This window comes from Crocuta crocuta, unplaced genomic scaffold (assembly GCF_008692635.1).
Source record: "Crocuta crocuta isolate KB4526 unplaced genomic scaffold, BGI_CrCroc_1.0 scaffold20, whole genome shotgun sequence".
In the NCBI taxonomy this organism is placed as follows: Eukaryota; Metazoa; Chordata; class Mammalia; order Carnivora; family Hyaenidae; genus Crocuta; species Crocuta crocuta.
The window spans coordinates 5,055,945-5,128,033 of NW_027527932.1; the positions used below are offsets into that span (position 1 = coordinate 5,055,945).

General features: G+C 41.5%; 1 protein-coding gene across 1 annotated transcript; it reads left to right on the plus strand.

Moving 5' to 3' along the window:
- Positions 1–6,326: 6,326 nt before the first annotated feature.
- Positions 6,327–33,429, plus strand: LOC144221355 (uncharacterized). Its single transcript, XM_077751830.1, has 6 exons — positions 6,327–6,425; positions 7,124–7,297; positions 12,159–12,231; positions 16,554–16,687; positions 29,763–29,861; positions 33,370–33,429. Exons 1-6 carry the CDS (start codon positions 6,327–6,329, stop codon positions 33,427–33,429), a joined length of 639 nt encoding a protein of 212 aa, XP_077607956.1.
- Positions 33,430–72,089: the final 38,660 nt, after the last annotated feature.

Below are 72,089 nucleotides of genomic sequence, written 5' to 3' on the forward strand. Positions count from 1 at the left end.
TAGAGTCAGTCCTGAGATCGCAGCCTGTGACTCAGCCTGTCTGAGTCTTAGTACTTCCAACCTCCGCAGAGCTCCACCACTGCTTACCGTACTCTTGATCTGGTAGAAATAGAGGAACGTACTGATTAGCTGGGAAGCTACCACACAAAACCTTGCCCACAGAGGAAAGGCCAGTTCTCTGTGGCAGGGCTCCCAGGAAGCTGTTTCTCACCCAAACCCTCACTGCAATTAAGCCTCGTAGAAAATACGGAGGTGGCATGTTACACCACAGGACCAAGTCATATTCACTGAAGTAGCAGGGCTTAGACCCAGCTCTCTATTGTGCCAGGGATAGCTTGGTGCTGCTCCAGTCGTAGAGCTTCAGTGCCTGAGCCACGTCAGGCCTTGGTAGCTTCCCATGGGCTGTCCGGACACCATGGATGAAAGGGGCCCTGTAAACCTGGTCCTTCAATAAGACCCATCATCTGCTATGTTGGGTCACTTGCCTTTAGAGTTTAATACCCACCTGTGGGAATTTTCCTGTTCAGTGCTTCAAACATCCATAATGTAGCCTCCCATCTATTAAGAAAGAACTATTCCTGCCATAAAAGCCTTATAGCTACTAGATTGCTTTTTGTTTTAATGGAATAATCATAGTGACATCAAAAAGCAATTTGTTTTGACATTGTGCTGAATACCCTGCACTTGCCCTCCCAGGCTCCTTATCTATGCTTATCCACCTGTCCATATCCACCCCAAATTTCAAGGACACAAAAGAGCTCAATTCTTCTCAGGCTTCAAGTTGGATTTGGTCAGTGGGAAGCCAGCAGTTAACAAAGAGGAGAAAGAGTAAGGACAGAGTAAGAAAGAGTGAGCTCCCATGAGCTCCTGTCAGGCTAAGCCCATCAAAAGATCTTTCCCCAAAGATCACTACAGCTGTCAGTTTGACCTTTATGAAAGGACTCTTTCCCTTCCACATGTCAATAATCTTCTACTCTTTCAGACATAGCAAAGGCCACGTTTTCACTGCGCTTCCGTATTCCGCACTCACCTGTGTGGTTCTTTACCCTCTTGCCCATCTTGTAATTATTTCCTTTGTCAGTGAAACTTCTTCAACATACCATAATTTCAGTGTGCCATCCATTTCCTCTCATGACCTTGACTGATACAAATGTCAGAGTTTTACACCATTACCTTTATTAGGGAATCCTGGTAAGTATCAGTCTTCTGGTAGGACTTAAAAATGATTTGTGTTTCATTGTTTGGAAAATGGGCCCTTCAACAGCCAAATCCTCCTAAATGACAGTCCCAGAGAGGCATCTGTCTATCTCTCTGACACTATCCCAGTTACTAGCTGTTCAGGTTTATGGCTCTTAGAACCTTTGAAAGATTAAGTGAATCAGACATTCACCTAATTGTCAGGGCATTGGGAAGAACAGCTATGAAGTAGCCATGTCAGTCATTACTAAAAGCAAAATAATGACTATGTATCGATTTTAAGTATTGATCCTGCCTTTTTTCTGAATGATCTTATAATGTTTATTTATAATAGTTTCTTGGAAATCAATATAAATTTTAAAGGTCTTTGTCTACACTGTCCAGAATAGCCAGCACAGTGTTAGACATGGTCGGGTGACTTGCTTCCATAATTACACACGCACTTGTCTTCGAGCAGCCGGGTCATAGTTCCTGCAGCCTGACGTTCATAGCTTTACTGTCTTTCAGAATCTGATTTTTAAAGAATCTCTCACTAAATAGATTAAAATAACATCCAGAGAGAGGTTCATTGGCAAATACCACTCATACAAAGGATCCACGTTACTTTGACAACGATACACCCTCCAAGTCAAATCATAGCAGAATTTTGATGGTTCTCACTGCTAATTGGGCAAGGGGAGGCTTATCCGTATAACAGTAGAGTTTGGGTAACTATTGCAAATATCATCTCACCACCCAATCATCTTGATCACAGAGTTAGGAATCACAGATCAAGGATAACTCAAGTAAAGCAGCAGTTTTTTGAGGATTTTTTTTTTTTTTGCTTCATCCTTAGCAGGAACTTGACCTAAATTCCTGCCTTACCCAAAATTGTGACTTCATTTCTTGCACATGTTTAGGGAGAGGGAAATTGAACTAAACCTACTAAATAATGTGTAAATGATGCTGTTTATTCACCTCTATATTTATTATGTTTAATAAATATAACAAAGTCATGCTAATTTTTGAGTAGAAGGTGGTAGTAGTAAAATGGAAACTTGTTTTTCTGGAATGGGATCTCATTTACATATGAAAGCGCATGGCTATTCCTAACCTAATGAAGAGACGATAGTATTGTCTGCACACATACATGAATGCACACACGTGTGCACACACACACAGATACTTTTAGATCCCAGTTTTTCAGATACCTTCCCAAATTGAAGATAAAAGAATATACCGATTTTGAATACTTACTAAATATAGAAGTTATATTTAAGAGCTTGATTCTCTGTAAATTCAATCTGCTTCTCCTATGCAAATCTGCTCTGGGGCTTAATGTGAAGCCCATTACTGCTGTTACGTCTGCTTTAGTTTGGACAACCAGGGGTCTGCTGGGATGCCCTCTCTATACTTCCATTCTGGAGCCCTTTAGACTAATCTGTGAAGCAAATCATATTTAACTGAGATTTTACACGTGAAGGTTTTGAACCAAAACACTTCAAAAATCACATTTCCCGTATAATCCAAAATCCATTTATATGTACACCAAAAAATAACATTATTTCCCCAAGAATATACTTTCCCAAGATGTTATTGTTCTCTAAAACTTTTCCTTGTTTTATGATTATCTCTTGAAAATTATTACTTTGAAATGAATTGCAAGATCTCTTGGGGTGTATCATCTTATCTGTTCAACGTATTTCAAATAATCAAAACTACTCACAATATAAAAAAAATGATTGATCCATGGCTTAATGGTAGGTTATGTTTTAAAATATATGTTGCTCTCACATCCTAACAATTGCAGGCTCTGGTTTCCTAGTAAATAGTCTCTAGGAGAGCCTTTTTAGTTGTCGCCTACCACTCAGCATATATTTAATGATTATCTATAAAGCAGCTGGCACTATGCTTGACCCAGGAACGCAAAGAGAAAAATAATACCATCCTCTACCATGGAAGTACTCCAAATCCAAATGGGAGAGAGAGCTTCCCAGGCATTTCCAAGAGCCACGGGAACAGCTCTGTGGAGCTTGATCCACCTGAGGAGATGAGATGGAACAGGTTTATGGAAGGTGCAGTAATTGAGCCGACCTAGAAGACAGAGTTAATTTTGACATTGAAGAAGCTACAAATCTGAATGATTCTTCATAGAGAGCTCCATAAGCAGAGCTATTTATAGGTGGCAATGACCTAAAATCCAAAAAGTTATTTTTTCATCCTGTAGGGAAAGTAAATGAGAAATCGTTGGCTGACAGGACTTTTTTGGTCACATGTCTCCTAAACAATTTAATTTCTGCAGCCCGGCTTAATTTAGAGGTACAAATAAAATAGAGCTTAGAAAATGATTTTCAGAGACCTAAACCAATTCTCTTTATAATACATGAGACACCTATTTACATTTAAAACTTCAGAACTGTGCACAGGATAAGGTGTCAGGTCTGTCTTATGGTTCTTTGGCCTCCGTTTTTTCCATTCGCTTCCAAAATTGCCACCTAAGGCATTTAAATACTAAAGAGAAAGCAATTCTAGAAGATCATATGCTTAGATATTAAGAGGTACTTGCTGAGTATGTAAAGCTTGCCCTAGACCTAGAATTGACAAGTGGAAGTGCCTGAAGCCCCTGTCTGGGCAGATGGCTCCCTCTCCTATCCCCAGCCTCCCTTGTACACTGTTCTGAAGGTGAGTGTATATGCTTCTAAAGTCTGTAGTTTACACATGTCGTATAAGGTGTATACAGCCCTAAACTTCTAGTATAATGTGTATATAGCATTAAACTCATAGTATAATGTGTATACAGATGTATAATGTGTATACAACTTATAATGTGTATACAGCATTAAACTTACAGTATAATGTGTATACAGCATTGTATCATTTACAACGTATGTACATTTTATTAATTTTGATATCTTTGGAAATATCACTTTTTCTAAATTCTCAATTTTTATGAACCTGCAGTTCATTTAATAACCCTACAAATCACGATCATTAATTTCTATTCATGGGATGGTACATTATAAACACAACAACATATAAAATGGAAACAATGCGGGGCGCCTGGGTGGCTTAGTCGGTTAAGCGTCCGACTTTCGCTTAGGTCATGATCTCGCGGTTCGTGGGTTCGAGCCCCGCGTCGGGCTCTGTGCTGACTGCCAGCTCAGAGCCTGTAGCCTGTTTCAGTCTGTGACTCCCTCCCTCTCTGACCCTCCCCTGCTCACGCTGTCTCTCTCTCTCTCTCCTAGAAATAAATAAAAAAAAAAAAAATTAAAAAAATATTTTAAAAAATGGAAACAATGCCTCTGCCCACATAAAGCAGCAAAGAAGTACAAAAACAAGATCAACAAAAATATTGACACTCAGAAACTTAAAAAAATTTTTTTAAATGTTTAATTTAGTTTTTGAGAGAGAGAGAGCACGAGCAGGAGAGGGGCAGAGAGAGGGAGACACAGATTCAGAAGCAGGCTCCAGGCTCCAAGCTGTCAGCACAGACCCCGATTCAGGGCTCAAACTCATGAACCATGAGATCATGACCTGAGCTGAAGTTGGACACTCAACCTTCTGAACCTCCCAGGTGCCCCAAAAACTTTTTTAAAAGGACAGTAACAGATAAAACCTACTCAATTTCACTCATGACATTAAAAACCCAAAAGGGGACCATGATCAAACGAGAGCAATGATTCTTAACACTGAGAGACATAAGTGTGTTAAGAATGCACTATGCTTCCTGCCAACATGCGTGGCTGACAGCCCATGTCCTGGCAGGCAGCCCACCACAAGTGCTTCGTCACTCACTTGCTGTGAAACCCATTCTTAAAAATTCTCTCTCTTTTTTTTTAAGATGGGGAGCATTAAACTCTGTATTTTGTCAAATCCAGCATTCAAAACAGAATCCTGAGGGGCGCCTCGGTGTCTCAGTTGGTTAAGTGTTCAACCTCAGCTCTGGTCATGATCTTGCAGCTTGTGGGTTTGAGCCCCCCAGTTGGGCTCTGTGCTGTCTGTGCAGAGCCTGCTTTAGGTCCTCTGTCTCCCTCTCTCTCTCTGGCCCTCCCCCACTAGTGCACGCTTGCGCTCTTTCTGTTTCTCTCAAAAATAAAAAAACATTAAAAAAAAAAACAGAAATCAGAGAAACTTTGAAATATCTAATGGGATTTGCATCCACATCTCAGTGGTATCATTTCTTAGAATAGGTGATAATGCATTCTGCCTTAGAGCTCAGTGTCTTCAAAATCATTAAAATGCCATCTCCTATAATTCTGTAAGGAGAGCTTCTAAAATGATCTAAAAAGACAAGACTATCCATATTAGTCCTCTGAAATTCTGGGAACCTGCTATCAGAAAAATGACTTTAAATGAACTTTCTCTGTTGCCTTTGTTTTTATTTTTTCAGTGTATCAGTCACCATGCCAGTTTTGTGGGGAAGCTGTTACGGACAAGGCAGACAGAGACCACATCCCTATACACAAAGGAGAAGGACAGTTGATCCCTCTGATTAAATGCAGACATACAGGGGACCATAGGGACTATAGCAAGAACCATTCTTGTGAACTAAGGTAAAGGGAGAGCCAGGAGGGCTTCCTGAAGGAAGTGGTATGTCCCCTGAGACCTGAAGGATAAGTGAAAGTCAACAAAGTGAAGACGAAAAAGAAGATCATTTTAAGCATAGAAAATACCTTATGTGGGGGTGCCTGGGTGGCTCAGTCAGTTAAGCATCCAACTCTTGATTTCAGCTCAGGTCATAATCTCAGGGTCATGAGATTGAGCCCCACATCAGACTTCATGCTGAGCACGGAGCCTGCTTGACATTCTCTGTCTCCCCCTCTGCCCCTCTTCCCAATTGTGTATTCTCTCAAAAGAAAGAAAAAGAAGGGAAAGGGAAGGGGAAGAAAAAGAAAAAGAAAATAGCTTATGTGAAGACTTATAAGTGAGAAGATCATGGGGCTATGAAGAAAGAAAAATCAGTAGAGCTGGAGCCTAGATTTTGTAAAGCCAGGAGATGTAGCTGGAGTGATGGGCAGGAGTGAAGCAATAGATCCAGACTATGTAACATTAAAGGGGAAATTTAAGAACAAAAGAAAGCCTTTGAGATGTGTGTTTTACAAGGGTCACTCTCTAAAGAATGGTCTGGAGACTGCAGGAGAAATGAGGGAATGGCTTGGAGACCCTATGACAGTGGAGATGAGATGAATTTGGATGAGACCAAGGTGCCCTTAGGAGATGGCAAGGCCTGGGGGTGTACAGAATGGGCAGTAAGGGAAGAAGGAGCCAAGAATGATTCTAATTTCCAGCTTAGGCAACTGACTGCATTATGATGTCATTCACAAGATATGAAATGTCCAAGCATGAGCAATTTTGAATGCAAGTGCGAGATTCTATTACTTAAGTTGTGGACATGTTGTGTTTGAATACCTGTGCAGCAAGTAGTTGACGTCTCAGATCTGGTTCTGGAACTCAGGAAAGGAGCCTAGGATGGAGATCTTGGAGTGTCCAGTAATTCCAATCATGAGCATGAAGAGGCCCTCTAGGCAGAATGTGGGTTGTGAGAAATGAAAAGGACCTGAGGATTACCCCCAATGAATACCAAATTTGAGTGATGGGCAAAGAAAGACAGTATCTTATGCCAAGTTCCCTAAGAAGTAAATCTTGAGACAAAGGTGCATGCTCAGACTTTCTCTGGGGTGCTATGCCCAGACAAGTTCAAGGAAGATAAAAACACAGGTGAGTCTAGGAAAAAAGAAAAGCACATAGAAGGTGATGCGTTGCCAAACTAGCTGCAGCCTCACAGGATAACATAGCCACGTGTTTATTCATGCAGGACATCTCCAGAAAGGTCGTATGAAACCCATGAAAGAGGTTTTGTTTCAGGGCGAGAAAAGGCAAACGACCTATCTGTCAGGTTTTTCCCATTTCCTGTCTTATCGATCAAAGTTTGCTTCCGCTTTTCCAGGTCTCATGGCTTCCTGCTCTTAATCGGCTGCTGGGAAAGCCTGAGCCCTGGGGAGTTCTACCAGGTTACTTGGGTGCTGGAGCGGCTGCAGCTCCCCCGTGGTGGGCACCGCACAGGCTCTGCAGAAGCCAGGCCCTTGTCCCCACTGGAGGCAGAGACCGGCAGGTGGCAAAGGTGAGAAAGCACCGGCAGTGAACGCCAGGACTTTATAAATGCTCAAATGACGGGGCCACCATTGGGGTGTGTAGCCTGCGACCTGAGTTAGCCGCCCTGACTGACGAGGGAGGTGGGTCTCAGCAAATCTGGACACTCGTGTGTGAACTATGGAGAGTCCATCCTGCAGGAAGCCGGGTAGAAATGGCGCTAGGTGGCCGAAACGTTCAATAATGTCAAAGAAGGCAAGGAAAAAGTATTTCATAAAGGGGCCCATCTAGCCCAGGTATTTCAGACAAACAGCACAAGCGGGCCAGCAGCTGTAGTGGGTTTTGACGGCTTGCCCCTTCTTCCAACAAAGACACTGACTTTCCTGTGGGGAACCGTGCTTCCTCCGCCTGTGGCTCAGACGCCCTGGTTGGAGCAAATCTCCCCAGCGGCCCCAGAGTTAGAACATGACCCAGACACACACCATCAGATGTTCCTCTCCGTGCTCACAGGGATCACGTGCCAACCAGCCAGGTCATTTTACAACTTTTGCAAGAACAGTTGGGAGAAAGCTATAAACTCAGACTTTACAATTATATGATCCAAAGTATCCAAATTTTACCTAAGCCAACTTTAGCTGCATTTTTTTCACTGATGCCCGAGAGGTAACTTACAGCTACAGAGACAGAGAGGTGTCCGTTGGATTTAGTGTCAGATCAGTAGGCGCCTTGGAGAGAACAGCGGCAGTGGTGAAATTCTGGAAGAAGTGATTGTCTCTTCATCCTCTTTTCAACTTTTACATCCTAATGTTTAAAAAGGAACCTAACATAAAACATTCTCATTTAAAAAATGTAGCTAGTTTATGTTGGGCGTTATTGTATTGTTTTGTTTTATTTTTAAGGAAGCATTTGAGACAGCCAGATCCTTCAAAATGGTATTCTTAGACAACCAGAAGAACATCCCTCTATTTGTCTGTCTTTCTGTCTGAATACCACCCGCCCATCCCAAAGTTATAGACAGTTATGTTTATTCTTTTTAGGGCACCTAGTGACATTGAGTCACCTGCTCAAGTCAGTGGAAAGAGCAACCAGAGAGCAGTGATTTTTGGCTGAAAACCAAATAATGACTGCACATTGATTTTAAATATCAATTGCCTTTAGCCTGAATAGCTTCTGTTATTTTATTTCCCAGAATAGTTTCTGAGAAATTAATATGCATCTAGAAGGCCAATATTCTGCACTGGGTACCATCTAGCATACTGCTAGGTACAGAACAAGTGATTAATCACTGTGGACAGATTGATTTGTTTGCATTATTAACTGTTTATACAGTTGTCTGCAGTCAGTTCTATGATTATACATGCAGGCAGACCATGCTTAGTTTTATTACCACTGCAAAATGTGACCTTTTTTGCATTGTCTCATTAGATGGATTAAAATAACATCTATAGAGGGACTCTATGTTTAATACTCCTTACAGGAAAAGTCTTTAAATGTATCACCCCTCTTCCACCCCCATTATCAGCTCAACTCACACATTTAAATAACTGAAGACCTAGAAATGATTTTCAGAGACATAATCCAAAACAAATCAATTTAGAAGATAATATGCTTCAAAATAAAATGTCCTTATTAAGCCTATAATAGCCTTTTCTAAACATAAAACTAAAAAAGAAAGTTAATTTGCATGTTTCTAACGTTTATTAAAAGTCACTGTAATGTCCATTTGTAACAGACTTATCTTTGTTTTCAGGTCGGTTTTTTGGTTATCTTTTCCATTTTTTAAATTCTCATTTATGATCTGAACCCATATTATATTTAATAACCCTAAAAATTTCCATCAGCAACTTTGATTCAACACAATAAACTTGACAATTTTCACTGTTGTTAGAGAGCAACACATGTAATGGAAACAATGTGCATGCTCACACAGAGTAACACAGAATCCCAGAAACATGTGCACGTACAAACAGATCCTTCAAGATAATGCTGGAGGGGCTCCTGAGTGACTGGGTCGGTTAATCTTCCAACTCTTGAATGCGGCTCAGGACATGATCTGGTCATGAGATCGAGCCCCACAGGGGGCTCTGCGTTGAGCATAGAGCCCGTGTAAGATTCTCGCTCTCCCTCTTCCTCTGCCTCTCCCCCACTCACATGTGCACACTCTCTGTCTCTCAAAAAAAAAGTAATAGTGCTGGAGAATGGAGCACACGGCCGGGAGCACACTGGGCTGTGGCTGCCACTGCTGCTGCCTCCCACCCCCTGCCCCAGCAAGCCAGAAATATGCGATGGAAGGAGCCACCAATTCTTGGCTGCACTGTTAAATCTGACTTACCATCTGGATCAGCAATCATATTTTTCTTATGTTCTCAGCTATTTAGTATTTTGTTGGAAGAACAGGGTGACATCCAGCCTAACATTATGAATAATTACCCTCATGTAAGACATTCAGATGATACTTAATAGAATCATCTAGAAGAGCAGATGAAATTGAATGTGGATGCTAGTTATCAGAAATATGGAAACACAGGTGTCGCTGAATCCTTCTATCAGGTGAAAATTCTTTTTTTTATATTTTTTAAGTTTATTTATTTGTGTGTGTGTGTGTGTATGAGAGAGAGAGAGAGAGAGAGAAGCCTTACGGGGGCTCTACCTCACAACCATGAGATCATGACCAGAGCCAAAATCAAGAGTCAGACGCTTAACCAATTGAGCCATTCAGATGCCCCTATCAGGTGAAAATTCTTTGCTGGGTTATAATAGGACCTCAACATCTACAAAAAATGGCCAAATATGTCAGAGCTACGAGGACCCATCATTGTAATAAAGCATGGTTTATGACCTTAGAAGAAAATAAAGACTTCTCTACTGTGGGATTAAACCCCGAAGTAGGCAGAGACAGTTGTCCTGGAAAGCAGCTAAAGCCCTTCCGTATGTTCGTGACTGTTGTCTGGAATGTGCTGATTAGTTTATTAAAGGATATGATGATGCATGTCATAGTGGATGTCTTGAGATGGCTGTTTATAACCTAGGACTGTTAAGAACCATTTACATGGGAGAAAATGTAAGCATTATGTGACGCCGGGCTGCTCTGAATGGAGGTAGGGTATGCGCTGAGCAAAGCAGTGCAATACATTCCAGAGAAGGTTGTGTAGCTGTAATGATATTAAAAAAAATAAGTGACCAGTATTTAATATTTTTTAATATGATAATTAGGTCAGCATTAAGTTTCCTAAGTGGTTATTTCATAATTGTTTATTCTTTCATTTCTTTGAGCCTTCCAAGCTTTATTCACACCAAATGTAGGCACTATAATAAATGGAAGAATCCCAACTTGATTTACTAGATTTTTTTCATGGCTAGCTTTATTTCTTCATTTAAGTTTCTTGTTCATTAGACTGTTTCTTTCTTTGACAATTTAAATGTCTTTGTTCACAGACCATTATCTCCTTCATAATTCACTTTCATTTTCTAGCTACTCTTAATGCTGCAGCGATGCACAAGGTTCATCTGGGTCCTGTTGTTAGTGAGAGTAGGATTTGTACCGCCCCCTGACAACTTTTTAAGGATGAACTGCCATTCCCTGTGAGTTGGAAAGTAGTGAACAGAGATGCTTTTAAGAGCGATGCCTTTGAGAGCGATGCCTGCCACCCCCTAGGTTTCCTGCCCTACTTTGAAAACTAACATTTTAAACTAATTTGATTTATACAAACATTAAAAAATAAAGTTAAAAATTAAAGTTAGAGGTCCCTTCCCCCTGCCTCATTTCCAGACCTGTTTAGAGTAGGTCATTAAGAAATCGACTTAAGGAATCCTGGGGCAAGCTACAATTTAGTTTTTGCCAAATGTAGCCTTGGCTGATTTAAAAAATTGAGTTATGTTTACACATAAAAATTGAAATAGAAATTTCAGCACGGATTTGTAAAAAGAAATTTTACTTCTCCTTAGGGAATCCCAACCTAAAACCAGTTTCAAAGTTGAATTGCACTCTATTTCAATTCCCTGACCTCTACCTCTACTTCAGTTTATGTTAGTTAAGTTTCAATAACATTTGAGGACCCTGAAAACTAATAACTCATATTAACTGAATATATTATTAGAGAGAAATTAATCTTAGTGCTAAGCAGTGTGTTACGTGGCACAGAGAATATTTATGTGTTGGCATTTTTAAAAATATGTATGTTAATAGTGTCATAAATATTTTCTAAAAAAGTCGGGTGACTTGGTTATTTGAAGTGAAAAAGCAATTTTGGGGAATGTTTTTAAGTGCCTTTTGGCCACTTTTAATCATCATGGTAAAATAAATAATAAGTATCATGGTAAGATAAATATCATGGTAATTATCATGGTAAAATAAACCGCATAAGAAAAAAACTTTCAGAGGCATGTTGGGTTAGGCTGATTGCACAATAAAAAGTCCAAGAAAAAGTAACACGAGTAAAATGTCCACACTATAAAATAAGTGCATAAAAATATGACTTGTGTCCTGCGCTCTCTGTGCACAAGCGACAAGCTCTGGTAGAGAGTAAAGACTTGTGTTTCATTTACTCACTTGCAGTGAAATCAGTTTTTAAGTTCTATAGATTTTAAGATCTATGTTTCAGCAACACCAGAATATAAAACAGAAAGCAAACAAACTTTGAAACATATAGTAAGGATTTCTTTCACATCTATATGGTAATATTTCTTAATAACGGATGCTACAATCTACCTGAAAGCTTAGTGTCTTGAGTCATTATAATTCTACCTCATATAATTTTGTAATGAAAGCTGTTCAGAGAACGTGCAAAGGCAAGACAGTACGCACTCGTTTTCTGAATTTCTTGGGAAAGGAGACTGCAGGTTCTGGACTTGACAAGATGGTGTCCAGATGATAAACCGTTTTTGTTTTTCAGATGTGTGTATACAGTGGACATATTCTGAGGCCTAACCCCACGCCAGGTGTGAAGGAAAGCGGTCATGAGCAAGGTAGACAGAGCCCCCCAAGCCCCCACACAGAAAGGAGCACAAGTGACCCCTCTGATGCAGGGGTGCAGTGAGAGCAGATGTTCAGGTGCGGTGGGGGCCACAGCAGGAACCCCAGCCTGAACCGGGGGAAGGGATGAATATCCAGGAGGACTTCCCAGGAGAAGTGATCGCTAGGCCGGAGCCCACAGGAGAGGCGGGACAATGGCTTGGAGAGGTTACAGCAGTAGAAGGGGAATAATATTGGTGACAAGATAGAATTGTCAAGGCCTGGTGAAAGGTGATGTGAATGCTAAGGCGTAAGAGACACTGAGAGGTCAAGGTGGTTTCATGTGTCTGATTTAGGAAAACATGGTGATGCCATTGACTAAGAAGGGAATTTTCCAAACCAAAAAAAAAAAAAAAAAAAAAAAAAAAAAAAAAAAAGGGGAAAAAATNNAAAAAAAAAAAAAAAAAAAAAAAGAAGAAGAAGAAGGGGAAATATCTACGAAAGAACAGTTTGGGTTTAGCACATGGATCAGTTTGTTAGTTGGAGATTCCTGTGGGCCTTCCTGGGAGGGACCTCCAGAAAGAGCTGGGTCCCTGGGGCCAGGAGCTCAGGACAGAAGCCCAGGATACAGATGGAGGCCCGGGAGTCCTCAGATGGCAGATTATATATATATGTGTTATATGTAAAACAAACTTTATTATTGTAAAACAAATGTGATATATATAGATATATATATTACAGAAACTGTGGGAGTGGGTGGTGTCTCCCCAGAAGGACGTGTGTTGTGTTGTGAGATGAAGTGGTCTAGCAGGAAACCTAAGGAGAAAGTCCTGTGTCTTAGCCCAGGTTCCCTAAGAAGCAAAGCCAAAGCAAGTGATATGCTAACTCTTTTTTTTTAATTTTTTTTTTTGTTTGTTTATTTATCTCTGAGAGGGAAACAGCGTGAGCAGGGGAGGGTCAGCGAGAGAGGGAGACACAGACTCTGAAACAGGCTCCAGGCTCTGAGCTGTGAGCACAGAGCCCGACGCGGGGCTCGAACCCACGAACCGCGAGATCATGACCTGAGCCAAAGTTGGACGATTAACCGACTGAGCCACCCAGGCGCCCAGTGACATGCTAACTCTTTACTGGAGGGGTGTGGGGGCACTATGACAAGGCAGTAAGAATAAGACAAAAACAGGAATGGGGTAGCCAAAGCTGGAAAGCAAACACGCGGGGTGCGTTACCTGGGTGGTCACAGCCTCAGGAGATAACACAGCCTGGTGCTCAGTCATGCAATCTTAGGAGACCCTGTCTAAATGTTCCCTTAGAAATAGTCTGCCAGGCAGGCTTCTAGCCCCTTCTCATTTTCTGCCTCTCACGAATCACTCCCCTTCCCTGTGCATTAATGCCCCAGCCTTTCCTGGCTGGAGTAACCGGCCCTTCAAGGCAGCCGTGGAGGGAGCAAGAGCCTGTGTCAGTCTGTTTTTCTCTAGTCTCAGTACTGGAAGTTCTAGTACGTCCCCCAAACGGGCACACTGGGGGCTTTGCCAAAGCCTGACCCTCAGGGGATCCAAGACAGACGGCAGCCAGGAATTGTGGCCTGGTTGGCAGGACCTGGAGTTGTGGGAATAATGAGACGATGTGAGTCTCAGTGGGGCGCCTGTGGCTAGCAACCCAGGCGAGCCGCCGCAAGGCCGCAGAGCTTTCCAAAGTGCAGAATGAAGCTGAGAAAGGGCAGAGCGCAGGCCGCTTCTGGCGCAGCTGGTGAGGAAGACTGAGAAGTTGGAGTGGGTACGGGAAGAGTGTCTTGTGCTCCTGTCTAATCATACACAGCAAACGCTAATGTGGATATGCATTTATTGATCCTGATAATGAGCTTCACTTCCCCTGTGGAAACCACGCCTAACCTACCCTTGGTTCATTTGGTTTGGGTTGAGCGAACCCCACCCAGTGGTGCCCAGATGCAGACAGTCGTTGTGTGCCCCCTGAGCACAGGACGGCCTGTGGGCCCCGCAGGCCGATGCGGCTCCGTGCCAGGAATTCCACCGGACAGTAGGCGAAGACCTGGGAGCCTGGGACTGTGTAAGGTTTATAAGCCAGTGAATTCCCTTTGCTTAGGTCAGTTAGAATCGTTTTTCTGTTACTCTGTCCTATCTGTCACTCCTGACTGCTGCAGCGACAGAGAAGTGTCCGCGGGATTTAATTACAGAAACCACTGGTCCTGATGCGGCTGATTTCAGTGGGGCAGCCCGGGAGAGGCCGGGACGATTCTGACCACGTCTCCAGCCTCCTTCCTCAAGCCCTCCAGTGCTGCTTCCCTACCTGCTGGAGGACTAAGAAGGACCATGCTTAGGGCATCTCTAGGGGGAAGCAAAATTGACAAACGCGCCTTGTTTGACACCTCTGGACCTATTTCTCTGGGCCTCCCCTGGGGTGGGGGTGCTGCCTCTCACTGGGCTCCAAGGTGCTGCCAGAACATGGCAGACCCATCAGTTTTAAAAGACTGCAGGCCATCCATGGTGATGAACCGGCTTGATCTTCATTTGCATTTCCCGCAAGTACATAACCCCACACCAGGTACATAGCGGACTTCTATTAAACGTGGGCTTGCTTGAAAGGCCTGGCCTCCAAGGAGCCGGGAGCAGCCTACGGGGTCACCCCGTCTGGAGCTTTCACGGAAGATGGTGTCCTTCTTAGGCCTGAAAAGAGTATATATTGGTCACATCTCCAAAGTCTGATCACTCCAAAGACCAGATGTAGAAATTTTCAGGTCCATTTTGGGATTCTTTCCTTCATCTCCATTGTTTTTCTTAGAATGGTAACAAATCACTTACTCAAACCTCTGTTTTCTCTCATAATGATTCTCTTATCCACTCCTTTCTTATTTAAGTTGTATTCCCAGATTCAGGTGCTCATTACCTCTGGCCTAGAATAGAGAACAGCACCCTAATTGGTCTTTGTGCCTGCAGCCACTGTCTGCACCTCTGTATCATCATACTGCTGATTACCATGTTAACAAGATCATAACTGCATCAAATGTCTGAGCCTTAGTTAAAGCAGAGGCAATGAACGCCCTAAAACTGCACGCATCTCTACTTCTGCTCTAGCGCTTGTAGTAGCCAGCATTTTATTAGAATTATTTGTAGACAGTTGTGTCTTTCTGTTTATCAGTGTTCCGTAAAGCAGAGCAAAATTTTTAAAGTTGGAGGATTCAGTAGGCTTCAATTCACTAATGAGGCGACAGGCAACTAAATGGAAGGAAATTTCCTTAAATACTTGCCTGTGGCAGGTAGATATTGAGTTTCACACTGAGAAGTGTGGGGCCACCTGGGTGGTTCCGTCGGTTAAACCTCCAGCTTCGGCTCAGGGTTTGATCTCACGGTTTGTGAGTTCGAGCCCCACGTCAGGCTCTGTGCTGACAGCTCAGAGCCTGGAGCCTGCTTTGGAGTCTGTGTTTTCCTGTCTCTCTGCCTTTTCCCCACTCACACGCTGTCTTTCTCTGTCTCTCAAAAATAAACATTTAGAAATGTGTTCTGAGACCTGATATTGCTTTGCTTGTCATTTTATTGCATGTACCTGGTCACGAGGGAGCCCAGTGTCCGTCCTGATCCTATAGTTTTAGTAAATCAAGTAACCATATGTTTAGATCATAAAAATTGGTGTGAACACAAGTAATAATGATCATTGTATAAAGCTTTAACTTTAAATGAAAAATTATTGGCCATGTCTCCTTCTGCTTTGTATTTTTGCAGGATCTCAACAGAGACTTTACATTCTTCTTCAAACCCACAGAATACCTGTGGTAAACAAAAGATGTATATGCTTAAAATACATTTCCTGATTTCCCATGTGCATCTGCCAAAAATAAATTCTTTTCTTAAAAGAAAAAGGAACGCATTTGCAAGGTTAATTTCCTCAGGGAAAAGTGGAGTTTTCAGAACAATTTTAATGTTTTTTATTGTTCCTTAATTTATACCCCATGGCTTAATTTTTATTCACATTAGATATTCATATTTCCATGATAACGAGATGCTGTGTCATTTTTAAACACCTCTTGATCATCTGAGTAGTTGTGGGAAGAGAGGTGAGGCATGAAAAAGAGTAAGGATTTTCAAATCCCATATTGCATCAACTTCCCTAATCCTCCAAACTTCAGTGCTAAGAAGCAATGGCAGGCAGACAACCTTCTTCCTTGTGGAAGGCTTGGAATGAGTATTTCATCACCATTTTCAGATTTTCTCCACAGCTCAGTAATGTCACCTCATCCCCCCCCCCCACACTTTACTGGGATCACCTGTGTAATGGAAGTTGGCCCTACATGATGAAAATAACCATCTAAGTTTTCTCCTCACAGAAACCAGCGCCAATCAGTTGGCATATGATCCAAAAGCTGTCCTCTCACTCGTGACCCAGCAGTTCCTCTGCGGCAGTGCCAGACAGACGCCAAACCACGCTGTGGCTAGCGGATGGGAAAGCCTTCTTAGAAGGGTAAGGAAAACGCCCCTTCCAGAAATGATAGAACAAATATGAAGCTCCAAAACTGCCTTTCTTCCTTCTCAGTCAGTTGGTTTGCAAAATATGTTTTCTCATTCAATGTTTATTTACTTTTGAGAGACAGAGTGTGAGCAGGGAAGGGGCAGAGAGAGAGCGCGAGATAGAGAATCTGAAGCAGGCCCCAGGCTCTGAGCTGTCAGCACAGAGCCCGATGTGGGGCTCGAACCCACAAACTGTGAGATCAGGACCTGAGCTGAAGTTGGATGCTTAACCGACCAAACCACCCGGGAGTCCCAGCAAAATATTTCTGAGGATTTTTGAGGAGGTTGGTTATCTGAGACAATGAGAAGTGGCCTGGGACATGCCAAGCCCTCATTCCTTGTTTTTAATTATGCTGAAGGAAGAGGGGGATATAGAGTATTTCCCTGCCATTCTGGGGCCATTTTTATACACCCGACCTCTGCCAGCCACGTTATGTACAATGCATTCTCGTGTGGTTCCACATAGCACATTGAGGAAGGTTAGATTGTGGTACCTTTTTATTTTTTAATAGGAGGAAACCGAGGCCTAGCTTCACAACTTAGGAGAGTCAGGTCAAGTACAAAAGATCAAAATTTAGAGTGTCTTCAGATATCTCAACAGTCATAGTGAAAGACAGAGGCCAGTGGAGGGACACCTTCAAGCTTGGGCAGGAAAAATAGTTCTTATTTAGACTGTACACCAAGCCAAACAGTGAATCCAGCCAGAGCAAAGGAAGGACACATTCACACAAGAAAGCTTTCAAACAAAACAAACTCTTACGAGACTGTGGCTAGCAAAGGAGTAAAGTAGAAAGAAAAAGAGCAACTCATGGGTGACGGGAGACAGAAGACAAATGATAGGGAAGAGGTTCCTCCATGCCCTTTAAACCCGGCCTGGTCTGCGACTTTCTCGGGACAACGGAACAGTCCCAAAAGCAGAACCCGCAGAAGCTTACAGGGGTTTTGTGCTAGAGCTTCCTCAGTGCTGGGACCTTTCCCACTTCCACTCCGTGGGCTTGCCCGCCAGATGGTGAGAACCACGTGGCCCCCGGTGTCCCATTTCACAGGCCCAGCCAGTTACCATAGAGGCTGAATTTCATTCATACCCAGAAGTGAATGCAGCAGAGATGAGCACGCACACACACACACACACACACACACACACACACGCAACGACCTCTTGGCTGGGCCCCATCCCCAGTGCTGATCCACAAAACCCTAAGTCACCTAAATGGTGATTATGTTAAGCAGCTGAGTTGGGGGCAGTTTTCACACTGTACAGAATAACTGGCGGTGAAATCGGGGCGCTGCCAAAAGGAAAAGAAGGCGCAGCGCTGGCTTGGAGACAGGGGCAGGCGGAGCCTTCAGGGCCGGGAAGGCGAGGCCTGCGTTCTGTGCAGGAGCACAGCGTTGGCAGAACTGACACCTGCCACAGCTTGGGAAGGGGGAGGACCTCCCCGGAACTTGGGATTTGCCAAGGAGACCACCAGACAGAGCCTTAAAAGTGTCATTTCTTTTGTGATAATGCATGGGAACAGAGGGTGAGTTAAAGAAAGAACTATTTACTTTCAAGCAGAATGTAGAGGGAATTTAGGAGGCTCAGAACCTATTGAGTTAGAAAAGAACTCACATTCTGCCTCACCATACAGTAAAAAAAAAGCCTTAATGGTAAAGATTAAATCAAGAGTGTGGCTGTAAGAAAAATTGTTAACATCTATAGAAGATTAAGGGCAGCACCTAAAAACACCTTTCAACTAGATAAAATAGCTCCTAAGAAAACTTAAAGATACGTTTTAAGGGTTTTATCCAAGTAGAAGAGCACTGGCTTTAACCTACAGGCACTGAGATTGTTCAAATTGCAGAAATGCTCTAAACTCTCAAAACTCCACCGTCAGAAAGCAGGTTGAAATACCCGCTCACCTACAAAACGGGTGACTTTTTTCAGGAAAAGAAAAAGACATTTCAGAGAAGGAACCAAAAGCCCAAAAGAAGAGCAGTGGACCAGGAAGCCACTTCCCAGGTTACGGTCAAGGAGGTGCACGGGAAGCCCTCCCAGGAGCACCCCAGGCTCTAGTCAAGGGCCCCTTCTGCTTCGGGCATGTTTGTCTTATAGCATTTCAGAATTCTTAGGAACCAGTGACGGGTTTTATTGGCAGTGCCTCTTACGGTACGTTATATTTATTTGGCATGACACAGCACGACATGGTGTGGACTCTCTCTACAGCATGAGTGTAGGGTGTGTGTGTGATGGGACGTATATCTTGTCTTCTTTGGTCTCTGGCTATAGAGGACTCCTATCGGGGGAGATTCTGAGACCCTGGACATCAAATCTGATGCCCTGATCGTGTAAGGCTTTTAAGAGATCTGACACGAAGAGCATGTGTTGCATGTGGGGACAGTGTGAGTCACTACAGCCAGACGGCACAGATACATCGCAAAAGTATCCAGGAGCCTTATAGCTCCTCCCACCAGAGGTAAAATCTACCTCTGCCTCCACGAGTCTAGACTGGCCTTGCGTCTTGCTTTGACTGATTAATGCGAATATGATACAAACAGAAAATTGAAAAGTACAAGGGCATTAGGAATTCCTTTCTTGCTGCTTTTGGGACCATGTGAAGAAGTCTGGGCTGGGTGGCTGGGTGGTCAGAAACAAGGTGGTCCTGCTAAACAGTCCCATGAACACCTGGGATCTGAGCCACCTAGCTGACAGACAGCTACTGAAAATACATCTGAGAGTCCAGATAAGACCCACAGAAGAACCACTCGGCTGATCCCAGACCAGTTTGCTGCCTCACAGACTAAAAGTTAAATAAATAGTTGTTTGGAGGTAGCTTGTGGCACAGAAATGGCTCATGCAGCAATTGGCATGTGAACCATTCCTTCTAGACCTCAGAAAGTCACTTATCACCGACTCATTTCTCTTCCTTATCCTCACTGGCCACACTTTAATTCCAACCCGCCCCCATTTGGCTGGGCATATTTTTAGATGTGAGAATATACTGCATCTTTGTGCTGGAACGTGTCTGCAAAGCGGTGGCTGTTCAAGGTCTTGAAAAAAGAGCCATGATGCCCTGAAGGCTAAGAAGCCAAACCCATTGTGGAGACGTGTGTCCACCTGTCCCGCCCCCGTAAGGATATTTATCTTTATTCCATTCCTCCAGCATCTGTTTTGTTTAAATATCATTTATACCTCTGTGCAATTGCTTTCACACTGGTGCCAGAGTGTGTTAGGGTCACAATTAAATCAGCACCACAGCCAAGAGGTAACATGAGGGACACATGTTGTACTCCATCTCCTGGCCCCTCCTGAACTGGCTTCTGAGAGACCTTTTCTGGGCTGTCTCTCCCGTCCCCAAAAGCAGCACTGAGGACCCATAAGGACCCGCCTTCATGCTGCATTTGCTCTAACAGTGGAAGACACCATAAGACTTGAGTTCAGATGGTGGCTCTGGTGCTTACCAGCCGTGCGTCAGGGTAATTACATGTATCTCACAAAGCTTTGAAAGGATTAAATGGGAGAAGACATGAGAAATACTTTAGGGCCTTTCATGTATTAAACTCTTGATTTTTTTTTTTTTTTTTTTGAGAGAGAGAGCACATACTAGAGCATGGAGGGGCAAAAGGAGAGAGAAAGAGAATCCCAAGCAGAGAATCTACACTGATCATGGAGTCTAGTGTAAGACTTAATCCCACAACCCTGGAATCATGATCTAAGCTGAAATCAAGAATTGGACGCTCAAATGACTGAGCCACCCACGTGCCCCTAAACTCTCTGAATTTTAATAGATTCATGTGACTGTCAGGCTCATTGCACCTCTGCTTTCACTGTCGCTGTGGCGACACTGAGTTTATGGGACAGAAGTGCTCCAACATGGTCTGTTGTGCGGGATGGAGACGGCAGACTGCTTCTCTGTCATTCCGTCCTCTGTTCAGTCTGTGCTGCTTTCTGGTCTAAGGGCCGGACTAGATTGGGCCGCGCGGTGGGCTGCGCCTTCTCTGACTGGCCAGGGATGTCTGCCTGCCTGGCTGAACCGGAGCCGGTCCTGACGTGGTGTCATGGGTTAGGGGCACCATGGCTTCCTGCGTGGAGCACGGGAGCAGGAATCGTGGGACCTTTATGCCAGGTCCCAGCACTAATTTGGCAACTGACCTTGGGCAAACCGCGTTCCTTCTCTTCTTTCTATTAAAGGAATTTTAATAGCTTTTATGACCACACCTCATAAAGATATAGTGAAGATTAATGTAGAATATCTGGAGCAATTTCAGAGGGAAACACCACAGAGATTATAATTAGTTTTACAATCCATAATTAAGTCTATAAATAGTCAGGAGGTATACACATCTGAATTATACATTTAAAAATAAGAGCTCATGTTTTTAAAAATCTTTCTAAAGAAAATGAAGATCAATTACTTGGTCATATTCAGACAGATGATGAACTGAAAAAACACAAAGATTGTGGCCTTAATGTCGCCTTCAGTTTGGACTCTGCAGTGAGATAATGAAGCTGACCGTGGAGGATGACATCTCTGTTGGGGCTCCCTCCTGGACTAAAGGTTTAACTTATTCACTCGCAGAGGAGGAGTATCCAGGGCATCTACAGATAAAAGGGTTGTGATCTTAACCCAATTCTGGATACGGGGATTTTGTGCGGGAAGCATTGTAGAGCCTTTGAAAAGCACTGTAGAACCCCTTTCCTTAAATGCTCTCTCACACCCTTCAGGTCCACGCCCCTCAATCCAGGCAAGAATGGGGACGAGGAGGGATTCCCAACGGGGGCCAGAGGCCCATTCAGTCCTTGCCACCTTGGGAAACGGTTGACGTCGTAACCCTCTGGGCATCAGGAGACTTGCCTTCTGTCCCCCCCCAACCCCCCACCAACTGAACAGCCCCTGCGAACAGTACAGTAGAGCCTGGGGTCAAATGCCCAGTTGAATCTCACCACCTTTTTAGGGATTCAAAATATTCAGTCAGCACAGACAACTTAGGAAAGTCGGTGCTCCAAAATCCCGGATCCTGACACACACGCTTACACGATTCTGTTAGTTGGAAGCACGTTCGGAGCACAGACGCCCTGCTCCAGGCCCATTAGCTGTGTCCCCGGGTCAGCAAGCTGACGCTGCGGGCTGCGCCTCTGCCTGTCTCCTGTGGCTCCCGTCTTCCCAGTCAGGCACGACCGTCCTTGGGCAGCATCAACACTGGGCACCGTGGGGCCCTTTTCTGTTTGAGCTGCAGGCCAGCACTGGGTTTCTGGCCGGCACTGCTCTTCTCACAGCCCCTGGACCTCCAAGCTGACAGGTCACCACACGCTGGATTCATAAAAACAAATAAAATATCACCCTTTTTTATTTCCTCTGGCTGAGCTGCTCCTGCTTACCAGCCTCTGCTCCCCAGGGCTGGGCCAGGAAGGTGGGGGTGGGGGTGTAGACGTAGTGGTCCCCAGTTAGTTTTAGGCTGGATCATGTCTGCAGGGTAAATAGTCCATCAGTGTGGTTCACTCCTAACAGACCTGCTCCTCCCCACTCTCCCCTGCACCTTCCCCACATGGTGGCCGCCTTCCCAGGAGTGGGAGCTTCCCATTCTCCTGATGTCAGGATGGGGGAAGGGGTCCTGGCCTCACGGGGGGTCTTGGGCCGGTCCCCGCTCTGTGGTCCCAGACATCGTCTGGCTGCTCTCTGCTGAGATGAGCTGAACCCGTTCCTAACTGTAGAGCCGGTCTGTGCTTCTGCTCAGGCCCTGGCTGGTGTATCTCCCAGTGTGTTCGCTCAGTCAGGCCATGCCCCCCGGGGGGGGGGGTCCCAGAGGGGCTCCCAGGGCCCTGCGGCTGAGCAGCCCTCTCTCCAGCTCTGACAAGTACAATTCACCTGCCAAGGTCATTTGTGAGTCCTGAGGGGCCCATCCATCAGCCCTGGATTCAGGGTCACTTAGCTCATGCCAAAATGAGACCCACTGAGGCTCCCACTGCATACTTCCCCTCCGTCACATTTTTCCTGTGTCAGGTAACATAAAAGAAGAGGCTAGCCTACGAGGAAGTTGAATTGGGGATGCACATACTTTGAGTTCAGTGGTGTTTGTTTATGTAGTTCACAGACACATCTGAGTCCTGTTAAATTATTGTGTTGATCCAGGATAGAAATGACTTCTAGTGTTTCCCTGCTTGTCCTTGAAATGTTCTTCCCGCACAGCTTACTGGCTTTTCCTTCAGACTCCCTCTTCTCTGAGAGTCTCCCCTGACCACAGGCCCATAATGGTATTCTCTCTCCCCTTACCTTGCTTTCTTTTTCTATGTTCTTAAAGTTTATTTATTTATTTACGTTGAGAGAGAGAGCCAGAGAGAGAGCGAGAGAGAGAGAGAGCCAGAGAGAGAAGTCAGTGGAGTGTCAGTGCGCTCTGTCAGTGCAGAGCCTGATGTGGGGCTCAAACCCACAAACCATGAGATCATGACCTGAGTCGAAACCAAGAGTCAGATGCTTAACCAACTGAGCCCCCCAGGTGCCCTGCTTTATTCTTCCTTATTACACTTCTCTATCACAAATAACATCATTTGTTTTCTTTTTTTTTTAATAGTTTATTGTCAAGTTGGTTTTCATATAACACCCAGTGCTCGTCCCACAAAATCACTTGTTTTCTTGTTGACTTTCACCTCTTCCACCAGAACATAAGCTCCAGAGGTCATGGTCTTGTTCACTGGAATATCCCCAGTGCGTAAGATGAAATAATACCCTTAATGATTTTTGAGATTATTAAAATAAAAATCCATATTGAAGTCTGCAATGAAATAAAGAAACTTAGAGGGGGACCTGGGTGGTTCAGTTGGTTTAGCGACCAACTTTGGCTCAGGCCATGATCTCGCAGTTTTTGAGTTCAAGCCCCGCGTCAATCAGACTCCATGCCGACAGCTCAGAGCCTGGAGCCTGCTTCAGAGTCTGTGTCTCCCTCTCTCTGCCCCTCCCCTGCTTGTGCTTTCTCTCCCTCTCTCTCTCTCTCTCTCTCAAAAATAAATAAACATTTAAAAACATTTTAGAAATAGAATAAAGAAACTTAGATATTAACTAGTTTCATGAGCTGTAAGAGAAGAATTTGAGACCAGAGCTATCTTCTCACTTTATGCCTGGTATGATTTCTGTTGTGCTGCTCAGGCGGTCTTCCTCAAAGGTATATTATCTAAAAATGTTATTTGTTTGAGATTCCATGTATTTGTGTAATAATCTGCAATAAGGTATCTGGATCAAAAGTTAGCTTTATTGCTAAGTCAACATCTGATCATCTTAAATATTGATATACATAGTGCAATTTATTTTAAAAAAGAGCACACAGGGGAAAAAGAAGAGAGAAAGTGGACTTTCAGTTTCTTTATTTTATTTTTTAATTATAGATATATAGTTCTGTATGTCCATATTATTTACACCTATTTTGAAATGAGTCTATAAGCACTTTTTTTAAAGTTTATTTATTTTGAGAGAGACAGAGACAGCATGAGCAGGAGAGGGGCAGAGAGAGAAGGAGAGAGAGAATCCTAAACAGGCTCCAGACTGCCAACACAGAGCCTGACATGGGGCTCAAACTCACAAAACCATGAGAAACCTGAGCCAAAACCAAGAGTTGGACCCTTAACCCACCGAGCCACCCAGGCACCCCTATAAACACTTTAATGCACATATAAATGTAGTCAGTATTTCGTGAAATTATCACTTAAAAGAAGGAAATTAGAGTAAATGCTAGAATTTTTACCTTTATACTCATTTAGGGAAATGAATTTTGTTTATAAGTTTGTGCAAAGTATATAGTCATGCAGGCTTTTACACACAGACAACAAAGGAATAGGGGAAAAGATCCATATTGCAAAGCTATATCAAAGGGCCCTAAGTGACTTCACATTCTATTTTTTCTCTGGCGCGTTTTATTTGGCTGGTTGAATGACTGTCATTTTGCATCCATTCCTCTGCGGCAATGACATGGTGAGGACGGTATTTTGATGGATGGAACTGTCAGAGCCTGAGTATTTAGATATTGCATCCGTGTATTACATTTACAAAAGACTGCATTATAGGACAGTGTGATTGCTCTTCTCTGACTATTCTTCTGAGCATTAAGGACAGGGGCTGGCAGTTAAAGAACAATGATGCATCTTCCTTTTCCTCATTCTCCCACTTCTGTTGTGTTGCTCAGCTGCAATTGAAACAAACCCCAAGGCTTTTGTTCACAGGCTTAGTCTAAGGATGAACTCTCCTTCAGCTGGCTTCACATAATCCAGTATGGCAAAGGCAAGACATTAGGAGATCAGGTTCATCATGCCAGATGCTATGGACGAGAACAATAAACCACATTGCTTGCTAGAAACTTAGAGGACAAAGACTTGAAACAAATACACTACCTATTTTCTTCCTCAGTGTGCTATTTCCAAAACAGCCCCCCATACCCACCCCCACCCCCACCATCAGAAAAGAAGAGCATTTCTATGAAAACTTTCATTANTTTGCTTTTTTGAAAGTCCTGCACTGGTCCCTGTTTTCTCTAAGTGAAAGAAATGAGAGGATTTTTGCTTTTCCAAACAAATTACCACCCTAATGTAGGTTCTTCAAAAAAGAGGGATATCTATAGAGACATTTTCATAGATGAACGGACGTCATCTGCTGTTCTCTCCTCAAAGGAGAATTTGAGAAACCTACCCTTTCTCTTAGGAAGGCTGCTCTTTATTATTCTTAGGGGACTTAAGGGGTCAGTCTCCTTAAGTGACACAATACAGCTTGCAGGCTACAGTCTCCAGCTTTTCCTCCTGCTACTTTCAGAGCCACACAGCATGATCACAGGTATTATCTCTACATAATTCCTTCCTCAACATTCTCCTACCGGACTAGTGGCATTTTACCTTTGAGACGTGTATTTCAAGAAACATTTAATTTTCTGACCAACTTTAAATGACAGAACAAAATGACAGTAAGCACGCTGTTTACTCTTCAGTACTTTGGCTCTCTGAGGAGCTGAGACTCACTTTGGATCCCCGTTCTAGAGATACTGCTCTTGCCAGTGGTGCCATTTTGTCTGGATAGAGTCTAGGTCTCTTGACCTAACAGAACTCTAATTTGGGGAGGTGGGCGGAGAATAGCTCTAGGTGTTTACTTCTCATTACAGGAGCACAAGCCAAAGGGGCCACAGCCTGGCTTTCCTTTCACGTTACCTCCATTTGACCACGGGAACCATATCTCCTGGGAACTTGCATCTTGACCAAGTGAGGTAGTGAGAAGGAACATTGGAGGTAATTTCATCCCTCTTATAGGAGGCGGGGATTCCTGCCCAGGCCATCCATGTCCAGATACTATTATTGTGCTGCCTGTTTCCTGTTGTAGGAATGTGTGTGACTCTTTGTTTCTCTCTTTGCTGCTCTCTGCTTCCAAGCCGGCTATGTTAGCCTTGTATCATTTCTGTGAGATTTCGCATGTGGAATTAACACACACGTGTGTGCATGTGCACACACACATACACACACACACTCCCCATAATATCCTTTCTCACAAATATATACCTTTTGCTCAGGTTAGAACAAATTTCTAACCTGAAATTAGATACGGATGCCATGGTTCTAAATCTTATAAGAAGAAAATAACCAGAATCCCAGGGTTGTGTATTTGACCCAGTCCTCAAAAGCTGGCCGTTCACAATTAAGTTAGTGAATAATGAAAGTGTGGTGTGACCCATGTTATTGAGTAAAAAGTTCATGTAGCATCTGAGGGTACAATCGTGTTTTCATTAACACTTTCATCTTTATGTGAAATGTTTGAGTGTGCTGCCGTCATTCCTGAGGGTTTGAAATGTCATAGCTATTTGGGAAATGTAGGCAGGGCACAACCAAGTTTTCATAAGATCACACACCATTAGGCTTTCTCTCATCCTGGTTTCCCTATTGAATTGAGTTTTTGAGTTTTGGGTTTTGGGTTTTCTTTCCTTCCTTTCCTGTCCTTTCCTTCTTTCTTTCAAGTGCTTATCTCTCAACTTTTATGCTTAAGAAGTCTATTTATCACCAGGAACATTCTGTTATTTCCTTCAGGTGTTCTTCACGGTGGTTTAAGATTCAACTGTAAAACTGAAATTTTAGTGCCAAGATTATATCAATTTGATGGTACAGATAAGTAAGCACTTGTGATATTAGATGATTGTTCACACTGTGTTAGAATCTTTTCTAAACACATCGTTTCATTGAAATTATAACACCAAAAACCGATATGAGTTTAGAAACTTATGTTTACCTCTGAGAGGTTTTTATTAAAAACTTAGAAAAAATAAATATCTATTGATACTAAAGTGCTATTAAGCACAGCATACGGTATGCTTCTGTATTTGCATGGGTACTTTAGGTTGCAAACAAACAAACAAAAAATCAATTCATCTGACCTAAACAAATAAGAATGTATTGGTTTATATAACTGAGATGTACAGATNTTCCTATGAAAACTTTCATTAACTGAGATGGCACACAGCAGCGACTATCCCCCACTCTCTGAAAGTTTGGAAGTTCATGTTGGGCCTCTTTGCTTTTTTGAAAGTCCTGCACTGGTCCCTGTTTTCTCTAAGTGAAAGAAATGAGAGGATTTTTGCTTTTCCAAACAAATTACCACCCTAATGTAGGTTCTTCAAAAAAGAGGGATATCTATAGAGACATTTTCATAGATGAACGGACGTCATCTGCTGTTCTCTCCTCAAAGGAGAATTTGAGAAACCTACCCTTTCTCTTAGGAAGGCTGCTCTTTATTATTCTTAGGGGACTTAAGGGGTCAGTCTCCTTAAGTGACACAATACAGCTTGCAGGCTACAGTCTCCAGCTTTTCCTCCTGCTACTTTCAGAGCCACACAGCATGATCACAGGTATTATCTCTACATAATTCCTTCCTCAACATTCTCCTACCGGACTAGTGGCATTTTACCTTTGAGACGTGTATTTCAAGAAACATTTAATTTTCTGACCAACTTTAAATGACAGAACAAAATGACAGTAAGCACGCTGTTTACTCTTCAGTACTTTGGCTCTCTGAGGAGCTGAGACTCACTTTGGATCCCCGTTCTAGAGATACTGCTCTTGCCAGTGGTGCCATTTTGTCTGGATAGAGTCTAGGTCTCTTGACCTAACAGAACTCTAATTTGGGGAGGTGGGCGGAGAATAGCTCTAGGTGTTTACTTCTCATTACAGGAGCACAAGCCAAAGGGGCCACAGCCTGGCTTTCCTTTCACGTTACCTCCATTTGACCACGGGAACCATATCTCCTGGGAACTTGCATCTTGACCAAGTGAGGTAGTGAGAAGGAACATTGGAGGTAATTTCATCCCTCTTATAGGAGGCGGGGATTCCTGCCCAGGCCATCCATGTCCAGATACTATTATTGTGCTGCCTGTTTCCTGTTGTAGGAATGTGTGTGACTCTTTGTTTCTCTCTTTGCTGCTCTCTGCTTCCAAGCCGGCTATGTTAGCCTTGTATCATTTCTGTGAGATTTCGCATGTGGAATTAACACACACGTGTGTGCATGTGCACACACACATACACACACACACTCCCCATAATATCCTTTCTCACAAATATATACCTTTTGCTCAGGTTAGAACAAATTTCTAACCTGAAATTAGATACGGATGCCATGGTTCTAAATCTTATAAGAAGAAAATAACCAGAATCCCAGGGTTGTGTATTTGACCCAGTCCTCAAAAGCTGGCCGTTCACAATTAAGTTAGTGAATAATGAAAGTGTGGTGTGACCCATGTTATTGAGTAAAAAGTTCATGTAGCATCTGAGGGTACAATCGTGTTTTCATTAACACTTTCATCTTTATGTGAAATGTTTGAGTGTGCTGCCGTCATTCCTGAGGGTTTGAAATGTCATAGCTATTTGGGAAATGTAGGCAGGGCACAACCAAGTTTTCATAAGATCACACACCATTAGGCTTTCTCTCATCCTGGTTTCCCTATTGAATTGAGTTTTTGAGTTTTGGGTTTTGGGTTTTCTTTCCTTCCTTTCCTGTCCTTTCCTTCTTTCTTTCAAGTGCTTATCTCTCAACTTTTATGCTTAAGAAGTCTATTTATCACCAGGAACATTCTGTTATTTCCTTCAGGTGTTCTTCACGGTGGTTTAAGATTCAACTGTAAAACTGAAATTTTAGTGCCAAGATTATATCAATTTGATGGTACAGATAAGTAAGCACTTGTGATATTAGATGATTGTTCACACTGTGTTAGAATCTTTTCTAAACACATCGTTTCATTGAAATTATAACACCAAAAACCGATATGAGTTTAGAAACTTATGTTTACCTCTGAGAGGTTTTTATTAAAAACTTAGAAAAAATAAATATCTATTGATACTAAAGTGCTATTAAGCACAGCATACGGTATGCTTCTGTATTTGCATGGGTACTTTAGGTTGCAAACAAACAAACAAAAAATCAATTCATCTGACCTAAACAAATAAGAATGTATTGGTTTATATAACTGAGATGTACAGATAGAAATCCATCATTAGATACAGACAGAGTTCTAGGATTATGAGGCCGTAGGGGCTTTGTCCCTGTGTCTTTCTATTCTCTTGACTCTTCCTTTCTTTTTGCTGGTGCTGTTACAAGTGGCTGTTATAGGGGCACCTGGGTGGCTCTGTCAGTAAAGCATCTGACTTTGGTTCAGGTCATGATCTGATGGTTCGTGGGTTTGAGCCCCACGTCAGACTCTGTACTGACAGCTTGGAGCCTCGATCCTGCTTCGGATTCTGTGTCTCCCTCCTTCTCTGCACCTCCCCTGCTCATGCTGTGTCTTTCTCTGTCTCTCAAAATAAATAAAACGTTAAAAAATCTTTTAATTGGCTGCTTTAGTCATAGGCCTCACATTTGTATCCCAACATCATTTGGATCGCAGTAATGTGCCCATGTCCCACAGCTCTAAGCAGCAGTTTGGATATTCAGCCCAATTTAATTGAATTAAATCCTATATCCACCCCTGAATCGATCACCGTAGCCAGAGAAATGAGATAGATGTACTGCTTGACTAATTCTACATCATCCGTTCCACCCCTATAGCAATGGTGGGCAGACACAGCTTCTCCAGAAGCACAAAAATCCCCCAAAAGAAAAGTGGGAGCTGTTGAAAAGGTTGAAGAAGAAAAGGAAATTTCACAGGTAACCAGAAGGTGTCCAGTCATCCTCCATCACGTTGTCATTGTGAGAGAATAGTAATGATTTCTAGATGTTCATGTAAAGTGTATCTTCACCATTGTGCACCAGGGCTTGTAATGTGAGCCAACAAAAAAGGTACATTATGATCTTAAAATAGGACAATGAAAAAAGGGTTCAAATAGCCATGAGGCTTGACTATATACTCAGTAATGGTTATGGTGTAATAGTGCAGGACTATGATCCTTGAGCAGCATTATGATCCTTGAGATAAGTGAAAAAAACAAAAAGTAAGCACTAAAGATTTCCCCAAAAATGATTTCCTAGAGGCAGTTCCTAAGCTACAGAGCAGAGCAGGGGAACCAGGCAGAGGCCAGCATTCTCACTGAGTTAAGAGACAGAGATTACAAATTAGAAAGCCCAAGGCAAATAGAATTTTTAGGGCTAAATATGTGAAAGGAGGGAGCTACAGAGAGAAAGAGAGACAGAGAGAAAGAAAGAGATCCAGAGATCTGTGGATAGAGGTCCTCTAAAGGCTCTGGTTCATATATGAGCCTGAGCCAAGAATGAACACAAAGCAATAATATTACAAGGCAGGTAATACTTGTCTTCCCATCAACTAGAGTGCAAAGATTTCAAAGTACTGAGGTATTTGTAAGTATCCTCAGAAGAGAATTATATTAATAACGGGGCTCAATTAGCCCTAGACTAAATACAACCCTGGATCTGCCTTAACAAAGCCTAAAAGCGTGCCTTCAAAGGAATAAACTGATCACAAATAACTACCTGCAAGAGCATAGCCCAACACTCTTTAAGGGAACACAACAAAATCTAGCATGCAACAACAGCAAGGTCACAGTTTGCAGAATTCAATTAAAAATTTCCTGACAGGTGTCCCTGGGTGCCTCCGTTGGCTAAGTGTATGACTCTTGATTTTGGCTCGGGTGATGATCTCATGGTTCGTAAGTTCCAATCCCTCATCAGTTTCCTCTCTGACAATGCAGAGCCTGCTTGGGATTCTCTCTCTCTCTCTCTCTCTCTCTCTCTCTGCCCCTTCCCCCCACCCAAAATAAATAAAGAAGCTTTAAAAAAACTTTCCTGACATACAAAGAAGTACAGAAATATTCCCATAACAGGTAAAAGTAATCAATACAAATAGATCCAGAAGTGACCAAGACGAAGGAATTAACAAATGAGGACATTAAAATAGCTATTAAAAATATGCTCCACATGTTTTAGAAAACAGAGGGAAACATGAACAATATGAGAAAAGTAATTTTTTAAAAAACTTTTATGAAATGACCAAAACTCACAATCTACAGATGAAAAATATAATATTTGAAATGTGGAAAGTAGCAGCATATTAGACACAGGTGAAGAAATGGTAAATGAATAAAAAACTATCCACAATGAAGCAAATAGAGAAAAAATACTGAAAAAAAAAGGCCTGTGGTACAATATCAAATGATCTATTATATGTTTAATTGGGTTGTCCAATAAGGAGAGAAGAAAGTTGAGGATAGGGGTGTGTTCAGAAAGACATTTGAATTAAAAATAGATAAAAATTTAACAATTCAATGAAGGCTATAAACTTACTGACCCAAGAAATGCAAACAACTAACACAAAACAAACAAGTAGAAAAGAAAATAAAGAAAACCAAACCAACTCATAATCAAGTTGCTGAAAATCGAAGATAAAGAGAAAACAATTTTAGACCAACCATAGGTAAAACATGGTATGTGTGAAGACACACAAGGATGACCCCAGGTTTCTTGTTAGAAACTCTGCAAGCCAGAAGAGAACATAGTATGTCTTTATAAAATATTTTAAAAAAGAAAAGATTACCTACAAAGACACAAAGAACAAAAGTATCTTTCAAAATAATGAAAGACTCTTAAGGTATACAAAATCTTACCAAATTTATCACATTGGGCTTTTACCATCAGTAATGTTGAGGAATGCGTGGCAGGAAGAAGGAAAATGGCACTATGTGTCTACAGAAAGTCATGAGACCTATCAGAAATATTAATAATTATTTAATAATGATTAGTAATAGTTAATTGATAATAATTATTTGATAATGATTATCAAAAATTACTTGGGTAAATATGAAAGACATATTTTATCTTATCTTTCTTCCTTTTAGAATTTCTTTATAAGATAAATAACTGTTTAAAGCAAAAATAATAACAATGTTTTATAGTATTTATGAGTGAAATGAAGAAGTAATTGACAACAGTGGTACAAAGGTTGAGAAGGGCGAACACAGGGAGACTGTGAAGTAATATAACCAAGTAGTACAATGTTATTTGAAGGTAGACCGTGATAATTAAAAACGTATTTTTCACATCTTAGAACAATCACTAAAAACAAAACAAAGAGGCATTGCGAATAGGCCAACTATGAAGGTAAAAAAAGACCATAAAAATATTCAATTAAATCGTAAGATGGCAGGAACAGAAGAAAAAAAGAAAAACAAAAAAGAAAGAAAAATGGCAAGATGGTAAATTTCAAACCAACCATACCATTAATTACACTAACAGAAATGGTTTAATGGCTGGAGTGACACTCATTAATATAACACAAAGCGGATCTCAGAACAAGGAATATTACTAGGTATAAAAAAAGTGTATTTCCTAATAACAAAGGTATAAATTCATCAAGAGCACATAACAATCCTAAATATGTGTGACGCCAATAATAGTGCTTCTAAGTACATGAAATAAAAACTCAGAAACTTAAAAAGCAGACAAATCCATTGGTATACTTGGATGTTTCAGCACCACTCTCTCTGTAATTAATAGAGCAACTCAAGAGAAAATCAGTAAGGATAAAAAAGACTTAAACAATATGATCAACAAATTCAACTTAGGCTAATTGACATTATAGAACACTCCATCCACAAACATTCTCTTCCACTTCATACAAAATATTCACTCAGAGACTCTGTTCTGAACACTCAAAATGATCTCAGTAAGTTTCAGATGATGGAAACCATACAAAGTAGGTTTCTGAACAAAACAAAAATACTAGGAATTATTAAGAGGATATCAGAAAAATCCCACATATTTGAAAATTAAACAATATCCTTTTGAAGAATCCATGGGTCAAGGAAGAAATCAGAAGGCAAATTAGGAAACATTTTTAAATGAATGAAAATGAATACACAGCATATCACATTTGTGAAAAGTGATTAAGACAGTGTTTGAAGGAAATTGGCAGCATTAAAGAAAGAAATGAAGAAATCTCTTTCTCTGGATCTCTTTGAGCAAACATCACAGCCACTAGCCCTCTCTCGGGGGCTGGGATAATTCCAGTCTTGAGATGAATTTACAACATGGATGAAGTTAGTTAGGTCTTCATAGTCCATTTGATGTCTGGTGATTCTGTTCATCATACGGCAGAAGGCTGTGAGCCTCAAATGAGGACTAATGTGAAAAAGCCTCACGACATCTTAAGAAAAGTGCTCAAATGGGAACATTATGTGCCTAATGCACTTCCTGTGTCTCACAGGTCCCCAGTGCAGACTCAGTGACACTAATGGTAGCTTTTATCCCCTCTCTTCTGCTGTGAGCCATTCGGTGCGTTGACAGGTGGCAACGCCGAGCACATTTTGTTTTCCCTTTGGAGCCTTGGTATTTTGGTTTTGTTTTTAAATTAGAAAGGAGACAATTTGACATTTTTTTCCTTTTGCCTTCTAGAATAGCTTTGTTTGCTTTAAAGTACCCACAAACAAAAAAATACGTTTTCCTGTTGCTCTGTGGAAAATGTACTCTAAAGAAGATCCCAGGCGATGGACGAATTTCTCAGAAATCCACATGGGGACAGAAATGGGGAGCTAACAGATATCAATTGCCTCTGTTCCAGCTTCAGTACCTTCACACAGGAAATTTAATGACTGGGCCCTTTGGCTCTTAATCTTCTGTTCACTAGCCTTCTGGACTGGGGTCTTAAAATCTGCTTTAGAGATTTTCCCACCTGTGACCCAAAGCCTCTGCAGCTTGTCTGACATCCCTGAACAAGGTTTTTGATTCGCCAGACTCACAGGATTTGTCAGCCTTGACATGGTCCCTCCCAGGCCAACCTAGTCTATCCCGACTACAAATTTGAAAAATAAAATAGCCCTGATTGTGTGCCTTTGAGCTGAGATAATAGTCTCAGCAACAGCAACAGTGATTAGGTGAACATAGATCTATATGTCAGTTAGAAAACATAGGAAATAGGGGCATGTGGGTGGCTCAGTCAATTAAGTGCCGGACTCTTGATTTCCGCTCAGGTCATGATCTCAGAGTTCATGAAATCAAGCCCCACATCAGGCTCTGTGCCAACAGCCCAAAGCCTGCTTGGGATTCACTCTCTCTCTCTGCCCCTCTTCTACTCACACACGTGCACATATGTACACACACTGTCTCTCTAAAAAAATAAATAAACTTGAAAAGAAAAGGAAAAAATAGGAAAGAGCTATATTTCTTAGTATTATAGGTCCCATGGGTGCAAGACTTGGAGAGAGGATTTGTTCCAGGAAGTTGATTGGAAAATGCTTTCAGCCAACACCCCTGAGGGAGGGAGAGAGGGAGGGAACAGAATTGATTGCCGGGAGAATATATTAGTTTTTTTTTTTAATCACCGCCATAACAAATTCCCACAAACTTTGTGGCTTAAAACAACACGAATTTATTATCTTACAGGTCCACAGAAGTCTGACACAGGTCTCACTGGGCTAAAATAAAAATGTCTTCCAGCATGAGTTCTCTGGAAGCTCTAGGGGAGAATCTATTTCTTGGCTTTTCCAGCGTCGGGAGAGCACGCTCATTCCTTGGTTCCTGTCTCCTCCCTGCATCTGCAAACCCAGCAATAGCAGGTGGAATCTTTCACTCTGGTCTCCTCTCCTGTTCCCTTCTGCCACTTCTGAGGACCTTATGATTGCTTTAGTTTCACTCAGATAATTCCGGATAATCTCCTTATCTTGAAGTCAGTTGATTAACAACCTCAGTTCCATATGCAACCTTAATTCCGTTTTTCTATTGAGCCTAAAATATTCACAGGTTCAGGGGATTAGGATGTGGATATCTTCGGGGAAGGGGAGGAAGCATTATTCTGCCCACCTTGGAGAAGCTGAAATAAAATCAGCTATCCTCCAGAGAAGATGCCCTGGACAATGGTGAACTGCAGCACGGTACTAGATCTCCTGGGACGGGACAGCACCTTGGGTGAGGCAGCTCCTCTCGTAGGACGGCCCTGGGGAGCTGAGGGCAGCCGAGAGCTGGTGGTGTGTCCCAGCAGCAGGGGAAGGCGTAGTTCTGCCTTGAACGCATCAGCCTGAAAATAAAGAGCCACAGTGAGAGGCAAATGAACATTTATTTGAGATGAAAGAATGGCAAGTTGGGGCCTCTGGGTGGCTCCGTCCATTGATTTCAGCCCCTCTCCCCCGCTCATTCTCTCTCTGTCTCTCTGTCTCTCTCTCTCTCTCAAATTTTAAAGAAGACTTGTCAGTTGGAGAGCACAGATTTAGGTAGATACCCAAATAGTGTTCCCACTTACAGGGTGAAAGCAAAGGTTTTTATGAGGAAGAGGAAGGGGCAATTATATGAGTTAAAGGAGAAAAAAAAAGGTTTTCCGTGAATGCTAACAAGTTTTCTATGGTGTCAACAAGTTATGCTCCTCTGGGCTATACATTGAACAGCTGCTGATTTTAACTTCAGAGGGTCCGTAACTGTCATCTTGTGATCAGAGTGTCTATTCCACGGACTTCTCAAACAATTGCTTAAAATAATTGCATTTTGCCCCGTCCAAATGTCCTGGTTCAGTTCAAAGCTGAGTAAGGCAGTTTCTATTCACTGTCCACTCCAACTCCCTTCTAAAACAGCTCGAGTCAGTCGTGCACACACGGTACTAGGAAGGACTTGGGATCCATACCACAGCTTCCCTGAAATGGGTTCAGTGTGGTTCTTCCGTGTGGCTGTAATTTAATAAAACTCATGATACCTGTTAATGATTTACTAGAGAGACTAGGTTAAGTCCTTGGTTTGCCACACCTCGGCTAAATTTCCAAAACAACTTCTGCCAGCTTCACCCCAGAGTTTTAGAATTGAGGTATGTTAGTGAACTTAGAACACCATCACTCAGTCAATTTTCTTAATACCAAGATACAAATTATTTGGTTATTTTAAAGACATTGCAAAATTGTCCTTCAGAATTTTCATTATTTTATGATTGTGGCTATCCATAATTTGTGAAATCAAGAGTATATCATAAGTAATAGAATCCATTTTTAATTAGGTGTAAAGAGAGGTATAAAGAAATCTCTATCTCTCTGAGCCTCAGTTTCCTCATCTCTAAAATAAGTATATATTTTTTAAATTTTTTAATGTTTATTTTTGAGAGAGACACAGAGCGTGAGTAGGAGAGGGGTAGAGAGAGAGAGAGAGAGAAAGACAGAATGCCAAGTGGATTCCAGGCTCTGAGCTGTCAGCACAGAGCCTGACATGGGGCTCAAACCCACAAACTGTAGGATCATGACCTGAGCCAAAGTCAGACGCTTAACCAACTGGGCCGCCCTGGCACCCCTATTTTTGCTTTTAATATAGAACATATATACATTACCTATCTAATGCTTGGGGAAATACTAGCTGCTCAATAAATTGCAGCTAATATGATAGGACATACTGTGGTGTAATCCCAGTTGTTTACCTGGCTGTTCCACTAAATAATTATAATTTACAAGATGAGATATTATAACATTTATCATTTTTTTAAATATTTTTATTTATTTCTAGGAGAGAGAGAGAGAGCGTGAGCAGGGGAGGGTCAGAGAGAGAGGGAGACACAGACTCTGAAATAGGCTCCAGGCTCTGAGCTGGCAGTCAGCACAGAGCCCGACGCGGGGCTCGAACCCACGAACCGCGAGATCATGACCTAAGCGAAAGTTGGACATTTAACCCACTAAGCCGCCCAGGCGCCCCTCATTTATCATTTTATACTCAGTCCCTAGCACCATCCCTGGCATGTAGCAGTCGCTTAACACTTGTTGGTTGGTTGGGCAGCTGACTGTTGGGTGGCTAAGTGAACAAGTGAATTATCATTTCCATTTCTAATTCCTTACCTTGGCCTTCTCTTAGAAGTCTTCTGTGACATCTTCTATAATATCTTTCTATACTTACCTGCCCAGCACAGGCTCTCCATTCCACCTGGACTCTACTCCCACAATCTAAAAATAGTCTCATCTAACCTCACACCTATTTCCTATGTCCTCCCTCCTTCCATTCCCATCTAAACCCAACCCAGGTATTAATGTCCAGACGGAGTCCCACCTTCCCACGAAGACTTCCCATTTACTGTTCTTCCCGGAAGTTTGTCAAGTTTGAATTTCCCTACACATCTGCAATACTCATTTTTCACTTTAATATAATAACTTATGTTGTTGTGTTTTAGCTCATTAATCATAATGAGATCAGATGTCTCTAAGAGCTTTTAAAGGAGAAAGCGCAGTTCACATCCTCTTTCATCTGTTCTAAGATGCAGTTTTGCACATTTTAACCTCTCTGAAATCAGAATGCATTTTACAATCAGTGGCAATTTCAAATCATCGCCGGTTTGAATTGCACCATGTTCTTGTAGAGAGTATTTGAATTCGCTTCTGTCAGAAACTACCGCTCCAAAACCACTTTAGATTAAATTTGTGCTGCATATTTAGACCACAAAGATGAGTGAGCACTGCCTTTACATCTTTCAGGTGAGATTTTTTTCCCTCCCTCACACAATGGCGAGATTGAAACACACAACTTGCCTTGTACCTTTCTGCTTGTCAGATTTCTTTCTGGTTCATTCTTACACCAAGTGTATGGCCCTTGTCTCAGCCTAATGTGGGGTCTGCTATTACTCGTCCCTCACCCTGGGCACTCCTTCCGTAATGGACAATAAAGTAATGATCCATATTACAAACCGTGGCCTCTTAGAGTCAGTTAACTATCATATCACCTTGTATCCCCCAAGTACTTGGCTCAGTAGAATTAGATTAATATGTGCACGCTCAACTGAATTAAAGTCACTCTGGATGCTCTTTTCCTTCTTACTCCACAGCCTACCTCTTTGTCAAAGCCATTTTCTTTACTTATTTAATGGCCTGGATATTAGGTAAAGGGCCGGAGCTAGTAGAAACACAGATCACTTTTACAGTCTTTGAAATCAGCTTCTGGGTTTGTATCTTGGCCTTTCTTGTCTTGTAGCCCTAGTACCTTTTAAACCTTAATTTACGCATTTGTAGAATGGGAGGAACAGTTGAGCTGAAGAGATGATGTGAGGATTAATTCAGAAAACCGTGTAAATTGTTCAACCTAGCACACGGTTCACCTAAGTTTGGTTGACTCCGTGTTAGCATATTTTCAGCCAACTGATACATAGAAGTCCTTCATATCTACCAACACAAATAATAATATTTCTTCAGATCTTACTGTGCCTCAGTCACTCTTCTGTGCATCCGTTTCCTCATCTGAGAGCGGGGAGAGGAGTAATACGGACCGTCTGAGGCGCTTGCGAGGAGACAGCACATTGAAAACGCTTGGTGCCCCGCAAGGCACATGGAGTGCTGCGGGCAGCTCGGTGCGTTATCTTATTCCATCCCCCACAGCCCTTTAAAACTGGTGACGAGTGTTGGAGTAAATTGCTCAAGCACACACGGTAAGTGTTGTCTGAGCCAGGATTCAAGCCCAGGTCTGTCTGAGATTAGACTCTGAGAACTCCATCCGTTCCACTTGCCAGTGCAAAGTGTGAAATGTGTCTTGCCATTTTAAGCGCTTCTGCTCAGCACACATTCTAAGTGTGTGCACTCTCTACAAAACACAAACATAAAAGGAAGCACTGAAAATGATGGGGAGTCATTTTCCTAGCTGGGAAATGGGTGAGATTAGAAATATGGTTGTACTTTAAATTGAGAACATATGGATATGATTTCAATGTGAATTTAGCAAGTCAAAGAAAATGAGAAAGCAATAAAGAGAAAATTTTAAGTAGAAACTTCTGTTTTTCCTGAGCTTTTATAACTAATGACTTACGAGAAATCACTTTGTCATCTCTGCAGCCATATCAATAGTGTGCAGTCGTTGCATTTTTCCATTTAAAGTGCCTTTTTCTATTTTCAGGGTCATGATAAAAGTCTGTCAGAGTTTTTCAGTAAATGGGTGCTTTTCTTACATCATTAAATGATCCCTTTATCTGCCTGGTACCTTCTAACCAGACCAGAGAAGAATAATTGCCTAGTAATTTCTTGTCCATCATGCCTCCTTAAGAATAATAATGGAACATATTAGTGATTGCCCTGTTAGAATTTATAAGGCAGTAGGAAGCATTAATAGGTAATTATCGAGTTTGCCAATCTCCTGAACTTCAGCCTCAGCACAAAACNTTATAAATATTTTATAATATTTTATAATGTAGTCTTGAAGAATCTGTATCTTTCTACAGATAAATTAGCATTCATATTTGAAGAATTAATGGCTTTAAATTTGCATATTATCATATTTCCCGTATAATTGTTTAGGAACCTGTAAATACAAGAATGCTAGCTCAGATAATTTGAGACTCTTATTTATTACAATTATTATTAAACGTCAAACCAATGTATTTTAGTGTATGAAGCCACTACCAGCACTTCCTGAAACTGCAGGTTTAGGGTTTAATTCACTCACTCAGCCGATAATTCACTTAACACATTTTAATTGAGCACTTAGGATGTGCTAGGCAGTGGGACATGGCAATCAAAAAGACAGACTAGCTCCCTACTCAAATCATCTCCATATTCTGATGATGGGACACAGCCCTTAAGCAAAACAATCAGTGAGAGGCGTGGCTAGTGGCTAAGTTGTTTAAGCATCCAACTCTTGATCTCAGCTCAGGTGTTGATCTCAGGGTCATGAGTTCAAGCCCCACGTTGGGCTCTGTGCTGAGTGTGAAGCCTACTTAAAAAAAATCAATAAGAAAATACCAGAAAACAATACATGTTCTGAAGAGGGTTAAAAAAAGGAGGTGGCGAGGTAGTTATCATTCATTACATTCTTACTAATCAGTTGTTACTAACTGTTGAGAGGAACTAAAATAAGCAAACCATAAATTTTGCCCCCCTAGAAACTTATAGTCAAGCAGTCTACATATACAAGAATAATGTATGGGTGTGAATGTCACAAGAAAAGTGTGGATAAAGTTTAGAGAAGAAAACTGTCAGAGAAAGTGCTTCCAAAAATGAGGACAAAGAGAAAAGACTTTATTGGAATAGAAGAATATTTTATGTGAATTTTGAAGGAGCGGTAGGATTCCATAGGTAGACAATGATAAGGGAATGAGAAGATACATTCCTTAAAATCAATGCGTGTGAGCCAGGCAACAGAGTAGCAGCATTGAGAAGAGTAAGAAGTCTTGGTGGATGGAATACGGGAGTGACTGCAGGTAAGTAGGATGTAGAGAGACCACAGAGGAAGACATTTTCACATATCGTTTGCATGTTCCACTTGACTGGATTGCCAGTATAAATCCATTTCACAAATTCAGATATTTCAAGGTTCAAATCAAATGACAGCTTCAATGTATTCAACAAAATTGTTAAGTGTCTAATCTAGAATAGGCCTCTTTCTTAATGCTCAAATGCCTCTTATTTTCTTCTCAATTCCTCTAATGATATACCTGCGAAATTGCTATTATACCTGTGAATTATAGTAAACCAGAAGTCAGAAAACTTTTCCTAAAGATGAGATATTTCTGTAAATATTTTAGACTTTGCAGGTCATGTAGTCTGTGTCACAACTGTTCAGCTCTGTCATCATAGCATGAAAGCAGCCATAGGCAATATGTAAATCAGGAGGTGTAGCTGTGTTTCAATAAAACTTTATTCATAAAAACTTCCTGCCAGTTGGTCTGCCAACCTCTAAATGGACTGTAAATCAGTGAAGGTAGAATCCGTGTCTGTTCACTTACAGGGTAGTGAATTTTATACAATGGGTACCTGGTAAATATTTATAAACTGATTAAGTCACATAATATTTGACATCATCTTTTAAGAAATTTTTAGTAGTATCTTCTGAACTCTATCCACTGACCCTTAATAACTGACCTCCAAATACATGGTTAGTTTAATATGCTGCTGATCCAGTTTGTTTATTAAAATCACCTACATAACTAGACTAAATATTTTATAGCCCAGTCATGTCTGATATGTTAGCAAGAATTATTAGTATAATTGCAAAACAAATCAACTCTTCATTCAAAAAGTATCTTTTAATTAATTGACCCAAATGTTACATGCTTTTGTTTATGTGTTATTTTGGTTCATTCCGACATGAGAAATCTAGAAAATAACTGAGAGTTTGTCATTATCATAACATCCTAATATAGGAATACTTGATTAAACTATACCTAATAAAGGTGCCCAAATTCTGCCTGATAATACTGACAAGGGACAGGGTACTGGGCTAGGACCAGAGAAGCAGAAGTGTGGCCTGAGCAAGCAAGAGAGAGACACCCCCTGGGAGTTCCCAGGATGGGAACTGTAGGTTCAGAAGGCACACTGACCACTGGAACCGGGTAGGGACAAATATCAGATTGTCCAGTGTCCAGCCAGTCAGTTGAAAATAGATTATCTACCAGAGTTGGAGGGACCTTTTGAAACAGCCAGAAGAGTGGACTTGAGGGGCCAGAATGAAGGGATCTTGGATATGAGGCCATTTCTGACAAGCATTTTTCAGTCAGCAGTGAATGTAAGAGAGTGAATTTGGCAGGATAGGGGTGAGATCAAGTGCTCATCGGAAATCCCTGCCGCAAGCAGAAACTGATTACAGAGTTATCAAGAGATCAGGGTAGCTGTTGACGGAGCTGGCTGTTGCTCTTTTTTTCTTGCCTCTTTTTAGGAAAAAAAAAAGAGGAGTCTTTTAAGATCCTAAAATATTTCTCCTATCCAAAACCAGGAGAGGGGTGAAAGTGACTTCCCATTGTGAAGACACTCTCATGGCATAAACTGTTATGGTAGGAATTTCTGTTTACTCAATATTGAAAATCCGTGAAGTTAAACATAATGATAGTTTGGATTAAAATATAATGATTTAAAAACATTTTAACGTTTATTTATTTTTGATAGAGACAGAGCTCAAACAGAGGAAGGGCACAGAGAGAGGGAGACACAGGATCCGAAGCAGCTCCAGGCTCCGAGCTGTCAGCACAGAGCCCGATGCAGGACTTGAACCCACAAACCACGAGATCATGACCTGAGCCGAAGTGGGACACTCAACTGACTGAGCCACCCAGGTACCCCAAAATATAATGATTTTTTAAAGTTTTTATTTAAATTCCAGCTGGTAACATACAGTATAACATTAGTTTCAGGGGCACAATATTGTAATCCAACACTTCCAGACCATATATATATAATGAATACATTACATATCTCTTAATGCCTCTCTGGCTAAAAAAAATTAATATTTTCATATCATAAGCTTAACAGGAAACTACTTGTCAGTTTGATGAAATAATCTTTAGTGAGAAAAAGTGCTTATTAATTCTAAATAACTTTTCTTCATTTAAATTGTTTTTAAGTACATAAAATATGACAGTAACTATACTTACCAAAATTTGAGGTCCAGTAAAACAACTAGAAATGACTCTGTCTCAAATACAATGTGAAGCCTTGGAAAAGTTAGTGTTTTAATCATAATCATGCAGATCTGTCTAGAGGAGTTAAAAAAAATAGGATGCCTGTAAGAAGACTCAGTATTGAGATTTTCAGATATTCTGTTGAAAATTGTTTGAATTAAAAGAAAAAACATGTGCTTTTAAATTGTAATTCTGATTGTTACTGTTAACTTAAAAACTCAACGCAAGTAAAAGTCTCAGTCTACAAACTCATGTATGCTACAAAAACTTTTTCCTGCCTTTTCTCCAGCAACATAATTTGCATTTAAGAGAACTCATTCTGTTGGGTGATTGACGCTTAATCTTAAAGTCTTGCCCCATCAATTTTGCCAGAATTGTGGCCATGTTGTGTGGCTTTCTGTGATGCCAAGACCTCAGGTTGGAAGTTGAAGTAATAGTCCTTTGTTGTCTATGGACTGGCAGCCACTTACACACCCTTCTCCCTTCTGGACACTTGCTGTTTGCTCATGCCAAGACTTTAAGGTCCTGACGATAACTCTTTCCCATCGTTGGCTCACTATGCCAAGTTCATGTCAGTCTAGGGCACATCAGATCTCCCTCGCTCCCATACGGATTCTGGGCCAATCTCTCCAAACATTCCACACAGCTATCTTTCTCTTCTTACAAATTGATCATTTTCTCTTTAGCAAGCACATTGTAATTATTGGATGGAGAGCACTTCAGATGGTAATTTTCCCTCTGTCCTCTTTCTTCCTTAGGGAAAAAAAAAATAGGCTCAACTTCAGCATCTTCTTCCTTATTATTTTTATCTTTTATCGCCTATGTTCTACATTAAGGTTCATATTCAGTTACATGTCTTATAATCTTATAAAAATATCTCAAACTTCCCTCCTGTCTCCACCATCTCCTAAACCCCTAGCAACCACTAACCTCTTTTCCATCTCAATAATTCTGTCATTTCACAAATGATATTTTGTTTTTGACAAGCATGCTGAGATGATTAATGGAGAAAGAATAGCCTTTTCAACAAAAGAGCCTAGAAAACTAGATATCCACGTAAGTAAATGATAAAGTTGGACCCTTTTCTTGCACCGAACTCACCTGGATTAGTTAACTATGAGATCAAAAGCACAATCAGCAAAGGGAAAAATAGATAAGTTGGATTTCATCAAAATTAGAAAACTTTGTGCTCCAAATCATAGCATAAAGTGACAATATAAACCACAAAATAGGAAAAATACATTTGCAAATCATGTATCTGATATGATTCTGGTATCCACAGTATATCAACTCAATAATAAAAAGACAACCCAATTAAAATGGCAAAGTTTATGATGAATATTTCTCCCAGGAAGATTTACAAATGGCCAGCAAGCACATGAAACAATGCTCAACATCATTAGCCATCAGTTAAATCCATAGTAAAGTCACAGTGAGATACATTTCACATCCACTAGGGTGGCTATAATGAGAAGATAATAACAATTATTAGTGAGGGCATAAAGAAACAGGAACCCTAACATATTGTTGGTTGTATTACAAAATAGTGCAGCCTGGGGCGCCTGGGTGGCTTAGTCGGTTAAGTGTCCAACTTTCGCTTGGGTCATGATCTCGCGGTTCGTGGGTTCGAGCCCCGTGTCGGGCTCTGTGCTGACTGCCAGCTCGGAGCCTGGAGCCTGTTTCAGAGTCTGTGATTCCCTCTCTCTCTGACCCTCCCCTGCTCACGCTGTCGCTCTCTCTCCTAGAGATAAATAAAAACATTAAAAAAAAAAAAAAAAAAGCAGTGCAGCCCCTCTGGAAAACAGGTTGGCAGTCCCTCGCAAAGTGAAGTGTATAGTCACCATATGAACAAGCAAGTTCAGTCTTGGTCATATATGCCCAAGGTAAATAAAAGCATACATCCTCACAAAAACTGGTATGCAAATATTCATAGCACTTATTCATAGTACCCAAAAAGTGGAAACAACCCAAATGTCCATCAACCAATGCATGGATAAAGAAAATGGAGGAGTATATTTGTATGATGTAGTATTATTTGACAATATAAATACATGAAGTATTGATGCATGTTACAATATGGACGAACCTTGAAAGCATTATGGTAAGTGAAAGAATCCCATTCGCAAAAGACCTATTACATGATTCAGCTTGTATGACCTGTCCCGGAGAGGCAAAGCCATAAAGATAGAAAGCAGATTCATTCAGGACCTTGGAGGAGAGAATAAGAGTGTCTGCTAATGGGTATGGAGTTTCTATCTGGAGTGATAAAAGTATTATGAACTCGGATTTTGGTGATATTTGCAGAACTTTCTGAATATCCTGTAACTATTGAATAGCACACTTTAAAACGGTAGATTTTGATTATCAATAATAATATTAATAAAAGGAATATAATATAAGTGGAATCTACATTATATACCCATTTAGGAATGACTTTTTCACTCCGCATAATTTTCTAGAGATTCATTAGGTTTTGCATGTACCAGTAGTTCATTCTTTTTTATTGCTGAGTAGTATTCCGTACAAACCCATTTGTTTAACCATTCATCAGCTGAAGGACACCTGGCTTGTTCCCAGTTGGGGATATTCCAAATAAAGCTCCTATAAGCATTTGTGTACAGGCTTTTGTGTGACCATAGGTTTTTCCTTCCCCAGGATAAATGCTCAGAAGCGTAATGGCTGAGTCAGCAGGTAGTACTTCCATGTTTGGTATTTTAAGAAACAATCAAAAGCTTTCCCAGAGTAAGCATACTATTTTACCTTGCTTCCAAGGTAAAATACACTCCATAAGTAATCCAGATTCTCTGCATCCTCAACGGCATTTTCACTCTGTCATTTGAATGATTCTGATAGATGCATAGCTATACCACCTTGTGGTTTTAATTTACATTTCCTGAATGATTAATAACATTGGACATCGTTTCGTGCATATCTGCCATTTTATATCCTGTTTTGAGAAACATGTCTTAAGTTGTTCTGATCCTTTTATAACTGGATTGTTGGTTTTGTTTTTACTTTTGAATTTTTAGAGTTCTGTGTATATTCTAGATATTCATCCTTTGTGAGATGTATGGTCTGCAAATGTTGTATCCCCACATGTAGCTTGTCTTTTCACTGTCTTCAAAGCTGTTTCCTTTTAATGACTTCCACCAATTCTTTATTTTATGAGTGATGCTTCTCCTGTCTAAGAAGTCTTGACCAAGCCCTAGCTCCTAAAAATTTTTCTCTAAAGCTTTTGTCTAAAAGTTTCATAGCTTTATGGGACGCCTGGGTGGCTCAGTCGGTTAAGCATCTGACTTCGGCTCAGGTCATGATCTTGTGGTTCATGGGTTCGAGCCCCGCATGGGGGCTCCAGCTCAGAGCCTGGAACTGCTTCAGATTCTGGGTCTCCCTCTCTCTCACTCCTCCCTTGTTCGCCCTCTGTCTCTCTCTGTCTCAAAACTAAGTAAACATTAAAAAATTTTTTAAATAAATGAGTTTCATAGCTTTAAACAATGTCTTTATATATCCATATCCTTTCCACTGATCTGAAATATAATTTGAAGTTTATTGTTTTTGTTGGGGATTTTTTGTTTTTGGGCTTTGGTTTTGGTTTCGGGTTGCCTATGGTTACCCAGTTGCTCAGAACAATTTGTGGAAAGATTGCCCTGCCTCCATGTAATTGCTTTCACATCTTAGTCAAAACTCTGTTGGGCATATTTGTATGTGTCTGTTTCTGGATTCTTTACTTTGTTCCATTGATCTGTGTGCCTGTGTCATCTGCTTGGTTCCACTGATCAATGGGTGTCCCTCTGCCAACACCACACTCATGGTTATTGTAGCGATCTATGTAACTGTTGAAATCAGATGTTTCCTCCTACCATATTCTTCCTCAAGATTGTTTTAGGACCCATATGTTTACATGTAAATCTTAGAATAATTTTGTCTGTAACTAAAGAAAAAAAATTCCTGCACAGATTCAGTGGGAATTGCAATGCATATCTATATCAATGTGAGGAGAATCGACATCCTTACTGTGTTGAGTCTTCCAATCCATGAACACAATGTGTGTTTATTTAGATCTCCTCTGATTTCTTTCAACACTGTTTTATAAAGTCCTGTACAGGAGTCATTAGATTTAACATGAGTCTTTTGTTTTGGGGAGCGGTTATAAATGAAATCTATATTTAATTTCATTATCTATGTATTCATTGCTAACACAGAGAAATACAATGGATTTTTGCATGTTTATTTTGTATCCTTGGTCTTACTGAAGTTGCCTATAATTTCTAGGAATTTTTACCCAGAGGACTTGAGTTTTGTTTTTTTTTTTTACATAGACCTTCAAATCATATGCAAATATGGACAGTTTTATATCTTCATCTCGGATCTTTTCTTGTCTTATACTGGCTGGATCTTCCACCACTGTGTTAAATAAGAGTGGTTAAGTGTAGCCATCATGTATTATTCCTCCGTTTCATTCTCTGTCATTTGACAAAATATTAGTCTGTCATATATGACAAAACTACTTTTAATGTTCAGTTGTTATACTGAACATTCTCCCATTCAATCAATATTTAAGATCTTGTTTTTGAGGAAATGGCATTGTGAAAATTAATGAAGGAGTCAAGAAACCACACCCTCAATTTTGTAGAAATGAATAGTTAGGAGCAAATGATGCTTCAGTTTTAATTTGATGTCGTTAATACTAAGAAATTATTTCAGCAGATAGAATGTAAGTGAAAACTAGAAAGGGTGCTTCATCTTGATATAGAGTTTGGTTTGGACGGTTAAGAGGCAGATTATGGGGTTGCCTGGGTAGCTCAGTAGGTTAAGCAACTGGCTCTTGATTTCATCTCAGGTCATGATCTCATGGTCAAGGGATGGTGTCCATGCAATAAATAATCATAAAAAAAAGAGGCAGATTGTGCAGAATGTACTTACGCCTGCATTTAGCAAAGAGCCTGAAGGGGAAGCTCTATAGCGGCTTCTGGAGCAACACAGTGCTTGAACTGAGTCTTGATGGACTCCTCTGAACATCAAATAAATAAAACATGTGAGCTGAGACCCTCTCTCTGTCCCTCTCCTATCACATACTGTCTCTCTCTCTCAAATATAAATAAAGATCAAAAAGTTTTTTAAAAACAGGACAGTTGATATAAAGAGCAAATAATCAGTACAATGTATTATGCACTACATTTGTAGCTGCCCCAATGTGATGTTGTTGTGCCCGAATCATGAGTCCCAGAGACCTCCGAGGAGCCAGCACCGATGCAAGTACAAAAGGGTCTTTATTACAAGCTCGAGCAGGGGCTCACCAGCCTGCCGGTGTCATGGCAGCAAGGTGAAGCCAAGAACAATAGCGAACAGGGTTTTTAAGGATTGAGGGATGGGGGTGTTACAGTACATGTAGCATCATCACATAAGCACCAATTACAATTACAGCTTTGACCATTCAGTATCTGTGAGGTGTTCATTACTTTTGGTGGGACCCAGTCATGACTCTTGAGAATCCTTTGAAAATGACCAATTGTGAGGTGAGTTCAAAGGGCCCACGTGGGGTTAGACAAGCAGTGAGAAATTGGCTAGTTTGTATCTGCAGTTCCCAGCCTTGACTCAGACCATTGGAATGTTTTTTTGATTAGCTGATCTGAGGGCCGTCCGAGGATGGCTTTAGCCTTGAACAGTCTGAGGCTTTTCCTGGGACTGGACTGGGGCTACGTGCAGCTCGAGGTTGCTCTTCATGGAGGACTTAATTTTTGGCTCTTCAATGTTATTATCACAAGAGTGTTCAAGTTTTATGGCATTTCAGTTCTATACACAAGTGGGGAGAACCATGAAAAGATATTTTAAAGTTCCAAAATTGGAAGTTCCAATTTAAAGTTCCAATTTTGGAACTTTAAAATATCTTTACCTAGCTACATTTTATTTTTTAACTTTTTTTTTGAGACAGAGAGGGAGAGAGACAGTGTGAGCAGGGAGAGGGGCAGAGAGACACAGGGACACAGAATCCAAAGCAGGCTCCATCCAGGCTCTGAGCCATCAGCGCAGAGCCTGATGCGGAGCTTGAACTCACCGACAGTGAGATCATGACCTGAACCAAAGTCGGACGCTTAGCTGACTGAGCCACCCAGGCGCCCCTTACCTAGACTAGCTACATTTTAAAATAGAATTTTAACATGTGTACATGGGATTTGTGCACAATACTGGTACTTTTTTGAGCTACTGCTTTTATTTATGAGTTGGCAGGAGGAAGGAGTGAACTGTGTGGCCTCGTCAGTGCTTTACAAGTGTAACTGCTGCCGTTTTCATCCTATAACCCAGGTGTACCTGCTGTAGCGTTTTCGATACGTCACATGGGGGGTTAGCCTGTGTTAAAAGCAAGAATATTAGCCATAAAGCTACGAGATTTCCAAAGTATTTAATTCTTGAACTATTTAAGCACTAAGTCATTTTTTTTTCATTAAAGTAATCTTAAAAATAACAAAAGTGCACATACACTCTGGACTTTAAAGTTATGTATGAAAAAATAAAATAATAAAATAAAATAAAATGTACGAGCAGGAAAAATGAGTGAGTCCTGTTTGAAGGAGGTAGACAATGTTCCTACTTTTGAAGGTCTAAAATCAGCCTCTGTAGCTTTAAGAACAAGGAGAATGGCAGTTTGGTCACAGGTCAGACTGCCAAAACATTCTACTTTCAGATCCCATAGTAGCTGGGTCCCCCCCAGCCCTGGAGAGGTCTGCATAAAGCCGACTGTTAACATTACTGATGCACTTGAGAGCCATCAGGGCCACGGCAATCAGAGTAAGACTTGGGCTGAGTTCTCTGTTCCAAGCGCTTCTGCCTTCCCTTCCTTTATTGTGTTCAGCCTAAAACTCTTAATGACTAGAGACAATTTACAGTAGCAAGACTGAGGGCATTTAGGAAATTGCGCAGAAGGAAGTTGATACTGGGATCCATTCCCAAAGAACCAGAGCAAATATCTATCTGCAGGCAGATGAGAAACAGGACCATGAAAATTCCTCACATACCTTACTAAATTCAGTTCTTTGAGTGAGCCCTCCGTCCGCCCGGACAGTCTGCTTTCAGCTGGTCTGAGACGGGGCTCAGGAATCTGTCAGCCTGAAGAGCACCCCAGGGGATGCTGGTGCCAGTTTGGAAGCCTTGTAGTTGAATAGGTAGTAGCTTTCTTTTGTTCTTAAAATATCCTTAATGTTACGTAGTTTGGATCTGTTGTTTTACTCCTGCCCATCACTCCAGCTTTATCTCCTTTTATGAAATCTAGGCTCCAGGTTTACTGATGTTTTTTCCTCAGAGCCCCAAGATCTTCTCACTTGCAAATCTTCACATAAGCTACTCTTTTTCCCTTCCCTTCCCTTCTTCCTTTTTCCTTCCTTCCTTCCTTCCCCCCTTCCTTCCTCCCTTCCATCTCCCAGGTTATATTTCTCTCCTTGTTTCTTCTGTTCAAGGTGTCCTCTTTGTATGCACAAAGTATATCCCTAGTGCTTACAGAATGTTAAAAAGCCCCCTCCCCCCCATTAGCCTAGCTGTACAGACCCCAGAGCTTTTTGGAATATACATAGGTTAATATGAGTGTGACTTAAGAATTTCTATCTCCTTTGCAATGTGTTTAGCCACGTTAAACTAGCGAGAATAACATCAAACTGCTACTACAAAGAGCAACTTAGCTCTTTTCCTCTCATTTTTTCCAGTGTCCTTTCAAGTAATGGCCTCTTCAGGGCCTGGGTTCCCTTCTAGGCCCCCTTTGTTTTCTAAACAAAATTGGAGGCAGAACTTCATGTTTGAACATGTTTTGAAAGTTGCTCAACCAGGCAAACAAGAATGAAGGGGAAGATGCAGGGAGGCGGGAAGGAGGTGTGAGGCCACAAGGCTAAACGTCCGAACCAGACTGACTCCACGACAGGCTTTAGGTTCCCCTCCGAGCCAGGAGGCCTGAGTCCCAGCTTCCCCGAAACTGTCAGGCAGCTACACGTTGCCCGAGGCAGGGGAACCACCCCCGCAGCACCCAGTCAGGGAAGGCCGGCCGCCCTCCGCACTGTTACNGCGACCTGGGTCTAACAGAGGGAGGGTGAACGGGAGGGGGCATCGCTGGGTAACGGGGCCTGGCCGTAGGCTGACTTTGTTCCTGCTCGAGGGCCTGCGAGGGACTGGACAGGGAGCTGCGGCGTCCCAGACTCTAGCTGGTGGGCGACAGTGGGGACCGTGGCCACACTTCCGTCCCCGGCTGGCCGAGCTCTCCCGGGGTGGTGCGCTCTCGCCACCTGCGCAACCAGACCCTTCACAGTGTCCACCCCCAGGGCGCTTCTGCCGGGCGGGGCCCTGCCCCCAGCAGGGGTGTAGCCGGGTTTGGAGCCGCGGAGCTCGCCGGGGTCTGCAGTCTGGGACGGCTGCTGCGGCGGCGACAGCGAGGCCGTACCCGGACAGCAGGACTGGCCGGGGCCTCTCTGGCCGGGAAGCAACGCTAGTGACTCGGTCCGAGGTGGACTGGGGCACAGGCGTTGTGTAGACCTGTCTCTGGTGTTCTCTTCGATGACACACTTACAACCATTGCCAAGATCATCTGCTGTGCAGTCGGTGTATTGGCCTCAGTGTGGTCCGTTATAAAATGCGGTCCATTATAAACCTTTTGCATGGTTGGAGACTAAGAAGACGTATATTAATTTATAATTTGATAAAGAAATCAGTAGTAGACTCTTGGAAATTAATCCGAAAAATTATATTAATCCATCTTCAACTTTCAACATTATTTATATTAAGAGGGGGGGTCTAAATAATTGATCATAAAGGGTTAAGTAGATGAAGATGCATCTCCTTGAGCCTTTTTTTTTTTTTTTTTACTTTTTAATGTTTATTTTTGAGAGACACGAAGAGACAGAGCACGAGTGGGCAAAGGGCAGAGAGAGGGGGAGACACAGAATCTGAGGCAGGCGCCAGGCTGAGCTGTCAGCACAGAGCCCGACATGGGGCTCGAACCCACGAACCGAGAGATCATAACCTGAGCTGAAGTCGGCCGCTCAACCCACTGAGCCACCCAGGCGCCCCTCCTTAAGGGCTTATTACCTCATTTTTGAAAGGGTAATTGTTTTCAAATATTGCACAATGTGAGAAATGCTAATGCTAAATTAGAAAAGCAGAATGTAACACTTTCAAATTGTGATTCAAAATTGTGTTGGCCAGGAGAGGCTAGGTGTACAGCGGCTAAAAGAAAACCAAACTAAAACTCCTAGTGGGTTTGCTTACCGCTCACAAGTAGTGTGCCGCGTGTGCAGAAGGCTCTCCCGGCCGCTGTCCCGCGTGTCGTCCGTCGCTCCGGCCACTTCGTCCGAGGAGCGACATCCGTCGCTGAACCACCATGCCATCCAGTCAGGAGAGCCTCTGCCTGGTCCTATAAACATGTGACCATCCACAGAGACCATCATGCGTGTCAAGGTCAAGCACCAGGCAAACCAGAGAAAGCAAAAAAAAAACACAAACCAAAAAAGAAAAGGAGGTCCTGCCTGGAAATGACTCCCCGGAGGACGGGAGGAATCGGCCCAGCCGGTAAGGGCGTCTCAGCTCAGGCGGCACAGCCCGTCCTCACCCGCCCAGACAGGCGTGTGCCCCCCGAGTCGGGCTGGAGTGTGTCCGGCGCAGACCACCGCCCTGCCTGTGCGGCTGCCACCTGCCTGGCTCCCTGTCGGAGCTCTTTTTGTGCCGCCAGTTTCCGACCTGGTGTGAGTATTACTCATGAGGGCCCAAGAGGGTTCTGTCTAAGATCATTTGATGACAGTTGTCCAGCTTGTGCGGCGCAGACACTTGTGGAGCTGGGCACTTGATTGAAAATCTCTTGCCCCAGGCCAGAAAGGTAGTGTTTTCCACTTATTTGACACAGACAGCCCTTCTTCAGGATCCTCTGTGGATGTCTGTTTCCCTAGAAAAGGGAATTCATTCCAGTGATTTAGGATCGAAACTCAAAACCTCTGCACCACTGGTAATTTAGTATGGATATAAGAAGAAATTTCTGAGAACCTTGTGGGTTATTAAACACTAAAATGTGCTTCTGAAGAAAATTGCAGGGTATCTTCGTGTGAAGTTTGTTGGTACTCTGTGGGGTATTCAGGGGGACTGAATAGTGGCTTCGCAGGCTTNTGAAGAAAATAAATCTAAAAACTTCTAGATTACCATTTATTGTGCACTAAACAAGTGCTGCTGCCTTAGCAAAGTGATTACCCAGTTTATTTGACTGCAAAGATTAGAGAGACACTGACAGACTGAGAAAAAGTTTAGGTGCACAGAGCATTCAGTGTATCCTTGGAAATGGCAAAGTCGTTCCTTAAGGGAAAATGTATCAAATTCTAAGTGTAATTCTAATCATGTAATTCTAATCATGTAGCAAAACTATAGTTAAAACTCATTCAAAGGGATAGCACTAAATTCATACTGTAAAAGAATATGAATACCTAAATGAGCTGGCAAATATGCCATATATTTTAAATGACAAAAAAAATTCTTAAGTCTTTTATATTCACAGCCAAACTATCCGTGCAGTTGTTCATCTATGTGGTAGTGTTCTAAAAGTTTCTTAGGAACTTGGCTGTGGGGGAAATGCGTTTTTCCTAAAGCGCAATTGTGTTTTTGTCATGAGACTATCTTCCAAAAGTTTTTTTAACTCCTAATATTATATAAATATAGTAATTTGCAATGAAAGAATTCTTTAGCCTTATTTTTAAAATAAAATTCAGATAGACTCAGGAAAGCAATTCTGTGATAAAGCAGAATGGGAAATTAACATAAAGGAATCAGTAGCCTTCAATACACAAACAATCACCAGTTTGAAGTTATAACACTGGAGAAAGCCCTACTTCCAAAGCAAAAGTAGAATATAAAATACTTCAGAAACCAACTGAACAAGAAATTTGCAAAACTTATGTAAGGAAAAATTCGAAATGTTTCCGAAGACAAAAGAAGCCTTGAACAAAGAGAAAGATAACCTTTGCTCTTGAGAGAAGACAGTCATTAAGATGCCATTTCTCAGGGTAATCGAGTGGCTCAGTCGGTTAAGCATCTGACCCTTGATTTCGGCTGAGGTCATGATCCCAAAGTCATGGGATCAGGCCCTGCATCGGACTCCAGGCCCAGCATAGAACCTGCTTAAGGTTCAGGTTCTCTCTCTCTCTCTCTCTCTCTCTCTCTCCCTCTGCCCCTCTCTCCTCCTCTCATGCTCTCTCTCTCTCTCTCTAAAATTAAAAAAAAATTAATGTTTTTTTCCCTCAGTTGATTTATAAATTTAAGATGATCAAGAAAAAAGATAACAGACATTTTTCTAGAGCTATCCAAGTAAATACTAAAGTTCATAAAGGAAAATAAAATGCAAGAGTAGCAATCATATAAATTTAAGAAAAACTTTTTTTGCTAAAAGATGAGAAGTCCTGTTAGACACTTCTGCAGCCTCTTCTAAAACTGTGGTTGCCCATATCAAACACCTTCTCCAAGGAGATACAAGCAAACCTGAACCTTAGTTAGGAATATAGTTATGATGCCTACAGCAGCCATTTTGCAAGCATGAAAATGAAGATCAAAACACCAGGGATGACAGAGAGAAAGGGCAGCAAGGTCTGGGTCATTGACGTCATTTTCAAGCTTCCAAACCAGCCAGGAGATCCTTCCACTGCTGGACTTCTTTTTTTTTTTTTTTTTTAATTTTTAAAAATGTTTTATGTTTCTGAGAGAGAGACACAGAGAGAGTGTGAGCAGGGGAGGGTCAGAGAGAGAGGGAGACACAGAATCTGAAACAGGCTCCAGGCTCTGAGCTGGCTGTCAGCACAAAGCCCGACACGGAGCTTGAACCCACGAACTCTGAGATTATGACCTGAGCCAAAGTCAGACGCTTAACTGACTGAGCCACCCAGGAGCCCCTGGACTTCTTATTAAAAACATGATAAATACCCTGACTGCTTAAGCCACCATTGGACAAACGTTCTGTTACTTAGAGAGAAATCTTAAATAGTGGAGTTGTGATTTATTTCAGAACAAATCTAAGGTATAATCAATTTAAAAAGTAACATAAATTTCTGTACAACTTAGAAGGAGAAAAAAACCTGTGAATTAAACTATAACACTACATTTCCTTTTTATTTTTGAGTTGTTAATGATATTTATTGAAATATACCTTTTAGATTTAATCAGACAGGAATTTTTTTATCATATAGTACTTTTATGCATCCATCAAAAGAGAAACCGTAAGTGAAATAAGTTGGTTAAAGCATTTTGAAGACTTTTTCACATTTCCTCAACAACTATTTTGAATTACATTTCAACAGGGAGTTACCCATGCCTATGTTTTTCTACATACGATGGCATTGGTGTTAGAACACTTAAAACAACTGGTACAAATAGGCCAATAATCATTACTAGTGGCTAAAGATTGTTTGTTCCAATATGATTTACTGGGTTTTCATCCGTTCTGCCAATTTCAGTTGATGTGTGCAAAGGCAGTGCCAACTCTGTAGAGCTGTTGCCTGTCAAACAGTGACTTCAGGACTCCATTTCAAAGATGTTAAGTGCAAAAAGATATGCCTTAGAGACCATGGAGCGTGTTACGTAGCTGGCATCCAAAGACAACTTGCGTACCAGCCTGTGGCGTCTCACTCAGCCCACACACGAATCCTAAAATGTATGTTGTTTTCCCCGTTTTACAGATAAGCAAACTACCACTCAGCAAAGTTCAGGGACCTCGCTAAGGCTGCACAGATAAAACATGGCAAACCTGATGTGCGAGGCTTGGATTGTGGGACTCCCAAGGCTGTACTCTTAACAATGGGCTCTGTAGCCTGCCCACAGGTGTTTAGGGTCCACTTGGTAATGGGATTCGACGGTAACATTCAGGAAAAACTAGAGGTGTCTGGAGTGATGCCGAGTGCCGATCTGAGGCCTGTGGGAGGAAGAGAGGTTGCCTAGGAGAAGAACCAAATGTGAGGCTTCCTGGTCGAGGGAACAGAGAACACAAAGGGTAGAGACAGGAAGCCACAGGACTGTATGAATTATTATTAAACCCACAAATAACAGCAAATAACCAAGAGATCTGGAAGGCTTGAGGCAACAGAACTAATTCTCTGCTTCTCTAGCAATCTCAGATCTCTTGCTCACCATTTGCATTTCTTTCTTAATGCAGAGGTTGCATTTCTTGGGTACATATGGCCTATTGAGCTAGAAAAAGTATCTCGGGGGGACACCTAGGTGGCTCAGTCGGTTGAACATCCAACTTCAGCTCGGGTCATGATTTCACGGTTCATGAGTTTGAGCCCTGGGTCACCTGGGTTCGTGAGTTTGAGCCGCACATTGGACTCTGTGCTGACAGCTCAGATCCTGGGGCCTGATTTGGATTTTTTGTTTCCATCTCTCTCTGCCCCTCCCCTTCTCGTGCTCTATCTCTCTCTCTCTCAAAAATAAACAACGTTAAAAAAAAAAAAAAAAACTGATGAGTTCAAGCCCTGCATCGCTCTCTGTTCTCAGTGCAGAGCTTGCTTCTGCTCCTCTGTCCTTCTCTCTTTGCCCCTCCCCCACTTGTTCTCTCTCTCTCTCTGTGTGTGTGTGTGTGTGTGTGTGTGTGTATCTGGAGAAAAAGAAAAGAAAAAGTACCTAGCAATGTGGCAAGTATAGAGAAAGGAGATGTGTTCTTCATTAACACAAAAATATTCTAAATTTATTTTTAAATATAATTTATTATATAATTGGCTTACACACAACACCCAGTGCTTATCCCAACAAGTGCCTTCCTCAGTGCCCATCACTCACTTTCCCCTCTCTCCCAACCCCCCCCATCAACCCTCAGTTTGTTCTTTGTATTTAAGAGTCTCTTACGTTTGCCTCCGTCCCTCTCTGTTTGTAACTATTTTCCCCCTTCCCCTCCCTCATGGTTTGCTGTTTAGTTTCTCAAGATCCACAGATGAGTGAAAACATATCTGTCTTTCTCTGACTAACTTATTTCACTCAGCATAATACCTTCCAGTTCCATCCATGTTGCTACAAATGGCATGATTTCACTCTTTCTCATTGCCAACTAATATTCCCTTGTATATATAAACCACATCTTCTTGATCCATTCATCAGTTGATGGACACTTAGGCTCGTTCCATGATTTGGCTATTGTTGAGAGCGCTGCTACGAACATTGGGGTACATGTGCCCCTGTGCATCAGCACTCCTGTGTCCCTTGGGTAAATTCCTAGCAGTAGCACAAAAACATTCTAATTTTGGATATGTGATAGATGATAGATAGATAGACAGGTAGATGGATAGATAGATAGATGATAGATAGATGATAGACAGATGATAGGTGATGGATAAATATAGAAATGTGCACACCCGGTACAGAGACATCCACAATCAACCACGAATATCGTGCAATATCCTCCATTCTTTGTTTAGGTTTTCTGGCTTTTTGCTTTTAGACTTTCCTCGAAATACATTTAATACAATTTCACTTGTGTGAAAGCTTGGGAACGGGGGGTTACCCCATGCAGTATGACCCAGGCCCTGCATTTTTTGGACTCTTGGCTCACCTTCACATTTCAGTGATTTTAGTGACCCCCTGAGACACTTAAAATAGATACCAATTTTTTAAAGCATGTTTCACATTCATCAGTGGAATGATAGGTCTGAGAATTATTTCAAAATAATCCAGGTGGTGAGGAAAGTGGGTGGTGTTATAAATGAAACAAGATTGGCCATGAATTGATAACTGTTGGAGTGACAGGTGCATGGGGCTTTATCTGACTGTTCTCTCTGCTTTTGTGTTTGTTTGAAGTTTTTAGCAGCAAAAAAAAAAAAAAAAAAGGAAACCTTTTTAATGAAAAGAAGCATGCTTCATAAAATTGAAAAAAAATGGTTGTCGCCTTTTCCACTGAGAGATTCTCAAGGGCCTTGTTTTGTTCATGGCATTATGTAGTTTTAGGATGTAATCGAGAGGAAAAGTTCTCTCTTATTATAGAAAAGACTCCGTTTTCCTTTGATGCCAGCGCGACCCTAAATGATCCACTTGGACCCCTGAACTGTTAGAAGTGGCACCCTGATCCGCAGAGTTCTGTCTAGCCCCCACACCTCAGTGTTTTATATAAAAATGGCAATAACAGATTGTGTCCTCTGCGGACACAGCAGTTAACGCATCGATTGTAATACTGACGCGCACCTGCTGCGCGCGGAAGGGACAGCCCTTGGATGTTCACCGCAACAGCCTCGCGGGTGCCGCACCTCCTGCCGTGCTCTGAGTCTCTGCGGAGACTCCTGACAAAGTGCTCTCGCTGCTCTCACCTTCTGGCCCCCAGTGGTCCCCTGCTTGGCATTTAGGATCAGGCCGACTGACGATGACATATTTGAGCTCGCAGAGGTTTTTGGTGCCAGTCCACTCTCTAAACACAGTCACAAATTCCTCCCGAATTTACAGGCGCATTTACAGTTCACCGTCCTTTCCTATTTGTGGCTGTATTGACAGGAGAAAAGGACTTTTCCATACATTTGCCCATTTTCTTTTAAATCTTCTAGAGAGAATGTCTGTTGATGATGCGACTCAGCCCGTCCTGAAAACAGTATGATGAAGCAGCGTCCTGGTTTAATAAAATGCTCACCGAGTTCTTTCCCTTGTCAAGAAGAACATGGAATTTCCCTGTTAGAAGAGTTTAACGCTGCTTTGCCGCTGACACCAAGGTTATTATTATATTTTTTTAATTCTCCCCATCTGAGTTTGTGTCCGTGGCTTACGTGGAGGCTCACACAGGTTCTCCCGGCCTCTGAGTGTGGCAGTCTACACACCCTGCTCCCGGGGTGCCGCAGCTTAGAGTGCTTTTCACACCACTGCTGAAACCACCGTTGTGTGTGCGAGATGGCAAAATAAAGGAGCCCGCAGGCCTTCACGCCACCGTGTCCGGGGTTCCCGGCTCCACAGCCCCACATGTGTGCCATTGCATGCCCCGTCCAATGCCAGCAGGAACAACTTTTGCTCTGGTCTTCTGGAGATTTCCTGTAATGAACAGGTCACTTTCTTTTTCAAAGTTGTGTAGTACTCTCAGCGATTTCCTTTCAATGAAAAGAATTCCTGTGCTCACGATTCCCATTGCATTCTCTAAGATGTTTCTCAGAACAAGACAAGATTTACAAGTAAAAATCACATGAAGTCCCAGATGTCAGTTCTCCAAAAACCTCGAATATCTGCATTCTTGTATTAATCAACATTAAAGTGAACACCTCATCACTCTCTCCCTGACTTACTCTGACTTCTCTCTCTCTACCCCATAGACATTATCCTCTTCCCATTTTCCAAAGGTCTCTATGCTGTGAAAGCAAGATCATTTGTCTTGACCTTTCTCTGCCTTCTCTGCTTTCCAGGCATCCTTAACACCAGTGGCTTCTGCAGAACCCCGACTTTAGCTATAGCCTTCGGGTTCCCTACAAACCCCTCAGGTGGTTTGCTCAAATTTTCAATGGCCGGATATTTTCAGTCCAGCCCTGTTACTAGCACCGTGTCCTGGGCCACCTGCGTGTGAGCCAGAGCGCCTCCATCTAAGGCCGTGTTCTCCACTCTTTGCTGCAATGCAGCTTTATAGGGAAAGAACAAGGCCTGGGGACCAGACAGGACAGAACTCAAACACCACTGTGAGTTTTCTCTTGCTGTTAGTTTCAATTACCAGAACTTCATGGCTTCAAACAGCACATATTTGTTACCTCTCAGTTCCTACGGATCAGAAGTCCAGATATGGCTTGAGCTGAGACCTCGGCAAGCTTGAACAGTGCAGGAAACAAATAGACCTTGGAGAAAGCTTGTGGATTATCCTAAGATTAACCAGATAGTAACTCAAACTCACATGCTGTTTCGAGATGTGGTTTTCATTGTTGAGCAAATTAACACATCCCGTGGTAACTGCAGAATATTAATGTGCCAAGTGCTTTTTTCTTGATATCTGATCACCAGAAGCAGTTTTCTTTTAGCTGGCAAGGCCGCTAGTATACCTTCCCTATCTTATCTCAGGGGTATATGAACTCTCCAGCCTTCTATTTAGTTCACGTAAATTAAGCCAGTTATAACTTAGTCCACGGGGAATGTGGTTGCCTTTCCCTTCCATAAGACATCACACCATCCATTACACCGATGACATTAGGGTGATCAGACCTGGTGAGCAGGCAGCAGCAACTACTCTAGATCTATTTATAATACAGTTGCCTGTCCGAAAGAGGACACTAAATCCTACAAAACACCAGAGGCCTTCTACCTTGGTCAGACTTGTAGGGCCCCCGTGGTGTGGACTCAGTATGCTCTTCTGTATCTGGTCTGTCCTGCATTCAAGAAAGGGGCACAAAACTTACTGGGCCTCTTGGGATTTTGGAGGGAATATACCTCTTGTTCCGGTGTGATCATTCCTTATTTGGGTGTGATGCTCCCGCCCGTTTACTGAGAGAACCGGCTGGAAAATTACTTGTTTTGAGTCAAGTCTGGAAAAAGAGAAGGCTCTGCAGCAGGCCAGGCTGACATGCATGTTGCCATTGGTGATTTAGAGACACGATGCCCCTGAGACTCAGAGGCCTGGGTGGAGGGACTTCTCAGGAACAAGAGCAGTTACAGCATCTCATGTCATCATTTTGGGGGAAGGAAGGATAACAACTGTGAATAATGTGCTTTAAAAACATGTGTTCTTGGCTGCCTACTTTTTTTTTTTTTTTTTCATTTTAAAATTATGACTTTGGTATTAGGGTAAAAAAAAAAAAAAAAAGACAGAGATCATCTCCAAAGCAAAAACCTGTAGTGGGTTTTTTATTTTCCTTCTGTAGCTATAGCCTCCGAAAGGAGGGAATGTCTGTCCTGTTCTTAGCCCCCACCCCAGGCCTTTCAGTGCGCTCGGAGAAGAGTCATCGTCTCCCACAGGGAAGGAGCCGTGCTACCTGTCTAGGTCTGGAAAGATAACCTTAGACTTGAATTTAAAAAAAAAAAAAATAGATGATAGATCATTTAAAGGACAGTTTAAACAATCAAACCATCGAAGGTTAATTGACCCACACTGTCTGCAGACAGCAGCCAGAGCCTGTGACTCTCAGTGATGGGGGGCCAGGCAGGAGTTACACGCTGGCTCAGTGCCAGCTCAGGGGACTGACGGGAAGGTCCCTCCTCCTGGGCTCAGACTGCCTCGCCACCAGGAACTTTAGTAGGAGAAGCTTCCCTCCGTATGACTTCACACTTGTTTATCATATGATTCTTCAGGCAAAGATCCACTAATTTAGAGGTGGTTGATCATAATGGTCAACCAGTGTTTTTGGAAATTGAAGAATATTTTCTGAATGATTCTTTCATTTAGAGGACTGTGGTCTTCTTCAAGTGCACATGGGCGTGGTGCTATGTTGGGAAAATATAAAATGACTTATGACTACTCTCCAAAAATGTGTAATCTAATTGACTGGAGAGAATATATATGTATGTATTAAAGAAAAAAATATGGTTTTGTGGGTTTTTTTTTTATTTTAGACACAGAGAGTGTGTCTGTGTTCAAGTGGGGAAGAGGGGCTGAGAAAGAGAGAAAGTTGGGGGGGAGAGACTCTCCACACTCAGCTCCAGAGCCCAACGTGGGGCTCAATCCCACAACCCTGCAATCATGACCTGAGCTGAAATCAAGAGTCAGCCACTCAACTAACCGAACCACTCAGCCACCCCAAGAAAAAAATGTTTAATAAGCTTGTTTAATCTAAGTTCTTTTTATTTAAGGTGAGAGGTACGTTTTATCTGCAGAGAAACTTCTTCCACCTAAATTTGACCTGACTTGGCCTCATTGTTCGGGGAGAGTCATAGAGATGTGGAAACGCACAATTTGCTCTTTGGAATAAACCAACCTTAGTTTCATTTAAAAAAATTATTGTTCTCCTGTGTGCTTTCACTCTCTTCTATTCTTCTTCTTTTGCTAGTCCTTTGAATTAGCTAGTTTAACTAGCAATGGATTAATTCATCTCGGCCAGCAAGGCAACAATGAAGAACTGAATGAGATGTGTACTTATTCCAGTGTGTTAAGTTTGTGTGAGTGCGGTTGTGTGTATGGTACACCAAAATAAGTAAGCAAGCATCACTTATTCGTAAAATTAGATAAATTAAAAAATACCCACAGAAGTTCAGCACAACCTAGGTCTTAAAATCAGTTAGCAAGGAAGTTTGAAAAGAATTTTCTGCCCCCTTGTGATTTATACTTACTTGGTTTTCAAGGGTTTCTGAAAATGTAGGAAAATGGAGGTGCCATTGTTACTGTACTTGTGATTTCATCGTGAAGGAAGAGGATAAGGAAAAGGAATTGAGGTCATTAGCATAAGAAAAGGTACATTGCGCATTTAGGGAAAGAGAATGTGGATTGCTAATTATTATTCATATGATTCTAAGACTTATATTTAAACCTTACTCCAATTACTATATGCATTGTGTGATATCTGGAAAATCTTTGCAATAAGTATTGAAAGGACTTTGATTTTTAACCTTTTGTGAAAGATTTTTCAGTATGAAGAACTGTGAGTGCATGCCAAAGCAATAGAAAATGAGAATTCAAAAGACTTTGTTAAAAAACTCATATCTACATATCCGCAGCATATATAATATGGCTTATTTGATTTTATTTTAACATGGCTTAGTTTTAAACCTTTACCCAAGGTAAAGCGATGGCAATGGAGGTTCGAGCTCAACCGGAAAAATACAGCTATTCTTTGTCTGACCCCTGCTGGGGGCAGCAGGGCAGTGTGGAGTCTGAAATAGCAAAGCAGAAGCTTGGCAGTTTGTTTTAGCACTTGATATTTGGTTCCATTCAAAACAAGAAAAAAGAAATCTGTTCCTGGATAAAATAATTCCCCCTCACTAAACCATGTACTCAGTAAAGAAATTGAAACCTGGAAAGAACCCTAGATATTTTCAGAGTCAGCCTCTACATCTAATAGAACAGAAATTTGAGAAAAACTGCTTTCAGGGCTATGGAACAAACACCATTTGCATCGGTTTGTGGGGCCCCAGTTACTTTTCCTTCACTCCACGGTCTTTAATCTGTCCTCGCACTGCAGGAAGATAACCTTGGGGTTTTCAGACCCTCCCCCCACAACCCTACGACCCCAAACAGATCACCACCATCACCGAGATAAACAATACCATCCACCACAGCCACCCGCTTCCCAAGAAACCGTGCTCTCTCTCTTCCCAGAGGCTGCGAAGACAAACAGATGTGACTCAAGCAAGTGAAGACAGACGGACACAGAATTCTTGCTTTCACTGCGCAATCCTAATTCATACTTTTCTGCTTTCCTTATGGCAAATTGAAGTAATTGCTTCATAGTTACTCCCCACCAACCACAATTTACAGGGCTTTCCTTTCTGACATAGAGTTTCTTATGATTCAACCAATTAAGTTTCTTCAGCATTTTCTCTGCCTGTGGCTAATCCCTTCATGTAGAAGGAAGCCTTTCAGAGGGATTGTCAAACCACGTGACCTTGTCAACCAGTTCGTTATATTTTTCTTAATAGCTTCAAAAACGGAAAACGAAAACAGGTTGTGTTGCTTTTGTGTGCTTGTTTGTTTGTTTGTTTGTGATTCTTTGTTATTTTCTCCTGTATGACCTATATAGCATATGCCCCTTCCTACTTCATACCATCCTCCATTCAATTCCCAAATCTGCATTCTTAAAGCACTCTTTATTCAAATAGTCATCCTTTTTACTGAATACAGAACTCAGCCAGTTCATAGATGTCTTCCCAGAGGTATTTATCTAGTTTTACATCTTCAAATAACTCAACATTGTTTCCAAATTAATAAGAGCATTTGTCCTAATTAATTTCTCTAATTCTAAACCGGGGAATTATCCCTCAGGTGTTTTAAGATACTTTAGACAAGACATGACCTTTCAGGTTGGTTGTGTAGCAGATGTCACCATCTCTAGTGTCCCAGTTACACTCATGTCTTTCCTTGGGAATACTGCTAAATGGCTCAAAGAAGGTCATGCTTGAAGACCGGGTAATTATTCATCTCTGCTCTCAGGTGCCTCCGTCTCCTAGACTGAGTATTTGGAATATAAAAACTCTTTTTAGAGATAATGAAAGCTAGTTTTAATAAAATTCCCCAAAATATTTTGCAGGATATATGTACATTTAAGTTGTTTTCTGTGTTTCAAGGTCATCTGGGATCAAAAGCAGTGAATGCATGCTAAGACTAATCAGCCCTGAGTGGACCTACTTATGTATGCAGCCATGGACCACAGTGGACCCTGACACCACTGTCCCCGTCTCCACAAACTGTCACCCCTCCTGTCTGGCCAGCTGGGTTTCCGAATCCCAGCCTGCTTTCCAAGCCCGGGGTCCAGCCCCCCATCCATTTTGTGAACTCCTCCAATAGTACACTGAGAACTCTCTTTTTTTGCTAAGAGATTTCTGTGGACTGCATCCAAAATCCCTACCTGATATAGACATTATTTCTAAAGTGTGAGTTGTAAACAATGGGCTCCCAAGGAAACAGGTCCTGCTTTGTTTGCATGGAAAAAAGTCCAGATATAGGAAACATGCCTCTCTTCCGCAACCACAATAGAGAATTGTAATCATCGTTCAACTTCTAGATGTTAATTATTTCATAAACGAGGAGTTCCTTGATAAAGAGAAGACTGGGTAGTCTTCAAGAACCCTGCATTAAATCTATTAAGTGTTATGTATTTTGAACAGATGTCCTTAAAAATTGTCAGAATTCCCACATTGACTCCTTGATCAATGTTATGGTAGAAAGGGCCAAATGAAAGTCTCCAGAATTCCTTGTTCCTAACAATTATACATTCCCAGGATAATTGTAAGGATAAGAACAACTGTAACATGAAAATTTACGGATGGGGGTTTCTCTCGTATCCTCTGCTTAATTCTCTGGTATAGTAACACCAAAGATGGATGGCATTGAATTATCATAAATTTAATCAAGTGATGACAGAAATGAAAGCTGATATTTCAGATTTTATCTCACTGAAGCAAATCTACACAGACCCTAGCACATGGTATACAGCATTTTATCTGGTAAACGTTCTCTTTTCTTTTTCACTAAGTATAGAAATTTCAAAACAGTTTGCTTTCACCTGACAAGGGCAGCAGTAAGCCATTAGAGACAGCTTCAGAGATATAATTCCACAGGATCTTTGGATCTTGCACTGTCACATAAAATGTAAACACTGGCTTGCTACCTTGCTAACATTAAGCTGATGGGACTTGGGGTATGTGTAGTAGCAGGAATCCTAGATGCCTTATGGACACTGTGTGGAGTAAATCCACATGATACAAGAAGTAGCCATCTCATTTCAATTTTAATCTAGGGCAGTAGTTGTCAACTTGGGGTGATTCTCCCCCACCTCCGGGGGACATTTGTCACAACTGAGAGAGACAGTGCTACTACCACCTCATGTAGAGAGGCCAGAAATGCTGCTAAGCACCTTATATCGCACTAGAGAGCCCGCACAACAAGAATTATCGGACCCAAAATGCCAGTGTGCCAGGATTATAAAACCTTGATCTCGTATGCAGACCACCTTATCCCTCAAAGTAAAGGAAAATGCCTATGAAGTTTCTTTTTAGACTAATAAAAAATATTTTAAAATGAGATCATGGTATGGGGCACCTGGGTGGCTCAGTCTATTAAGCACCTGACATCAGCTCGGGTCACCATCTCATGGTTCATAGGTTCAAGTCCTGCATCGGGCTCTCTGCTTCTCTCTCAACTATAAATAAACATTAAAAATTTTAATTAAAAAATAAGATCATGGTGATGATTGTAAAATTCCAGGTTTACTAAAAACCATTGAATTGACACTCAAAAGTGAGTGAATTTTATGGCATATAAATTATACTTCAAAAAAAGTTATTTACTTAAGGGAACCTGGGTGGCTCAGTCGGTTAAGCATCCAACTTTGGCTCGGGTCAAGATCTCACTGTTCGTGGGTTCGAGCCCCGCGTCGGGCTCTGTGCTGACAGCTCAGAGCCTGGAGCCTGCTTCAGACTCTGTGTCTCCCTCACTGTCTGCTCCTCCCTCGCTTGTGCTCTGTCTCTCTCTGTGTCTCAAAAATAAATAAACGTTAAAAAAATTAAGTTATTTACTTAAAAGAAAACAGGAAATGAAATGTTATACTTCAGGCTGCTTTACATCATAGGGAAACTGTGATCTCTTTGGATTTTAAAGACGGCAAAACATATGTTGGTGTGCTGCTGTGAGCCCAATTGCGTGCCTCAAAAATCTGAGTGGGGCCCAGTGCCAGAGAAGAAATGTATCTGGTCCAAATTGCAGTGAAAGGTGACACTCCATTTTAATCCTAATTCTCCCTCCTAACTCGGCAGATACAAAATCACCTAAATTCTCCGTAGGAAATACAAAGTTATATGGAGCCTACGACAAGCACCAATAATATTTGTCCTCTAAGACTGTGTTTCAAGCACCGCCAGGTTTCAGCAAATAATTATTCTTTTGAGAGTAGTTCATGGCTTGACGATTTGCTCTGGTGGATATCGAATGACCATCCACTGGGTCATAAATAATTTACAACCAAGATGTTCACCATGAACGGCACATTAATGGATCCATTTTGTCCTGAAGTTGGACATGCCCAGCAGCACCCCATCAGGTGGTAGGGTGGCACGTAGAACCACGTCTGGGCGGACACAGAAGCCAGCAATCAGTGTAACAGAAACCGCTGGACCTCCACCGGAATGCTTGATGGTTGGCCCTCGACCACGGGAGCAGCAGCCCAGCTTGCCCCGCGAGGGCCAGGTGTAACTAATTGCACCGAGGTGTAACACACAAGTGGAATATGAATGAAAATGATGCGTGTGACTCTTCTGAGCCAAAGAATTTTAAAAAGCAGATGTGCCTTTTTTCAATTTCCCTAAGACTGGCTGGAAGCAGAGGGTTACAAAGCTTGGGGTAGGAGGCTGTATGATTGGAAGGAGGCTGGACCCCGCAATTGCCAAAGGTAGGAAAGCCACTCACCAACCAAGAACAGGCACACGCGACTGTTACGTGACTGATAAATAACTTTGTGATGTTAATCCCCTAAAATTTGAGTTTGGGTTTTCGGCAGAAATAAATCAGTTGTCTGTATGCATGTAACATGGTCTTAAATATTTACTCTACTCAGACTTCCTTCTCTACCACCCACTTCTGATAACCTCAGGAATTCTCCACCATGAAATTTAATGACATAGAGATGGTATTTATTGTACTGTGTTTTAGCAGCCTGAGCAAAGACAATTCCTCTCCTCTTTCCCCAACCTTTCAATACATGATGTGTCGCAGGTAGTTAACGTCACAGTTTTTTTTTTTTTTTTTAATTTTGTCCATAATCACTGAGAGTTGTCATGGAATCACTCAGACCTGCCTGCAGGATCTGACTAGACTTGCGTCATCTCCCTCTCGATGTATGAAAAGCAGCCTCACTCTGTTTGGTAGGAGTGGTTTTATTTTAAAGCATAAATACATAAAGGCGGTGTGTGTGGATGCCAGGTGGGCAAATGTGAAGTCCAAAGTTGGCACGGGTCAGGTTGGGCTCTCTAGCGCCCAAGCCTCCGGTTCCACCAGGATCCCTAGCTCCTCGGGGGAGTGTTTCACTGTAGCGTCCAGGAAACAAGTACCCGCTTAGCATTGTAGAAGCCAGAGCTGCTGACTCCCCCATTTCTCTGGCCTTGTGGCAAATTGTATTCTCTGGATGAAATTGAAGCGGCTGAAGGAATGGGGAGTAGCTGGGAGTCTCATTCATTAAGTTGGCACCTGCTGTATAAATGAGGCTATACAGCATACCGTTAGGTCTTCCTATTCTTTGTCTAAGATTTCTTGTTCAAACTGAGTTCCTCGTTTCTACTAATAAATTCCTTTTTTTTTTTGGCTTAAGATATCCAAAACTTGTGTTTACCATTTTCAACAAAGAATCGTAACACACAATGATTGTTTATGTATTGACAATGTAGACTAAAGATTGATCACATTTAAAGTAAAGTGGTCTAAAAATGTTTGTTGTTTGTTTTAGATTTACCCACAATTTAATTTTAGCAATTTCTTAGTCTTCGTTCTCTCTTGCATCTCAGAGTTTTATCTGGGATCACTTTCATGTAGTACAGGTCTGCTAAGGCAGTCTGTTTTCTGGATACTTTAAAGATTGTTTCAGCTTGGGGGTACCTGGGTGACTCAGTCGGTGCAGCATCTGACTTTGGCTCAGGTCATCATCTCACAGTTTGTGAATTCAAGCCCCACATAGGGCTCATTGCTGTCAAGGCAGAACCCACCTTGGATCCTCTGAGCCTCTCTCTCTGCCCATCTCTAGCTCACACTCTTTCTCTCAGAAATAAATAAAACATTTTTAAAAAAGGTTGTTTCACCCATTTTTTAATCATTTTACTACAATGTAGCTTTGTGCTTATTTGTGCTTATTTTAGGGTTGGGCCTTTGTTGTTTAATTCATAGATTGATTTTTAAAAATTATCACCTATTATCTTTCCTCTCTTTCAGGGGCCCATATTTAAACTTTCTCTATTCTATATGCCTCTTACCTTCTTTTCTGTATTTTTATCTTTTTTAAAGCTCTATATACTTTATTCTGGATAATTTCTTGCGATCTACCTTCCAGTTCATTAATTCTCTTTTCTACTCTACCTACCCTGCTGTTAACCTGTCCACTCAGTTCTTGATTCCATTTTCAAATCTGCCGTCACTGTTTATGTCTATCATTTGTAGATATTTTCAAGCTTTACTTTTATATATCTAAGCATAGAAGTTATTATTGTTTTATCGTCTGTGTCTAATAATTCCTATATTTGAAATTTGGAGGTATTATTACTTCATGTATGCAGATTATTAGTCGTAGCACCTTGATCCTTTGTACAGCTGGATACCTCTAACTATGTCATAACATAGCATTTTTAAATTTTATTTTTAGAAATAAGTTGAATCCTAGGATTAGATATCTTCCTACCAGAAGTTTTATCAATTTTTTGTTTATTTGATTTTTTGTTTGTTTGTTTGTTTCTTGCAAAGAACCAAGTAGCTTATACTTTAGGAGTAGCTTTAGTTGAAAGACTAAGGTTCTCATAATGAAAACCAGAACTATAAGTCAGGGTAAGGGATGTTTCATATCTGGTTCATTGTTACCCTGTGGGTGTAGCCCTTCAAAAACCTAATTTAATGTGTATATGCCAAGAGTGGGGAGAAAGGAAAGTAGGTAGTCTGATTCCCCACCGCAAGTACCCTTTAATAGACTTCCATTCTACCTTGCTGAGAAAATTTCATCTCTATTGGCAAGAGAAGTAGCTTTGAGTAGTGAGCTTGTCTCTGTGTTCATATTTTCTCTGGTAATTTTTCCCAAGGTGATTAGTTCTTACAATGGTGTAAATAGATGTGTTTCATATTTTTCTACTTTATTTGGGATTATTTTAGGTGGTTTAGTCCCAAGTACCAACAAACTTTTCTCTCAATTTTGACTTTATTATTTCATACTGTATACAGCTGATCATTCCATAATTTCTTCTTTATTTTCCTTTCACATTTCATTTCAAAGTTCTTTCTGGGGAAAATACAATTTTATTTTTGTTTAATTGTGGTTTTTAAATTATGTATTTATTTTTTAAATTTACATCCAAGTGAGTTAGTATATAGTGCCATAATGATTTCAGGCGTAGATTCCTTAATGCCCCTCACCCATTTAGCCCATCCCGCCTCCCACAGCCTCTGCAGTAACCCTCTGTTCTCCATATTTAAAAGTCTCTTATGTTTTTCCCCCTTCCCTGTTTTTATATTATTTTTGTTTCCCTTCCCTTATGTTTATTTGTTTTGTATCTTAAAGTCCTCATATGAGTGAAGTCATATGATATTTGTCTTCCTCTGACGGACTAATTTCACTTAGCATTATACCTTCTAGTTCCATCCATGTAGTTGCAAATGGCAAGATTTCATTCTTTTGGATCGCTGAGTAATATTCCAGCGTGTGTGTGTGTGTGTGTGTGTGTGTGTGTGTGTACCACATCTTTATCCATTCATCCATTGATGGACATTTGGGTTCTTCCCATACTTTGGCTATTGTTGATAGTGCTGCTATAAACATGTGTCCCTTTGAAACAGCACAACTGTATCCTTTGGAAAAATACCTAGTAGCGCCATTGCTGGGTCATAGGGTAGTTCTATTTTTAATTTTTTGAGTAACATCCATACTGTTTTCCAGAGTGGCTGCACCAGTTTGCATTCCCACCAGCAGTGCAAAAATGGTTCCCCTTTTTCCACATCCTCACCAACATCTGTTATTGCCTGAGTTGTTAGTGTTAGCCATTCTAACAGGTGTGAGGTGGTATCTCATTGTGGTTTTGATTTGTATTTCCCTGATGATGAGTGATGTTGAGCATTTTTTCATGTGTTGGTTGGCCATCTGGATGTCTTCTTTGGAGAAGTGTTTATTCATGCCTTTAGCCCATTTCTTCACTCCACTATTTGTTTTTTGGGTGTTGAGTTTGATAAGTTCTTTATAGGTTTTCAGTACGAACCCTTTATCCGATATGTTGTTTGCAAATATCTTCTCCCATTCCATTGGTTGCCTTTTAGTTTTGCTGATTGTTTACTTCACTGTGCAGAACTTTTTATTTTGATGAGATCCCAATAGTTCATTTTTGCTTTTGTTTTCCTTGCCTCTGGAGACGTGTTGAGTAAGAAGTTGCTGCGACCAAGGTCAAAGAGGTTGTTGCCTGCTTTCTCCTCAAGGATTTTGATGGCTTCCTGTCTTAAATTTAGGTCTTTCATTCATTTTGAGTTTATTTTTGTGTGTGGTGTAGGAAAGTGGTCCAGGTTCATTTTTCTGCATGTTGCTGTCCAGTTTGCCCAGCACTACTTGCTGAAGAGGTTGTCTTTATTCCATTGAATATTCTTTCCTGCTTTGTCAAAGATGAGTTGACCAGACGTTTGTGGGTCCACTTCTGGGTTCTCTCTTCTGTTCCATCAATCTAAGTGTTTGTTCTTGTGCCAGTACCATACTGTCTTGATGATTACAGCTGTGTAATACAGATTGAAATTCATAATTGTGTTTTAAAAATCAAGTCAAATGAAATAGAGAATGAACTAGATTAAACATTCCATTATCAACAATATAGTAGTATGAATTTGGGTGAATTCAGGCCAGTTGCATCTATGCCTAAAAACATTCTAGCATCAAGTATCTACTTTGCGTATGTATATATGGTCAATGGGGGAAATGAAAATATATACACTATAATATTAATACTAGTTATCTCTGCATTGTGGATTGATTGAAATTAATTTTTTCCTCACACTTTTCTATGCAATAAACCTGATCAGGGAAAAAGCAAAATACTGTTTTTGGTATAAAATGTCATTGTTGCAGCTAGTGAAACATCCCCAAGCATATGAAGAAAATAATTCTCTCCTGCCTATATAGCCAACAGGGAGATGGAAAGAATAGATGGACAGGTGGACAGAGAGAAAGATAAGAAGTGGCAACTTCAATTGTGCACTCCCATAAGGAATTTGGAGGAAAGATGACTTTCCCATCTAATCTGAGGCTGTAGGCAATCCACGATACATTGCTTTTTGGTTGAAAGACTTTTCCTGCTCATTTAATGCATAGTGTGGAATTATCTGCTTTGTGATTACGGCAGGAAAAAAAATGTATTCTTGGCTTTCCTTGAGTAATCAGTCATTATCCTCAACTTGGATTTAAAAGACTTTTATTGCTAGTAATGAAATAATGAGTGTGTCTGTAATACAAACCTATGGAGGGATTTCATAAACTCAGACTGTGATTTTCTTCTGTAGATTGATTTCAACTTTACATGTTTTTTATTGAAGTAGAGTTGACACACAATGTTAACAATAAATTCAGGTGTAGCAGAAACAGACCCACGATTACAGAGAACAAACTGGTGGTTACTGGAGGGGAGGGGATGGAGGATGGAATGAATATGTCTTAGGAATAAAAGGTACAGCATAGGGAATATAGTCAGTGGTGTTGTAATAGTGTTGCATGGTGACAGGTAGTGGCTACACTTGTGGTGAGCATAAGTTCAAAAAAATTTCCCAAGTCTTTGTAAAATATCTTAGGATTTCTGTGTGTGTGTGTGTGTGTGTATATGTGTGTGTGTGTATGTATGTTGATTTAAATTCAAGTTAGTTAAGATACAGTGTAATCTTGGCTTCAGGATTAGAACCCAGGAATCTATCTCTTGTGTATAACCCCCAGTACCCCTCCCAGAAAGTGCCCTCCTTAATGCCCATCACCATTTAACCCTTCCCCCACCCACCTCCCCTCCAGCAGCCATATCGTCTTGTTTTAAAGACGAGACTTCTGGGAAAATGGAAAGGACTTTGCTAGCCAATCAGGAAAGATGAGGCAGTGAATACAAAGCCCACTTATATCATGTGAAGGAGCTTTGAATCGCATAATGTTACTTGCACCAGGAGAGCCACTTGGAGCATGGTGGTTGGTAGGATTATGGCGTGGAGCACAGGGAAAGGCCGTGTGCCCACAGTGCCTTATCTTGTGTAAACAGGTCACGCAGGAACTAAGCATATCCCTCAATTTCTTCACTCTTCCCAAAGTAAAAACATACTTTCTAAA

What these genes read in the sequence shown, in the direction of transcription:
- LOC144221355 (XM_077751830.1), top strand. Translation starts at nt 6,327, where the DNA reads ATGGCTTGGAGACCCTATGACAGTGGAGATGAGATGAATTTGGATGAG. An exon ending in GGAAAGCGGTCATGAGCAAG is followed by an intron (nt 12,232 to 16,553) that starts GTAGACAGAGCC and finishes TTCTCCTCACAG; the next exon opens with AAACCAGCGCCAATCAGTTG. An exon ending in AAGAAAAGGAAATTTCACAG is followed by an intron (nt 29,862 to 33,369) that starts GTAACCAGAAGG and finishes TGTGTCTCACAG; the next exon opens with GTCCCCAGTGCAGACTCAGT.